This window comes from Odontesthes bonariensis, chromosome 4 (genome assembly GCF_027942865.1).
Source record: "Odontesthes bonariensis isolate fOdoBon6 chromosome 4, fOdoBon6.hap1, whole genome shotgun sequence".
In the NCBI taxonomy this organism is placed as follows: domain Eukaryota; kingdom Metazoa; phylum Chordata; class Actinopteri; order Atheriniformes; family Atherinopsidae; genus Odontesthes; species Odontesthes bonariensis.
In genome coordinates this window covers 23,767,472-23,832,538 of record NC_134509.1, presented here as the reverse complement: position 1 = coordinate 23,832,538, position 65,067 = coordinate 23,767,472, and the positions used below count along the sequence as shown (strand labels likewise).

Below are 65,067 nucleotides of genomic sequence, written 5' to 3'. Positions count from 1 at the left end.
AGACTCGGACAAAACTGAAATCATTGTCTGTGGCCCACAGAAACAAAGAGAAAGTGTTATCAGTCACCTTGAGACTCTCTCTCTAAAACCTAACTATCAAGTTAGAAATCTCGGGGTAATATTGGACTCAGACCTGAACTTTAACAGCCACATTAAATCAGTAACATCAGCAGCTTTTTACCATCTAAAAAACATTGCCAGAATCAAAGGAATAGTGTCTAAACCAGACTTAGAGAGACTGATCCATGCGTTTGTCTCCAGCAGGTTAGACTACTGTAACGGCCTGCTCACTGGGCTCTCTAAACGGGCTGTAAGACAGCTGCAGTACATCCAGAACGCTGCTGCTCGAGTCCTGACTAGAACCAGGAAATACGACCATATTAGTCCAGTGCTCAGGTCTCTGCACTGGCTTCCTGTTGCTCAGAGAATAGACTTTAAAACAGCTCTGCTTGTGTACAAGTCTCTTCATGGTCAAGCGCCAAAGTACATCTCTGACATGTTAGAGCCATATGAACCAACTCGGGCTCTGAGAACCTCAGGGAGGGGTCTCCTGCTGGTGCCCAGAGTCAGGACTAAACAAGGTGAGGCTGAGTTTCAGTTTTATGCTCCTAACATCTGGAACAGTCTTCCAGAAGATGTGAGACAGGCCTCAACTCTGACAATGTTTAAATCCAGGCTGAAAACAGTTCTATTTAGCTCTGCATATGACACCTGAAAGTATTTTATCTGCACTCTTCACTTTTAAATTAATTAATTAATGATTATTTTTTCTTTTTTTTAATGATTTTATTGCCTTCTTGTGATTTTATGTAGCTGTAAAGCACTTTTACCTTGTGTACGAATTGTGCTCTACAAATAAAATTGCCTTGCCTTGCCTTGTTCACATAATCACTGGACTTGATTTGGCTTCTGTTGTTGATCATTACTCTCCTCCTTCTCCTCTAACATCTCCTGATGCTTGCTGGCCAGCATGAATGGCCTTTAAAACAAACCCACACATTCACACAGAGATGGAGGAAAACACTGTTAACAAATCTGTAAATCTATAGTAAAAGAGTTTCCCTTGAAAACTTGAAAGACTATTTTTCAATTAATCAGGTATAGAAAATGGATGGATGGATTATAAATATATATTGATGGTAGAAAAAAGGATGGATTAACAGAGCAAGTCAAAATTGGTGCAGAAATGGGATTGTTTAAACTTTAGAAATAACAAAAACAAAAAAACTTTGGTTTTAAAGTTTGGAGCGCCTACTGTAAGTCACTGGTAGCTGTCAGTGTCCATTTTTACCGGGAAAAAGGAAACTGTGCCTTAAATCTATATTTTCATGTGCTGAAGTGTCAGATCTACTACTACGATACTGATTTAGCTGTAACCACGTCGGTCTCTTCAAAGTTACTTCCAGGTAAATATTTTCATGCAGTGTATCTGTAAACTGGTAGATATTGTTTACTTAAACTGTCAGCTTATCCACCTACACCCGATGGAGGATCTCCAAGTGCACAGGCAAATGTGAGTACATGCAAGCAAAGAAAGTTTTTCAATTTGTTTGGATGTAAATGCATGGATTCTATTTTGTTTCATGAAGTGAAGTTAAGACAGCACAATTCAGATGGAAACCTTTTTTTTTCTCATGCAACTTTCCATTTAAACGTCTGAAACAAATCCCACTAAAATCCAACAGAAAGGGCCACACATGCAGAAAATTTGAGACATGCAATTACAACAGGGTTAGCACCTCATCCATGTACTGACCAATTGGTAATGCTACAGTTACCGCACAAATAACATATTTGTTGAAAAGAATATAATTACTGATGATATTTGATCTGATACTTCATGCCTGATCTGTAAAACTACACTTATCAAATATGTGAAGAAATAGTCAAATCCTGAATACTGAAATCCATCTGCCTCTCATTATGGGTTTAGTTTATCTTTTGACATCATCCCACACCCACTATTACGGTCTGCAAAACTCAAATCTATGTTTATTCCCCAGCCCCAAGCCCTCAGGCTGAGTTTTGTTGTTAGCCAGAAAGCCTAAGATCCTCTCAAGACGATGAACACACTGCTCATGAACCACAAAAGAGTGCTTTTTTTGAGCAACGGATGATTTACAAAACAAACAAACAAAAAAAAAAAACTATCAACCAAGGATCAGTTGAAGAAGATTCTCTGCACTCACAAATACCTGCTCTGGTCACCTTACATTTACACTGACATCTTCAGTCTCTCATTCAACCTCTCCTTAAGTCTTTCTACCAGCTCACTGATTATTATATACTTTTATGCGCTTCATTGTTGTTCCTTTGCTGTCTGGTATTTTACTATTAAAGCCCTATATTCATATTACTTGCCTGCCACAATTTTTTTGAAACTCCAACTTCTTTTTGAACTCATGGAGATTCTTCAACATTTACCATCATGTCAAAAAGAAAGTACACTCTCCTTCAATTCTAAACAACCTCAAATTAAATGCACTTGATTCGTTGCTCATCATCAAGTGTGAGCAAACGTTTTTACAGTTTGTTGGTCTGCAGCATTCAGGTGTGTGTTAACACAATGCCAAGGAGGAAAGATGGGTTTACAGAAGCAATTGTTGCTGCCCATCAATCTGGGAAGGGTTATAAGGCCATTTCCAAACTATCTGGAGTCCATCATTCTACAGAGAGAAAGATTATTCACAGGTGGAAAACATTCAAGACAGCTTTCAATCTTCCCAGGAGTGGACGTCCCAGCAAGTTCACTCCGAGGTCAAAAACCCAAGAGCTACATCTCAGACTCTACAGGCCTCAGTTAGCCTCTTCTCTCTAAAAAGAACATGGCAGCACAGCTTAGGTTTGCAAAGCTGCATCTGAACAAACCACAAGACTTCTGGAACAATGTCCTTTGGACAGACCAGACCAAAGTGGAGATGTTTGCTCATAATGCACAGCAGCACGTTTGGAGGAAACCAAACACAGCATATCAGCACAAACACCTCATACCAACTGTCAAGCACGGTGGTGGAGGGCTGATGATCTGGGCTTGTTTTGCAGCCAATTGATCTGAACACTTTGCAGTCATTGAGTCCACCATGAACTCCTCTGGATACCAAAGTATTCTAGAGTCAGATGTGAGGCCATCTGTCTGACAGCTAAAGCTTGGCTGAAACTGGCTCATCAACAGGACAAAGATCCCAAACACAGCAGCAGATCTACAGAATGTCTGATAACATTACACAGAAAATGAATATTCAAAGTCACTGCAGTTAAAGCTGTTCTACAAAATGTTGCATGGACTCAGGTCAGCTGGTCCAGTCCAGAGTCCAGACTAAACATGGAGAAGCAGCATTTAGCTGTTGTGCTGCAAACAAGTGGAACAAACTGCCAGTGGAGATTAAACTTTCACCAAATGTAGACATTTTTAAATCCAGGTTAGAAACATTTCTTTTCTCATGTGTCTATGCATGAAATATCTTTTGACTTATCTGGACTGTTGCCTGTTTTTAAATTCATTTAAATGATTTTATTTGTTTCTCTTTATATTCTTTTATGTATTTTTAATGCTTCTTGCACTCCCCGCTGCAATGCTTTTATTTTATGTAAAGCACTTTGAACTGTTTGTACATGAAATGTGCTATACAAATAAATTTGATTTGATTTGATTTACTTTTTTTTTTAATACACTATTTCTGCTTTTAGCTTAGTCTTAGTCAAATAAATGACACAGTGTAATTTGTGCTGTTGTTAATCTGAAATAGTTTTACATGATTTTAAGACCCAGTATGTAAACCTTCAGAACTGTGAGAGGGCGAGCTTTATTTCTTTCATGAGAGTATATGTGTTCTGAGGCCCTGTAGGAGCTTTGTGGAAATGACCCAGACGATGTAATAAAGGTTTGCAAATGAAACTGCAACCTTGGATGAAAATACAATATACACACGTATAAGCCCATATTGATCCCACGACACATATGGTGTCCCAACTATAAATAGATAAATATGGCTGGTATGATCTAAGCACTTTTATTTATCAGCCTGAAACCTGCCTGTCTGAGGCAGAGGTTGGGATGGGGCTGAAGAGTTAGTGAGGCAGGGTGTTGTGAATTGCTGTAAAATGTGGCATCCTCATGCCAGTTAACTTGACTGAAGCAGACTCTCACTTCCATTATAGCAGATTGAAATCTCCACTGGGCCGTGTAAGAGAGTAATGTGTTAGTTATATGGCCGAGACTGGTGGATTTATGCTCTTTCAAACTACATCAATAATGTCCCAGGTGTAAATCATCAGTTTTTCTTATTTTGTAACAGGAATGTCTATGCATGAATTCACATGTGTTTGCATTAAGAAATGCCTGAAAATATCTGAACATTATTGAAAAAAAGATGACATAGACATAAAACAAGTGAAAAAAGAAATTCTCCACACCTTTTCCCAAGATAAGGCCATATTTCTGATTGTTTGAAACTGAATCTGTCATGTTTTATTCATGAGCCACACACCGAAAGATCTGAAAAGAGGTGCAGTATGTTCTTTCTTCTTTGCATGCCACTGTGACTTCTGCAGCAGCGCGGACACCAACATGATTCTCCTTTTACTGTGATAGCCACATGCACTCTGTCCTGTAGTTAAATATACTTTTGTATGAGCTGAGCTCACAATATGAATTCAAATATAAAAGCAGGCCCACAGGTTAGTGTATATGTCTGATAAATGAATACTCTGTTTATGGATTCTGATGCTGTAGGAGAGATCATTGAATCGTGGAAATTGATTCCTCTAAAGAGGCGTGTTTCTCCAACACATTCAGTTCAGTAAAAAGAATGGTGGGGAGCTTTTTTAAGGACAAAAAGAAAATTTACATGAATGTTTCTTTTTGTATATATGCAAAATAATGTCTGTAATTGGTAATAAGTACATGCATTTAAATAAATCCTTTATTTGTGTTTTGATGTTTGTAATTTTTGCTCATGGTATCTAAAATGGATTTCACTGTCTGACTAAGTGACCACTTAGTAGCTTCACTTTTTTCTGTTCACAATTTGTAATGATAATTGTCAGAATTACAAACTTTGTCAGTGGTATTCCTCAAAATACTTTTGTCCACATACAGGACTTCAGAAAAGTTCATATTACTGGAATGTACTCTGTCCTGATCTAAATGAGTAAAACCTGAACTCTCTGCAAATAGTGGTTGCTCATTCCTTGTTCACCACTCTGCTCCTTCCCTTTCTCATAGCACTGAGTTGGTTGGAGATGAATGACATGTTGGAAAATGATGGAGTGAAACCAATTCAAATTATTATAATCATTGCTGGGAAAAGTGAAAAAATGAGGAATAACATTCAAGCTTCAGTGTTGTAAGAAAGGTTGGTATGAGCATTAAGCGCTACATAAAGGATAGTGCTCAAGTAGAAGTAAGTGAATGTATGAAAAGTGGAAGTCCTTATTATGCAGAACGGCATATTTCAGATTGAATATGTGGTGAAAGTGGTGTATCAGCTTTATATAGGGGCAACTTTTTAATTTACGCATGGGGAATCTTATAAACATAAGATGACTTAATGATTTATCAAGTCTGTCCCGAAGTTTTAAAGTAAATCCCCAAAGTGATCATAAGCAACTTAAGTTGTCAGATAGTGAAGTAAAATAGGCACTCAGAACTAAAGATTCTGAAAGATTTCAGCAAATCACCTTAAAACTATTCTTAAATTAAGTAGCCAACTTATAAATAAATGGTTAGCCTTCTTTCCTCCATTGACAGTTTATATAGTGGGCTCAAAAATAATCTAATTCTAAGCAGTGTCAGCATACATTAGAAAAGATGTGAACCTTTTCGTGCCTCTTAGCTAAAAAACATTGTAGTACCGCAAATGCCGTGACGTGAATGATTTTGAAGAAGTCCGAATCTTAAGAGCACACTCGAATCCCTCCTCCCTGAACCCTCGTCCTGCCTCCCCTCCTGCCTTCTCCTCCGGCCTCTTCGTGGACTTTAACCGCGGTCACTAACCCTGAGGAGCGCATGCTGGTTGCGCGCGCCACTGTCTCAGCAGCTGCGGTTCCTCGTCAGAGAGCGGCAAACTTGACGCAGGTGACGGCTGATGGTTCAGGTCACAGAAAAGAAGTTTCATTCGGAATCTTTGGACGACAGCATCAGACACAAACCGAAGCTCACTCGAACTGTTTGAACTGGGTCGAAAGCGGTTTACAGCGGTTGGTTTGCTGCGGAGGCGGCGGCGGCGGATTACAGGAAATAGGACGGAATTAGTTGTCTTTTGCTGCCAAGTTGCTAATTGAAAAGAAACATTTTGTGCACATGACCTCTTTACCGTAGTCCATTTGTCAAAGTTTTTTTTCTTTTTTTACGCTGCATATTATTCCAGCTACAGAAACGGGACCAAATGCGTGGGAGCATAAGAAGGGCTCATTGTTTCACGACGGAATATTCACATGTGAGTTTTGTTTTCTTTCTTTTTTGGAGGACACCAAGCGGAGAGGAGATGACACCTAACGCTTCCCTCTTGTTTCTCATTTTTTCTCTTTCAAGTGAGTTATTTTGTATGTTTTTTTTTTTATTCAAGGCAGTGAGATTATTTACTGAGGAGATACATGTTTGAATAGTATTTCCCTGGAGAATACAATCAATGTTACTGCTTTGAAGAGGGTGATAGAGCTGTCCAAGGTCCTGAGTAGTTTTCAGTTTTAGCATATTTAAGGGAATAATGTTACAATGAACGTTTTCTTACGCGCACACACACTCACACACTAGCAGTAACATGTCGAAGTGCCAGATAGAAGTTAATGTAATTTGTTTTTGTGCAACATTTGTGGAGATTATGTGATCTTTTATATGTATAATTTAACCAATACAACATTACAACTCTTCCATAGATTCTGGTCACTTACAGTAAGGTAGGAAAATGTGTTGTAATATTTTTCAAATGTGTGTTATTATTCAGAAAGCTACATAAAAAAAACTCCTTAATCAATTAATCACGTTTTCCCTGAGACCTTAACCAATCCAGTTCTAATCTTATATCTCTGTACCTTACTTTAGTGTCATGAAATACTTTAGAACTTTTGATTTTAAAGTAATGTTCTTTAGGGATATTAGGTTTAAGTCTTTAGGCTCTCATAGGAAACAAGACATATGGGAGAAGGGACATCCCTCTATTTCAAGAATATCTCTTAACATCCATCATGCCTAATCTGCACTAACTTTGCACTTCTGGACCTGTTCCTCTGCCATTTACATCGATCTCAATAGATTTATTTCTTAATGCTTATGCCAGAGTTTCTTACTGTAAATCATCTATATTTTCTATTTCCTTCCTTTGCTTAAATGATTCATTCTAACATTCCCAATCCCTGTTACGGCTAGTGATGTATTTCATACTCTTATTCGCATTGTCATGAAACTATAATATATGTATATCTATATATATATCTATATCTATATATATATATATATATCTATATATATATATCTATATATATCTATATATATATATATATATATATATATATATATCTATATATATATATATATATATATATATATATATTTTTAAATTTAATTACATTTTTCTGACAAAGCGGGAAGTTGATCAGAATCTTAAGCAACACTTTTTTGTGTGTGTAATTTGTGTGTTGTTGTATCACAAGAAAAGGTGGGTGTAATGCATCTTTGTATTTTATCAGAATTTATTTGAGAAAAAACAAAACCACTCCTTACAACAACTTCCACATGAGAGAGTGTGGTGTTCATACTCTAAAAATATTTCTAAGTAAAAGCAGATGGGCCCTGTGAATAATTTACCAAGGGCTATTTTATAACTACAACCAAGAAAGGCCCATCTCCTGTCTTTTAGGGAACACACTTGAGTAGCAAGCTCACTGTCCTAAAAGAAAAGCTTCTTAGCATTAGCCTGACCTTGATTCACATTTAGTTTCATAGGGTGTTGAAGTTTAGATTTTTGCCCATGAAATTGGTTTGATTGGAGCTTCAAAGCCAGATTGACACAGCAGTAGTTGTTAAATAACATAGTGATAATAACAATAGAAAAATGAAAACAACACCCCCTTAAAACATGAGCTATCAATGTTCAGATAGCAGATCTCTGACAAAGTTGATTGGTTATGACAGTTGACAGAGAACATTATTAACATTTTTCTGCAGCATCCATCAAGGCAAAGGTACCCTGGAGTTATATATTATTTAGAATATATAATATAACTCAGAGGCACACAGCTCTTCTCCATGTCTTCCACCATGTTATTGTGAATGTTTGCATTTCCTCGAAGGCCTGAAGATTGGAGTTGACTTTGTGCTATGTAATGGTGTTTGGCAGCAGTCCTCAGTTACAACAGCAGTATTTTAAAAGAAGGCGTCAGAAAACATTAGGATCACAGAAACAGCAGATAATTTGATCTGCTCTCAGGAATTAAAAACACACTATGCATATTACTGCGAGCTGCACTGTATTCTTGATATAAAGTGCACCATTTACTCTGTAAAAAAAAAACACCTGTCAACCTCACAGGAATTGTTGTTATCCTAAAAGAAAGTCAGGTCTCCAATGTTTTCTTTGGCAGCTACACAGAGAATTTGGTCGGCTGGGGTTTTAAGGTGAACAACCCTTCTCTATTGGCGTTTCATTGACAGGCCCAGGATACCTACAAACACCCCAGAACAATATCTTGTATCCCAGTTGTGCCCCTCTTCTGCCTTTATCTCAGGAATAATATTTGTTTGATTAGCCCACTTGTCATGTAACCATCAGAGATTCCATGAAGTTACTGATCCTGGCTTAAAAATAGTCATTTAATCATCGGTAAATCATATTAAACAAGCATGGTATAAGGTGTCAAAAATCTAGCTCCAAATGTGCTTGTTACCTGACTGTTTCGCTTGATTTTTGTCAACATGCTTCATTAAGCTATTTAGGCAAGGCAGCTTTATTTGTATAGCATATTTCATACACCGGAGTAATAAAAAACATGCTAAATTATATGAAATGATTTGAACAATCAAAGAACATGAAAGTTTCTACTTTAGAGTCAAAAGAATGGCAGGGCTTGACAAAATAACCTTTTCTACAACTTTTATTACAAAGTTAATACTAGAAAATATTAAAATAAACGGGTAAATATGAAAGAAATCTTAAAACACAAACGGTAACCCTGCACGATTTTTTACATCTTAACACAGGTTGATGAGCTATACTACGATCACTTTAACTTACATATAAAATAAATTAATTAGGTTAATCTTTATCTCAAACCATATCTGTCTCTTACACAAAGGTCCATGATGTTAAACCATTTATCCTCATGTTTTTTAGTTCCAATAGATTCACATGCTTCTCTTCCACTGAAACCAATGATGTGCAGTCTGACATGAAAAGGTGAATCAGCTGGGTGCATCAGAAAAAGGAACATCCATGCGTATTCAGCACTCGCTACATTTAATCGTATAAAAACTGACAATTCATGTGGCACAGAGTGGGAAGCCACCCAGATATTAAATGCTCACTGCACTGTTCTCTGTTTGTTTGACACTGTAGGCACAATGGCAGATGAAGCCAATAGATTTTGTCAAAAAGTATTTTGTTTCTAACTTATTCATACTATCACTTTTACATAATCAATAATTTAGAGCTGTGGAAACACTAAGCTTCAGTGATCTCCTCACAGGATGCATGACTGGATTCTTCTTTGTCCCTTTTCCTCAGCACCCTGCAGTTAAGCATCATACTGCAAGACACACACCCAAGCACTTAATGAAAACATGGGATGCAGCCATAATGTCCTGTGGTGTCCACACACACACACACACACACACACACACACGTGGAATGTGGTGGTATTTGCTGTGTGCTTTCAGGGTTAAAATGAATCAAATTAAGAACGGACCTACTTTTTTTCTTACAAGGTTTTGGTTTGCTTCAAGACAAATACATGGCATTTAGTTTTGCCATTAGTTTTTGTCCGACCAATCGTGTTCTTTTCAAGCAGAGCAGGGAAGTTGCACGTGAGCTTCTCTATTATTCTAAAGAAGCCTGCAGCACTTGGAAATTGTATGCAATCAAACTGTCTTTCTGCTGACTGTGTTTTGCCGGTAGGCAGCAGAGCAGAGAATGCAGAGGAGCGGCTGGTCAACTACCTTCTGGGCCCAGAGCACTACAACAAACTGATAAGACCGGCTGTCAATAAGAGCCAACAGGTCACCATCTCCTTGCAGGTGTCTCTATCTCAGCTCATCAGCATAGTGAGTATACACTGTGTACAGACTTTATCATACATCCAAATCTTCTAAGCATGTTCCACATGTCTACTTTTAGTTTCATTTGATGTTATTCAAATCCTTTACAGACGGTGAATATTAACCTCACTGTCATTATTCAGCAGATTGTATAACAAAATTTAAGATCTAGTCTTTTCTTGATAAAAAGTTTGAAAGCCTTTAATGAAATTATTAATCAGTACCATTAATTAAGCAGTATTGTCAAAATGTCGAGCTGCGCGAACAGCCCTCTTCAGTATCTTCCTTGTTCTGGAGCACCTTCACTGTACTTGATTTATCTTCTGAGCGCTCTTGATTATTTCTTTTCCTTTTGAAGTTTGTTCAGTCTGAAAAACTACTACTGATAGGCCAGTCAGATTTGCTTTTGCACATCAATCTCATCATCAAACAAGCTGTCTGTGTGCAGCCCAGAAATTTGTAGCTGCTGCAACTCTGCCGACCACGCTTGCACCTGGATCAGAATTTTATACAAAGGTTGCTGCACACAGACAAAGAGGGTCAGAGTCAGGACAGAGTCTGCCTGGAGATTGGCCATTATACACGCCTCTATAGTTTCTAACTGAAAGACTGACAATGACTGTAGTAGTTTTGGATAAAAGCGTCTGTCAAATGCATAAACATAGATCAATTGATATGGAAGCATGGGACACTTTGGCGCATTCGAACCTATATCCCATGTAGTCTGGATCAAGGGTCAAGAAAGGTGGTAGGTAGGCAGATTGAGCTGAACATTGCATTTCTTTAAGGTGAGCATTTCATACACAATTTTCTCCCTCCATCATACAATCGTAAAAGTGAGTCACAGTATAACGAAGACAAACTGAAGCAGCGGCAAAACATATGTTTCAAAGCATAATGTCACCTCTCAAGTCCCCAGAGTCCAACTGCCTTTATACAGAATTGCACTCGTGGTCTGCTTTAGTCGGTACCGTGGCCATAAAAGCTCAATTTACACAGTAACCTTAACTAAAAGTTGGTAAAATAATTCAAGAACTCATATACAAACCAAATGGCTGAAAAAAGATATTCAGTTCTGACACCTTACTTCAAAATAAATCAAATACACAACAACAAAAAAACAAAACAACAGTGCTACAAAAAACAAAAAGCTGCACTTAGTTTTAACCAATGATGCAATCTATGCCATCATTAATACTTCAAGTCAGGATGTGTTGGGCCGGCCCTCCCAATCACTAATCCTGCATGATGGGTCTGAACAAAGAAAAAATATACAAACATGCAGCTCAATAAAGGTAACTAAATTAACTGACGACTGCGTGTTTGCTGTAATCCAACTTAAAAACTTTGATGAAAACCGTAACATCCCCAACACAAACACATGTTGAAAATGAGCAAATGTGAATTAAAGGTTTATTTATGGGATAAATGTGTAAGTGACAAGTGGTGAATAGAGGAGATCTCACCAACCTTGTTAAAGATCCAAATTGTAGCACGAATAGAACCACGTGTGTGTCCACAAAGTCCTTATTGGTTTGTGCATACAGATGCAGAATCCATGAATTCGCCTTTTGTCTGCTGGTATGAGGGTATACGTTTGTACTGCTTGCAACATGGCAGCAGGGTGAACAGGCTGTGGCTGTGGGGTTATGTCATTTAGGCTCTGTGCAGATACATCACTGATATCACTGAGTCTTAGTGTATGAATATCAGTGATGCTTTAGGCCGTTTTAATCAGCTGCTGCAGAGTTCAGGGCCCAGTTGTTCAAAAAATTTAATCTGGATCAAAATGATCCGGATTTGGAAATCCCATGTTTTGCTATCCAGGATCACCTGATCCAGATTACTTTTATGCCAGTTTTTTAAAGAAACTTTGGATCACTGTGATCCAATCCAAATACCGAATTTCAGAATTACCAAATCTTGGTTAGCAGAAGTTTAAAATAGACTCAATAGTGTAGCCTACTGGCTTAGCAAAGAACAACAGGTACACCTAAAATTCCTCTGCAGGAAGATTCAGCTCACATTCTCTAGCCTCTGAAATTGTGGCCTCTCCATTCCCTTCTACACCTTCAATTCCATGAAGAGCCTCTGAATTTTCACCTCCAATGATATCGAGGACCATGTCGGTGTAATCACCCCTTTTATATGGCTTGTTACCTGTGCTAGGGTTTTTTGCTTCACTGAGGTCCTTTGTTGCCTTGGCCCGCAGGTTTTTCCAGCGCAGTGTAACTTGTTTTGTGTTCCTCTTTTGGCCAGACCACATGGCATTAATCCGGTTGGTGATGTCTTCCCAAATGCTCTCTTTACCTTTCTTGGTGACTTCCCCACCCTTTGCTGAGCTGAAACCACCTACAATAGTGGCAAAATTGGCCCAATCAATTAGGCATGCAGCAATCAGCTCGTTGGTGGTTAACTGGATCGACCACTTAAACACATCATGTTTTGCACACATTTCTCTTAACCTACAGAGGCATCCACATGGCGGGTATTGTTCATCGTTACCATAGGAGAAGGCACCATGCTAGGGTGTATGCTGAACGTGCCAAACCACTTGAGCAATACACGTCAGAAGAACTATATGCACGGTTTCGCTTTGGGAGAGATGACATTAAGTACATTGCAGATCTGGTCAGACCAACACTACAACACAAAACCCAAAGGAGTCATGCTTTGTCTGTGGAGGAACAGTGCTTAATTGCGTTGCGCTTTTATGCATGTGGGACTTTCTATCAAGTAATAGGAGACAATATGGGAGTGGATAAATCAACCGTGAGTAACGTGGTGAAGGTTGTGTCAGTGACACTGGGCAGTCTGATCAATCAGTTTGTTTCCTTTCCCAAGGATGACCAGATTGCTCAGACTAAGCACACGTTTTTTCACATGGGTGTTATCTATTGGTGTTATCGATTGTACCCATGTGCATATCCAAGTACCTCGTGAGAGGGAGTGGGAGTATGTCAATCGGAAGGGGAGGCACAGCATCAACATACAACTTGTGGGTAACGCCGACCTCATCATCACCAACTGTGTTGTAAAATGGCCAGGGTCTGTCCATGATGCATGCATTCTAAGACAAAGTGCACTTTACAGAGAGCTTCAAACCAACCGACCAAATGGCATTCTATTGGGAGACAGCGCTTACCCTCTTCTACCATGGCTAATGCCCCCTTTTCCAGTTGCAAATACACCTGAGCAGGCATGCTTCAACACTGCTCATTGCAAGACAAGATGTGCCACTGAGCGCTTAAACGGAGTGCTGAAGAGAAGGTTCGCCTGTCTGAACTACCTGCGAGTAGAACCGAAGGTGGCATGCAACATAATCTTGGCCTGTATTGTTCTGCATAACATTGCAACCAGGCGTCATGTCCCTTACGATGCCAGTGACAATTATGATGGACCTGAGCCTGATGTAGACCCAGAACAGCCACTACCTAATGAGGGACACACTGGACATGTAATAAGAGACGGAATGCTACGAAACTACTTTTAACTTAGCTACTGAATAACTGAGTAACATTTTTTGTTGTCTAATTCATATGGATGGCTGGTAGCTCTGAGATTTTTCTTTCGACATATCTCATTAGATATGAAATGCTTCATAGCTTTTTTTTGTTTTCTTTTTACTCATCATTATCATTTTTAATTATATTTTTTTTATTTGTATTCATCCAAAATATGAATAAATGTATATCATATGAAAACAGTAATTTTGTCAGAACTCATTTTGTTTTAAAAAAACTTGAAATATTTGGAAAATCACAACTGAATCCACCCTTCTGATGGGATCAGGATTATCTTGTTTTTTTGGATCAAATATATCCCAAACCAAGTTCAAAGTTTTGAACAACACAAAACGAAGGTTTTATTCAGATCAAATGTAAGATCGGATTACATGATCTGATCTTCTATCGGAATCCATCTTTTTGTTTAGAGCAACCCATTTTCAAGATTTGATCCAATCCGTTATCCGAAATCCCATTGGATTACTTTTGAAAAACTGGGCCCAGGTGACTTGGTCCATGCATCCCACTAGGATGCTCTTTATTGCCACTCTGAAGATGTTTACAAGGAATTTGGAAGTTTTTTCTAAAAGTACAGTCATTTTAGAGCATTGTTAACCACAGAAGAGATGTCTGATGACCAAAGGTAGAAATCAACGATCAGCTCTTTGGTGCATGTCTAATTATATGTATCGAAATAATCATAAACAGCATCAACAACAAACATTAAAAGGGACTCTCAAACCTGTGCTGATTCTATCGTCTCATGTCAAAACATCTACCATTTTATGTTGTCTCATGTTTTTATGCTTTTATTATTTTCTAATGCTCTCAATTTTAATGTAAGGTGACCTTGGGTGACCTGAAAGGCGCCTCGAAAAATAAAATGTATTATTATTATTTATTATTACCATGAAAAATGGATTATGTTAACCTGTTTGTGTATACGAAACAGCCAGAGGGATAAAAGCACCTGTGTGGGTGTGCATGATCTAAAATCAATGCAGTCCTTTGTCTCCTCACCCCCTGCTGGATCAGGAAGTTTCAATTTATTGAAAAATAACAACTGCTTCACTGCAGTACTTTGATGTGCTATAAAACGATAACTTGCACATAGATATTACAAAAGCAAGGAAAAATATCACATTATTAATTTTGATTATGAAAAAATACATGCACATGGAAACCTTATTGTCTATTCAACTCTGAAATAGGAGGTACTGTGTTCATTTTCAAGATGTTCTCTTATCATTAAGAATCAGCTTATTGTCTGTCTTCATGGCTGCATGCAGCCCCTCAGCTGGATTCAAACATCATCCCACGTGGAGCTGTATGTTGGCATTGAGCATGAACATGCAAGTAATGAGTTACTGGAGGAAAATTGCCCTCAGTCCCCTCAGCATCCCCCCATCAAGCCAGAAGGCAGCAAGCAGACCTTTAGTAAAGCTGGTTGTTCTAATGTTTAAGTAACTGTAAGTTTTACTTTTGTGACATTTACAAGGATATTTGAAATTATATTAATATGCCTACGAATGTTACAAAATATTGTGACCTCTCCCTGAGGGTTTACTTTGAACTATTGTCTTGTTAAAAATGCAATGTATAAACACTGATTGGTGACTTTTTTGCAGAATGAAAGAGAACAGATAATGACCACTAATGTGTGGCTGTCCCAGGTACAGTGCAATCTTTCTTTAATACTTTGTATGTTCCATATCTTGGTGTTTCATTCACTCATGGAATTTATGATAATACTGTATCTGTAGGAATGGAATGACTACAGGCTAAGATGGGACCCAGACAAATATGAAGGCATCAAGAAACTGCGAATACCATCTAAACTTATATGGCTTCCTGACATAGTACTCTACAACAAGTGAGTATGTGCACTTCACCCCACCCAGGAATCACAGAAGGGATATATGTATATACATATATAGTCTTCGAGGAAGATTGATCAGAAAGATTTGAAGGGATTTGTCCTATTTCTGTCTCTACAGTGCATAATATAATTCAATTATTCAAGCTATCTGGAGGAATTTAAGTGTGTAAAGTGCAATACCGCAAGCCTAAACTGGACTAGTGTAATCTCTGATCCCTCAGGCAACGCCGCATCAAGAACCGTCATTTATTAATAGCTGATATAACCTTATGGGGAAGAGATTACTGTGGGAATCCTTTGTTAAGCACTACAATATGGAGTCACATTCACAAATGACACTTCAGATTTTAGTGTGCAAAAAGGGAACTTTGTGTGAACCTTGTCCAGAGGCAATGTCAACCTCTGGGGTCGGAGGCATCTGGGAAAGACCATCACACAGTGGAAATATGTTTTGTGGTCAGATCAATCAGTTTTCAAGAAGCTTTTTTGGAAGAGAAGGACAAAGTGTGCTACTGACCAAACCAGAACATAAAGCTGGAAGTCAAAAAGCCAGGCTCTGTGATGGTATGGAGTTGTATCATTGCTCTTGGCAAAGCTCTTTTACATTTCTGGAATGGCGGCATTAATCCAAAATAATTATTGAGATTTTAATTGAGTAACACATGCTGCCTCCAAGACCACATCATTTCTAGGGATGTCCATGCATATATCCACAAGACAATGCAAAACCACATCCCGCACACATTAGAAAGGCACGATTGAAGAAGAAGAGGGTACGGGTACTGGACTGGACTGCCTGCGCTAAGAATTTTAAAGGAAAAATGTAACAACAACAATGACCCTGTACTGTTGCACACTTTAAGACTCGTTATCAGGAAGAATAGAAGTAAATACCAAGTGAAATGCTTTATGTCTTGGTATCCTCAGTCCGAGAAGTGTTTTGAGATGGAAAGCAACACTACAAGGTGGTAAAAGCTTTACTGTTCTAACTTTTTTGGACTGTTTTTGTCGAACCAGTGGTCTAACAATGCTAACTTTAATGGTTAAAATGGGAGGGTCAGAGACGTGATGAAAGAATAAAGTAATTGAATAGATGTAAGTTATTTTATGTTCCCTCCACATCGTCTTCATCCTTACTCTCCTCAATGTTACTTTGTCTTTAAACCTGTTTCCTGTTTCAGTGCTGATGGCGTGTATGAGGTTTCCTTCTACTGCAACGCAGTGGTCTCCAACACAGGGGACATCTTCTGGCTCCCCCCAGCAATCTACAAGTCAGCTTGTGCCATCGAAGTGCAGAGCTTCCCATTCGACCAGCAGAATTGCTCCCTCAAGTTCCGCTCCTGGACCTACGACCACACAGAAGTGGACCTCATCCTCACGAGTGATTTTGCCAGCCGTGACGACTTCACGCCAAGTGGAGAGTGGGACATTGTCTCACTCCCAGCACGGAAAAACGAGGACCCCAATGACATCACTTATCTTGATATCACCTATGATTTTGTCATCAAAAGGAAGCCTCTGTTTTATACCATCAATCTGATCATCCCCTGCGTGCTGATCACATCCCTGGCTATCCTGGTGTTCTACTTGCCGTCAGACTGCAGAGAGAAGATGACGCTGTGCATCTCCGTGCTGCTGGCGCTCACAGTGTTCCTGCTGCTAATATCAAAGATAGTGCCACCCACCTCTCTAGCAGTGCCACTCATAGGTTAGTCATGTTTTTGTTTGTTTCCAAGAGTGTTTAGACTTGAAAAAATATGAAAACTGTGGATTTACCATAACTACAGGGAAGTTCTACTTTTTTAAGAGGCTGACAAAAATGTGTTGATGTCATCAGTCATAAAGATATTTAAACTTTTTCTATGATTATGTAACCTAAAAAAAGTCTAAAGTGTGAAAGGAAGTACACTCTTTAAATTCTTTAAAGGTTTTTACATATTAGGACATGATAAAAATCATCTTATTACATGTTTACATGCTAATTACATACATATTACATACATGAAGATTCTCTAAATACAGCTTCAGATTAAAAACAGCACAACATATCACATAATGCAGTAGCTTGTCGATCCAACTTTATCAGCAATACCTTGAAGAAATTGTTTTCTGTATGATGTCGTCGGTGTCTCACATCATTGTGGAGGAATTTTGGCCCACTTCTTTACAACATTACTTTAGTTCATTGAGGACTCAATGACTACAAGGTGCCCAGGTCCTGTGGCTGCAGAACAAGCCCAGATCATCAGCCCTCCACCACCGTGCTTGACAGTTGGCATGAGGTGTTTATGCTGATATGCTGTGTTTGGTTTTTTCCAAACGTGCTGCTGTGCATTATGACCAAACATCTCCACTTTGGTCTGGTCTGTCCAAAGGACATTGTTCCAGAAGTCTTGTGGTTTGTTCAGATGCAGCTTTGCAAACCTAAGCTGTGCTGCCATGTTCTTTTTAGAGAGAAGATGCTTTCTCCTGAAACCCTTCCAAACAAGCCATACTTGTTCAGTCCTTTTATAATTATACTGTCAAGAACTTTGACGTTTAACGTGAGAACTGAGGCCTGTAGAGTCTGAGATGCTGCTCTGTAGGTATGTTTCTCTGAGCATTGCATGGTCTGACCTTGGGCTGAATTCGCTTTGAAGTCCACTCCCGAGAAGATTGGCAGTTGTCTGAATTTATTTCAAGCCTAAATAATCTTTCTCACTGTAGAATGATGGATTCCAGGTTGCTTTAAAATTGCCTTATAACCCTTCCCAGATTGATGGACAGCAACAGTTTCTTCTCTAAGGTAATTGCTGATGTCTTTCCTCCTAGAAATTTAGAAATGTACATCGTAAAAAACAACTAAGCAATACAGATTCTTATTAAAGGTTTTCTTTGTCCATGTTAGACATGCTGCTGGTTATCGTTTGCAACCATTATTCAAATATAGAATAATAAATGACTGACAAATGAAATCAAAGGCAGCAGCAATGTAAATTAAATGCAAACATCTTAGTTTTCTCCTTCTGTTTTACTTTCTTTGAGGTAAATACTTGATGTTCACCATGGTGCTGGTCACATTCTCCACCGTATGCACCGTCTGCGTCCTCAATGTGCACCACCGCTCCCCATCCACTCACCAGATGCCTGACTGGGTTAAACACCTCTTCTTAGCGAGCCTCCCTACCTTCCTCTTCATGAGGCGTCCAGGCTCTTCCAACTTCCGCGATAAACTCCGCCGAAAGTACGCCAGCCGGAATACCATATGCAAAAGCAATTCGCAGAGCAGCACAGGCAACAGGCAGCAATCCAACATCAGCCTCAGCGGAATCCGAACGGACAGGGACTCTCTCTATATTAATGAGGATTTGGCGCACACGTTTTGCTGGAAGGTGGGCGACATCCCGGGTGGCAGTGGTGGGTTTTCAGACTACAGGAGGCCTTTGGCTGTTCAGTGGGATGTAGACCTAGAGGAGGCAGTGGATGGAGTAAGATACATCACTGAAAACATGAAGATGGAAGACGGCAATGAAGGGGTGAGGAGACCAAGCTGTGGTTATGAAAATGATAACAGATGATCAGCAGAGAAAGATATGATATAAAAATTTCATGAATAGTAGACAGTATATGTTGTCGAAGAGAGAATGAAGATTGAGAAGGCATTTAAAAGCAGATTATAGAGACGGATGATGTCTGTTATACAGCAAGGAAGAATGAGAAGATTACAAGGCAATTTGAGATATGGGACAAGCCATGTCTTTAACTGTGACACTTTTTCAGTCTGTCAGTCATCTATTTTAATCTGAAAATATCTACAAAAAAACCCTGCATGCACTCAACCCTATACACAAACTGACTGCACTCGGTGCTATAACTAGCCTTTGATTTGTGGCCTCTCTCTGTCTTGTTGTCAGCCATCTTTATTGGAGTTGAAAATATATCTCCTGACATGTGCTGCGTTGCATAAGATCCTTCATAGCCACAGTAAAAAAAAGAAAAAAGAAAAAGACTCCTTCTGACTTCTAAAGATGACATTTCTCAAAGGAGTTGACTTTGATTGTTTGAGGTGGAAGTTTAGCAAAGTCAATGAAAAATTAGGTGGATTGTGAGCACACAAATCCACAAGAACACACTATGCTGTTCTTAGGTAGCACTGTAGCCCCGCTGTGGCTTACACAGGATTTTTACTCATGAAACCTGCAACAATATGAACTTGTTAATTTCGTTCGGTTCCAGATCATCCAGGACTGGAAGTATGTCGCCATGGTGATAGACCGTCTTTTCCTGTGGATCTTCATCCTGGTGTGTGTGGTGGGAACTTTGGGACTCTTCATGCAGCCACTGTTCCAAAGCTATAATACACCCACCTCTGATGAAACTGAGTGAGTCTCAAACACTCCAAAACATATATTAAAATATACACTATCAAACCTTCTGTCTTGGCAAAAACTGTCATTTAAGTGTAAATTGTAAATTAAATGCACTGTTTTCTCTTGACATGATAAATAGCTTATTCTGCATTAGTGGCTCAGCATTTGGCTTATTAAACCAATTTTTTTTGTTCTATCTGTTTGCTAAATCCTCTTCTGCTACATTTATTTACCATACCTTCCACGTAAAATAATTGTCTTTACTAGAGGAAAGAACTGGGCTCCAGCCTTAAAGGATAAGACCGGTTTTTTGACATTGGGCCCTTGATTTCACATTATAACATGATGTTCTACTCACCCCTGCTTGTTGTTGGTCATTTGGAGCTGTTCCGAAGATATTCGAGAGGCGTCTGGCTGCTCTCTTGAGATATTCGGCCATGAAACGGTTTCCTATGGGCAAGCTTACACAGGCACAAACTATGCTGTTTATAATTTATTAATTACTGTACACTAGCACTGATAACGTGGAGGTGCGTCGCTTACTTAAAAAAATCCGGGTTACTAATTTTGAATTTTAGCCGAATGAATAAATAGGCAGCAGGTCTGTGGGCTGTCTGTGGCAGTAGCACGACGATGACGTCAGTAACACCCACTTTACGACAAAAAAAATCAAAATTACAATAACCCGGATTTTTTTAAGTAAGCAACGCACCTCCACGTTATCAGTGCTAATGTACAGTAATTAATAAATTATAAACAGCATAGTTTGTGCCTGTATAAGCTTGCCCATAGGAAACCGTTTCATGGTCGAATATCTCAAGAGAGCAGCCAGACGCCTCGCGAATATCTTCGGAACAGCTCCAAATGTTCAACAACAAGCAGGGGTGAGTAGAACATCATGTTATAATGTGAAATCAAGGGCCCAATGTAAAAAAAACGGTCTTATCCTTTAAGAATTTTACGCAAGACCTGACATATTGTAGCTGCTATTTCTGTTAATGCTAATTAAAAGATTTGTCTTCATATCAAACACACCCAGCAGCATTTAATTCATGCACTGGGTGGATTTTGCAGAATAAAGTACGTGTTAATTTACATTACTATTTACCACGTTGTGTTTTTCTTTCCATAGATATGGAGATTTCTAGGATTTCTGTGACATGAAAATGGAAACAGTGAAATATTCGTCTCTCTAAAGGCTTCGAGAAGCCACAAAATGTCTGGCAGTGATCTGTTGCTGCTGACTGGATCTGATATGTAACCAGCCTAATCTGGGAAGCCAGCAATGGTTGTTGTGCTTGTAACAGTGGACTTCAAATGAAGATGGAATCAGATCTGCTTAATACATAGCCTCTATTTTGGACAGGCTTGTCTCCACCCACATCTGAAAAACTCCACTTGAATCAGAGGCATGAAAGTCTTGATACACATTTATCTTCCAACATTTGAGTAACTTCTGTCAAGATGGCAGGTTTTCTAAAATATTTTGAACTTTGGACTGACTTAATTTTTTGACACTGTACACTGTTGGCACACTGGTTCCCTCTACACTGCAGCTCTTATGAGGTCAGCTATTCTCTGCAGTACTGTTGATATGGAAATTATATGAACATTTAAACCAATTGTCCATGGTGATACAACGCAGTGGAGTATAATTTATCCTCTCTCTTCAGTACTCAAACTGAGCTTTGTTGCAACAAAGTGGGGACATTTTGTCCTTTTCACCTTTTTTCTCCATGAAAATATTAATGCTCCCTTTCTCTCTCTTCCATGTTCTGCTTCAGAGGTTTGTGCTTCATTTCCACCATCCAGCTCCCAAGCAGCGCTATAACTGTCATGCATTGCTTATTTAAAAGAATATATTTTCTGCCTTTGCTCTCTGACATTGTTTCCCTCGCTTGTTTGGTTAGTCTCGTCTGTCTGTTTTTCTTTTCTTTTTTTCTTTGGTCAAATCACATCACAACGCCTGTCATAGAAACTGAGAGATGCTTTCCAGAAACTTGATCTTAAAGAAAAAAAAATGATGCAAACACAGTGACAGTAGTTTCTTGCGGTATACATGCACACTCAAGCATACGTGCATTTTTGCTGCGCTTTACTATTTGAAAGGAAAAGATGAATCCGCGTGCGTGTATGTGCTTCTCTGCCCTGCAGCTAATTTTCAGCCCTCACTGTTGACAACTGCCTTAAACTGTTGAAAAAGATCTCAACAAAAGATCCTGTAGCAGCACCATGTTCCACTTCTAATAACAATATGACACTAACTGTGTTCTGATACAATGTGTTGAATAAAAAGCTGTGTTTGAACAGTACTGTTCTGACAGTAATTTGTTTTTTCTTGAGGAGGTTCTACTTCTAGTGGACAGTTCGACATGTCACAGATGGAAAACTGTTATTTTCTAATTGGCTGGGTCAAGTAAAGAAATGTTAAATGAATGAATGTTGTTAAAAACATCACTACTTTTCCTGCTGTGACAAGCAGAAGTGGCCAAAGTGGTTATGAAGGTGAAACATTTCTTTAATTTAGTCTTTTAATGACTTATATTAGTCTCAGTTAGGATGTTAAATGTGAATAATATGGATTATCTACTTATTGCTCTACTGCTTCATTCTAGTGACACATTCATAAAGTTAAAAAAATAGCTTAAACTATTTGACAACATACAGTTTCTCATAATCATAAAAGTAAGATTTCTCTGTTGATTTGTTTGCAGGCTTTCGGTGCATGAATGTGAACACTCTGTGTGGAAAACAAAAGATTAAATGCTTCAAATAAAAAGTGTCTGCATTATCACACATTTTTTCATCACAGACTGCACATAACAGCCGCAGAGACCAAGAAGTTAAGCCTAAGCAGAGCTGCCTTAACCCTGCATTCCTTCATATGACCAGCAGGAGGCAGCTTCCCTGATTGCAAAACAATGTCCCCCTGTCTGCAGGCCTATCAGGAAAAGGACCTGCTCCTCACTTGATTAATTACTTACTTGTGACACTCAGCACTAATAGCAAAGTAATGTCTTTCATTAGGACGTTTCTATCAAGTCTGAACCATGTTTTGTGTCTTTTTCAAAACTTGTTACCCAGTGAACCAGAATAAGGAGATTTGTATGTCATAGAAATTAAGATAGTAGAGTCCAGGTGAAATCATGAGCTAATCACAAAACAGAAAACTTTGTATTGGTGCTGATGAGCACAAATCCTGTATTTTTATGTGTGCAAGGCTTTTTTTGTGTGTTGGGCCAAGGAGGTAGGATTGAGCAGCAGGTAATAAAGGAAAAGTATCAGTTAATGTGATGCAGTTGAACTGTGTTTGTTTTAACACACGCCATGACATCTTCCCTACTTTCTTAACCCAACAGTTTTTAACACCCAGAGGGGAAGACACTGAACTCCACATCGCCTCAGATGTTGTAACTACTCTGAGCGTCATGCTTTGGATAAAAGCGCTCTTTGAAGGAATTCACGCGTTTTCCTGCACACTCAAAAATGACGATACTTGTATTAAATCCCAAACTGTGAAGATATGTCAAAACATCATTTTACAAGCTCAGAGTCTTGTAGGCTGTTATTTTAGAGCAGGATTCCACTGTCTGCCCAGACTTACTCTCACAGTCAAAGAGTAGGAAAGAAAGATCGAGCATTTTATTGCTTTGTAGTGGGGATAAATAACATTCTGTATACTCTGAAGCTGAGTTCTGACAGTGTGCCATAAAAAGAGGTGCTCAGCGTTCAGAGAGGGGCAGACAAGGTTTGCAGAACATAGTCTGAGTATATTTGTTCTTTTAAAAAATCTTGGCATAATGACACAAATATGCCATGTGATGTGCTATGCGCAAAAGAACTTTTCTCAAACTTGTTTTCTTCAGATTTTGATCTAACAGCAGCAGACGACACCACTTTTGTGTGTTTTACAGGTGTGTGAAGTCTTGTGAACGTGTGTCTAAGTACTGCTCTGGCTATTAAATACATATCCAGACAAAATTTCATACATTTGTCCAGCATATTTTTGGTCAATGCTCAGTCAGTACTATTGATCGGATTAAAAGGACATTTTTAAACACGTATGATCATGCTGACACACTAAAACATCTTTTAAGGGAATCGCCAGTGGATCTGTCTGAAGTGTGAAAAGGTTAAATCCGTGTGCAGGGTTGAATCCTGTTTGGTTGTTATTCACGAGTGTGAATGTCTTTCATCAGTCTGACAAAAAGTGGACACCTGCTTCAAAGCACATCTGCTCTTGCTCCATTGGGAAGGAGTCTGAATTTGTAACCTTGTGTTTCTGAATTTGTAACCTTCATCAGATAGCAAAAGAAAAATATCTTGTTAAAAGAACAGCACCATTGGAAGACAGAGCATTGCTGTCACCTTTAATGCACTATTGCATGAAGGGACGCACACACACATCAGACCATGATACGATTTAACGGATCCAAATCTCTTACCTCAGCCAAAGTGAAGCACTGATTTTTGACCTGAAGTCAGCACTTCAGCAAAAAACTATGAGCCTCTGCTGTAGTGGACAGTTATTGACAAAACCTATATTTACTGTGCCCCCTCTGGCTTGTGTGCACCTGTGTGTGTGTGATATCAATATAAGGATGGCAAGAGAAAGAGGTTGACAGATTTGTGTTGTTGAGTCCACAGAAAGACAGGTGAGGATGGAGCAGGCCAACGGTCAGTGTAACGTGATGCTTTGTTTGAGGTTGTGAATGTGTGAGGGATCTGAGAGCTTTTGGAGTTGCATATATTTCAGCTTTTTTTTAACCCATGAAGAAACTGTTGCCACTAAGATATTTTGGTTACTTGATATTCAAATGCTATCAAGGAGCTTTGAATGTAAGTGGCTGATAAATCCTCGTCAGTCTGACCCGACCCCAGTGGAAACTGAAAGATAGAATTGTTGTAAGATTAAACATCATCTGTTTTATTATTCAATTTTTATTTTTAATATCTTAGTTATACACGATCTCATGACAAAAAAGTGTGGTAGCTGTGTTGGTCAACAGCACAAAATGTTGCAGAAAGACTTGTGTTTTGCCGGCTGTCCCTTTCTAAATATAGACCACATTGTACCTACAGTGTGATTCTGTGCGATTATTATTATTTAACTTCTGGATATGTCCCACAAAGTGGTGATATCAAAGCTCGACATCTCACGATGTCCATCGGGACATCCATGTTTAGTGTCTTTGACATGTTTTCTGGTGAGTCCTGGCTCCTCAGTCAGTTTTGCTTCCTATTGTATTCTTAAATTCTTTTTTTAATGCATCTCGGTTGGTTTTGCTTCTACTGTTTGTTGCTTGACGCTTGTGTCCTGTTTGTGTGATTGCTCACCACCTGTTTTTGTTTGTCATCACCATGTGTATTTTATTTGAGTTAGCTGCCAGTTCTTTATTACTCTACCGGTTTCTTTTCCTGGTTCACTTGATCTAGATTGATGTCACATTCAGTTTGCAGTTTGGAATTACTCTTGGATTGCTTTGTACACCAGCACTACAATACTTTTTGTTAAATATTCTGTTTATTTTGTTCTTTTGCTTCTTCTTAATCTGCCTACATCATGCCAACGTTTGGGTCATTTTTGTATATCCATTGTTACACTTAATTTCAATCCAAAACGTGTATTTTGTTTGTTACATTTATTTGTTTTGGGGACCAAAAAGGCTGCCAGACCGAGTCCGACTGTTCAGTTTTTTCTCCACAACAATAGGTAAGCAGATTTGTTTCTTTTCAACGACAGAGTTCTGGTTTGCCCCTCTCAAGCTTTTCAGTGGAGCTAAGCATTTCCTGTTGCTTAATATTTTGAGGACACACTCAATCTCCTCATGTTAGCAGGAAAGCAAATGTGTATTTTCTAAAAGGTCAAATGCTCATTAACCATTACCCTGAGCACATATCTTAAGCAAAGCTGATGTTCTTTCAAAGAGTCAAACAGCAGCTCTGGTTTTGTCCGTCTTACTGCAGCTGATGCCTCAGCCCACACAGCAACCAGCAGACTTGCACCTGCATGCCCTGCAATATTTGCCAGTGTTAGCTGATGTCTGAATCATGCTGGAAAATCTTGCCCCCAGTGTCACTTAAGTTTCCTCAGGTGTCTCTCCTAAATAAGCAGAGGTTTGACAGCCTCCCCCTGCAGTCCATAGGGCACGTTCTGCTCTGTCTACCCACACAAATGCCTGAGGATGGAAACGCCACTGCTTCCTTCACACACACTCCACCAAACTTGAACACATGCCAGATCCCATCTTTCTGGCTCATTATTTCACTTTCTCCCTGTCTCTTCCTCTTCTGTTTATCCTCCTTATCTATCCTTCCCCTCCTCCCTGTCCCTTCTCTCTATTTCTGCTTTCAGACTCCCCCTCACTGTTTTTTATTCTTTCGTAAATTGTGTGTGGAGAATTGGGAACTAAAAATACACCGGTGATAAACCCAATTATCTGTCCCTTTTTACGCTACACACCCAAGAAACGAAGAACATGACACAAGCTGGGTGAAAGATGCCAGCCTTCAGAGTGAATTCATGTGTTTTGGGCTAGAAAACAATAAAGTTTCTGCTCATGACTGTGGAACTGCATGTAAACTGATGATGGTTGAGAAAATAAATAGTTATATGTTCAAGAAGTTTTTTTGTTTAGAGACATATCGCTCCCAGATGACGCTGCTCTTTTTTGTTTTCTGAGTTTTCATTGTGTCTTTGTGGCTCCTCTAGATATCGCTGGCTAAACGTGATGGTATAAGTCAGTTTGTCCCACCGGATAACACACTTCCAACAGCACACAATATTTGATCCGTCTGTGTGTGAGGGTGTGTGTCTGTTCAGCATACTGGCTGGAGATGACCACAAAGGACATCAGCACAGAGACATAGCACCGAGATATAAATTCAGATGAAAACAAATTACATTATTACATTCTGTTGTGAATGAAATGTTTAATCAAATTTTTTATGTTTAAATGCCTTATTCAGTCAGATATTTCAAAGCTTGTACAGCACTAACAATTCATACTTGACAGCCAAATTTAAGTTTTGGCTTTGGAGTAAATTTTGATTTCCTACACATGTAGAAAAGAAAAATACAGTATTGGCACCATAATTTGGGCTTTAATTGTACTCTACTTCCCCGTTTATGCCATGGTATTTAATAAAAGCTGCTCAGTCCAACAAAGAGTTATGAGCGCGATGTTCAAAATGATGTTTGAGTGTTCATCTTGCCCGTGGCTTGATTATGTTTGAGTGTCAGATACTTCTTTCCTCGCTAGCACAAGCTGTAAGATTCAAAGTGTTGGTGAGCTGACGTGCCTTTTTCAGATTTATGCTCATCATCACTCAGGCATAGATCTGCAGAGCTCAGTGATTTGCATAAGTGTGTGTGTGTGTGTGTGTGTGTGCATGTAAAGATTATCATAAACCATATAGTCCAGATAGACTCCAATCTAAACCTACCTAATCAGTTTTATATATAATTTGGGCCAAAACTCGGTGACCCCAGTTGAATCCACGGAAATTACAGTCAGCATGAGCTAACCCACTTTGGACGACATATATCAGACCATATGACATTTTACTGTCCTAAGGGAAATTCATTTTGCAAAAGCAGCAGAAAGTCATGGAAGCATGGACATGTGTGCACCTCTGTGGATGTTCATTTTAGGCTGCAGCTGAAAATATGGTCCCTGCAGCGGACATAAATCCTCCTTATGTGGGTTCATACTGCACACCCAGGTTTGCATAAAGATACACATCCAGAAGTAAACTCACGATAGCTCTGTGTGGGCAGTCAAACTAATCATTGCTTTTCTCAGTCAGACAAATGAACACATGTGTGTAGGTGTGTGCATTAAGCTGATAATCCTCCATTCAAAAACAGGATGCCTTCTATTGGCACACCCCATGTCATCTGATGGAGGCACAAAAAGTTATTTTAGTAGATTTTATCTAAAACAGTTTTACATTATTTTGAACAAAGAAAACAGCTCAGGTGCTCTTTACTTACATTATTTTCTTATCTTTACGTGTTTGAGACAAAACAGGGTGCAAAGATTGTTCTTTAGCTATTACGTCATATCAGATGGCATCAACTCAGCCATTCCTGAGGCTATAACTCACATTTTGTTCAATTAATTTGATATTTCCTTTCACCTTTCCAACCATTTTATTTTCACAATGAGTTGAAAAGGTTTGGCGTTGACTGTTGTGCTCGACAACAACCCACAGACAAAGAAGCCAAATACCAAGCCATCAAGAAATACAGACATTTCAACTGACAGTGTAAACCACACAGTCAGCCAAGGCACTGACATGAAAGAGATGTCCAATTACAAGCCTGGTCCCTTTAAATGTTATCCACTTCGCCCAAAATTAATTCAGTTGAACTTCTGCACATCTCTTCAGTGTTATTTTTCACAGTGTGATGACAATATCCAGATAGTCTGCAGAAAACAGAACAACTACAAAGCATAATCCTGAAAAAAACAAACCTTATTTGTCCTTAATCATATCAGCACTTTTAGATCACCTTTTACTCAGACTAGGTTTTAACCAGGGATCCTCATGTACAATAGAATCCAGGTCTGTAACAAACCAAGTTCTCAAATTGACCTTATTACTAGTTTATTTGGTACATTTACATCTAAAAAAAGTGCAGTAGCCTTACAAAACCTCACCTTACCTTTAGAAGGCCACTTATATTCAGCTTTGTTGAGACCGTCAGAAAGAGAATGACTCAAAAAGTTGCAGGTTTGCAATAAAAGCTCAAAAATTGTACATTTAAAAGTTTTCTTTACACAGGTCACAGACACCATTACATCGACGTTCACTTTCTTATCTCACTACGTCTGTCACAATAAGACTGTTGATGTAGCCACTGTTGTTTAAAAAAAACCTCTTACATGTAGGAAAGGAGGAAGGGCTGGTAGGAGGATTTTGTCTGAGGACTTCCAAACAGGAGACGACATATTTGATGCCCATTCCGCATAATCTTTTCCACAATCCACTTTTCTAATTTTTCTTATGGCTCGGGTAAAGAGTTAAAAACTTGTGATTGGAGTTAGAATTAACACAGACCTATATGGATATGTTTAGATGTCACTAAATACAAGGTTAGATAATGAAAAATACATGCACGCGGTTGGGGTTAACACATTTTATTATTCATGGTTCCCCTTATGTCATGTAGATGCTGCATGACAGAAAACAACAGCCGAGAGATATGTTAGCGTCTCACAGTTTATGACCATTGATTGTGACACAAGTAGATTTAGAGGATGTGGACAGACTCACCAAATGCATGTTTTCTGGCAAGATTCGAGTCATCCTGATTTACATTTTCTTCTTAAAAATAACAACTTTTGGGAACGCAGTGAAATAAGAAATTGTAAAGAATATTCTGACACCCTGTTATGTGACCACTTTCTGCTTTAAAGGGATTACGTATGTACTTTAACCAGATATACTAAATCTGTGTTATGCATTGCATCAGATTCCATTTGCAGTAGCAGAAACTGATGGGGTTTCTTGGATATAAGCATAAGCTCTTAAGTTCTTTGAAAATCATGCATTCGACTGTCCCTATTTCAACCCTGACCTCTTTTCTTTACCACACTATGCTGTTATTTCTACCTTACTATATAGTTAAGATGTAATATTGACAACCCTGCCTCCTGGAAGCTCCCAGAAGCCTCTCATCCCCTCCACTCCATTAAACGCATCTCTGGGAGATGATCATGCCAGGGATAGTAAAAACAGACCATCTGAATTTCATTACTTGGGGTTGAAAATAAAAGCACTTTTCTCTGGGCCAGAGGATGTGCCGCAGATATGTGGTTGTAAATAATTCAGGATTGTCTAAAAGTTCTAGCGAGAGAGACAGATATTTTCATGTCTTTTGTTTCACTGGAAGAAGAAAGATGGCTCCAGTGCATGTTGCATGAATGAGGGCAGAAGAAAAGCTGTGCCGTAGGTATGTGAGGTGAAAGGAGAAGGGTGCCAGAAAGCGTAAAAATTGAATAAAATCAAGAATAACAAGAGAACCGAGAGGCTTTTGGGCATAACACACCCAGTTTTTTCCAAAAAACATGAATTAAACATGAGAGAGCAGGGCAGTACCAGTTATGGCGCATCACACTAAACAGTCCTGGCAGAAACATTGATTCTCACCCAGTTCCTCCTGGAAACTGCTTCACTAATAAGACTGGTGAAGACAAGCATGTCATGATGCCACACTGTGAGCACAGCACTTGTCGGATGGCAACATCAGCAACAGAAAAAGCACATTATCCCTGTTGTGCGTATTCTGTGTGTACATCTGTTGTTTTTATGCAGCTCTTGCCTCCATGGATCAGACTCAGTAAACTCCCTCCTATGGCTAATAAAAAGGCAGAGAAGCATTGTTTTGATATTTTTTCATGTTGAAGTGAGAAGATACTGACAGTTGTGACAAATTTCAAACAAGACGTGCACTGTTATGATGGTTGACTTTGTTTAGTTGGGATTATATGGCCTCAAAGGGGAACTCCGGGGCATTTGAAGCGCATTTCCATTGCTAGAGGTTGTCAAATACTGATAGTAGGACACAGACAGGTGCAAATCTGCGCTCCCTGTGTGGAGATCGCGCTGTTCGCGCATCCTGTCATTCGAGGCTAATTCGTGGTGGCTAGGGGCAAGCGCTAACCCTTCCACGTAAAACAACAACTTGCACACTGCAGAAACGTCACACCACTTTATAAACCATCCGACAATAAAGTCACAAGCCTTACCATCAAAACCATATGCATGGTTCTCACATTACTGGCATGGGGACGTTACAAAACAACTTTATAAACAGCATGTCACTTACTGGGCATGTATTGTTGTAATGTTTTAAATACTTGAACACAGTTTTTCTAGAGAATATAATTGTTTTGTATATGGGATTATCGTCCATCGACTCTTTTGGGCTTTCACATGCGCGAGCATACCAACAACCGGTAAGTGACATGCTGTTTATAAAGTTGTTTTGTAACGTCCCCATGCCAGTAATGTGAGAACCATGCATATGGTTTTGATGGTAAGGCTTGTGACTTTATTGTCGGATGGTTTATAAAGTGGTGTGACGTTTCTGCAGTGTGCAAGTTGTTGTTTTACGTGGAAGGGTTAGCGCTTGCCCCTAGCCACCATGTATTAGCCTCGCATGACAGGCTGCGCGAACAGCGCGATCTCCACACAGGGAGCGCAGATTTGCACCTGTCTGTGTCCTACTATCAGTATTTGACAACCTCTAGCAATGGAAATGCGCTTCAAATGCCCCGCAGTTCCCCTTTAAGTGAAAGGGTAGTCCTGACATGAAGTGTGTGTGTGTGTGTGTGCGTGTGTGTGTGTGTGTGGTTGTCTGTGTGTGGACGTGCGTGTGTATACATATGTGTGCCATCACCAGTATGCACACCTATAATTCATGTATCTGAAGAATATTTATATCCCACGTGCTAGAGATAGTTGACTTTTACCTTGGACACAACACCACAAGTTTAGTTGTTTCTTTGACATATTGCAACATTTTATACAAATGCCCTAACCAACATTACCAGATACATCTGGACCATCAACAGATCCATCTATTGTTGGCCCTCATCAGACATGGTCTCCATGGAAGGGTGGCTGTCAAGAAGCCATCCTTAAGGAAGGGAGGAAGAAAAGACTGAGGTATGCCAAATGACACCAGAAGTGGACTGAAAATCAGTGGCAACAGGTCTGATGGAGGGATGAATCCTCCCCAGAGCCCGGACCTCAACATTACTGAAGCAGTGTGGGATCATCTTGACAGAGAACGAAAAACAAAAGGCAGCCAACATCCAAAGAAGAGCTTTGGGATGTCCTTCAAGATGCCTGGAGAACTATTCCTGAAGACTCCTTAAAGAAATGACAGAAAGCTCGTCTAAGAGGGTTCAGACTGTGTTGCAGAATAAAGGTGCTCATAAAAAAAAAAGTTGACTTTTTGTTCTATCTTAAATACTGCATTTCGATTTATTCACTCATTCCCTGTTTTCCTGTTAATATATATATAAACAATCCTTTAGTTAGTTTATGTTTGCACTCATGCACTTTCAGTTAATTCATGCAAATGTCACCTTTTTTGTATATAAAGAAATTAAGGTTGGCTCAATACTTTATTGTATAGTAACATGATAAACCTTGCCCAAACACTATATGTTGTCATAACTAATTTAAAACTGTACAATGTCTGTTGGAACATATCAATTTTCAAAAATCAGTAAGAATTCAAGCATTTTTGTCGATAATTTGTTCATAGGCATTGTAGAAGACCTCTCTTTATTTAGGATAGTCAAATTAATCAACTTTTGGTGAGACTGGTTAAAAATTTAGTTTATTTTCCAACAAACTAATATTTTTCCTGTTCAAATGTTGATTATGGGCAGATAATGTGTGTATATGTGTGTTTGGAAGGACACACGTAAACAATCAAACGGTGAAAAATGACGCCTGTCTCGCTGGTTTTCCTGTCCTCGCGTGCAGCATCAGGACATATCCCCCCAGATGTGTCTCCATCCTTCTTTTTTTTCCTCACCAAGCAACGCAGCTGGGCTTAGCACTGCCTCCTGAATTACTTAGTTTCATGACGTCAAACCAAGCGTGTAAAGTCAGTGGCTAAAATTAAACTTAATCATCTGGTAAACAGGCATCTGCGGAGTTTCTGATGCGCGTATAGATGAGGCGGAAGCGCGCTTCGAACTCATCACAGCGCAGTGCTGCGGTTTAGTGGCTGGGAAAAGGCACAGCATGCCAAATGGGCAAAATCTTAAATCTTGGATTTAGCCGTGCTAACAGTCTAAAGTAATCCAATAATTATACATAAACTGAGATATGATTAATAGAACTAGAAAGCTGCAAGCAGCTGTGAGCGGGACCGAGGTGTGCGTACGTTGGGATGTGCGCACGTTGGGGCATGCGTTGGACGCTGGAGCCGCAGCTCTGCCCACACACACGATACCCTTTGCGTACGTACGAGCACATCATAACCCCAATGCGGAGGGGTTTTTGAAAATTTCTAGGGGGCGCCACTGAGCCATTTTGCTCCGCCCACACACGATACCCTTTACATACGTACGAGGTCATCAGGGTGGACGTGTGTGCCAAGTTTCATTAAGTTGCGATGATGATAAGGCTTTCAAATCACAAACGCCATCACACGATTGTCACCGCCTGGCCACGCCCACACCGTTCAGAGTTTGGAAAAGCTTCTCAAGAGTTTTCTTCCCCCCTAGCTTAAGAGTAACCTGGCCAAGTTTGAAGATTTTAGCATGAAATATGTAGGAGGAGTTTGATCAAATGCGAGGTGTGAAAAAAAAAAGATGTTTCCGACCACCATTAGGTGGCACTGTAGGTGGATGTCACTATTTTATATGTGCGCGTTCAGGCTGGGTCCAGCAATCAACTTATGAAGTTTGGGACAGATTGGATAATGTGTGTGGAAGTTATAAGCGACTCAATTTTTCATGGCGAGTCATAAATTTGAGGCGTCGCCACGGCCACGCCCTTTGAGGTTTGAGAAAGTTTCTCCATGATTTTTTCCCCCCATGTCTTAAGAGTAACCTGGACAAGTTTGAAGGTTGTTGCATTAAATATGTAGGAGGAGTTTGATCAAATGCGAGGTGTGAAAAAAAAAGATGTTTCCAACCACCAGCAGGTGGCGCTATGGGTGGATGTCACTATGATATTATGTACGCGTTCAGGCTGGGTCCAGCATTCACCGTATGAAGTTTGGGACAGATTGGATAATGTATGTGGGAGTTATAAGCAACTTAATTTGTTGTGGCGAGTGATGGCGAGTCATCAAACTTTGAGGCGTCGCCATGCCCACGCCCTTTGAGGTTTGAAAAAGTTTCTCCATGAATTTTTTCCCCCCATGTCTTAAGAGTAACCTGGCCAAGTTTGAAGTCTGTAGCATTAAATCTGTAGGACAAGTTCGATCTTATACAAGGTGTAGAATCGGTCAAAAATGGCACGAAAACGCACTTTCCATCCAAAATGGCCGACTTCCTGTGGACGTGGCACATTGGCGGCATGACACTTTTTTGTGCGTCTTGGCATGATGAATGAGTGTACCGAATTTCGTCGTCCCACGCGAAACTAATCCTATTGCGGGGACAATTTTTAACCATCGTAGGGGGCGCTACAGAGCCAATGAGCGACTCCCAAAAATATAAAGTTTAGATTCTTTCATGTCGTCGACCGGCACGTGGCGCTCGCAAAATTTCCTGAGTTTTCGCATACCTTTTGCAAAGAATAAGAAAGAATAATAATAATAATAATAATAAACCTTACAGATACAATAGGGTCCTTGCAGTTTCACTGCTCGGTCCAGAGAGGCTACGAATGTGTGAAACAAACAAGTTAGTACAGCTCGCTTCATTTGCGCTGTCTCTGGTGCTGAAACGAGCTGTGTCGCTCTCCTGTATCTTTACATGGAAACTTTCCATCACTCGATACCGTCTGAAAAACAAAATATTTATATTATAGCCAGATATCACCATTATTTCACCATTGTTATTTATATGTATGCGATTGAAACGACCTAAAAGGGTAATTCAATATTCTTCATTCTGAGTTTTGAAGAAAAACTACTAAACAAATGTGATACTTGACTTTATACACACACGCACGCATATATACACATGTATAAGACACTCTCAGTGTTAAACTTCTAAATTCTTTTCTTTCCATCAGCCAAGGAATCAAGTTCCCTCCCTGCATGTATGGATGCGCCAGTGGGGAGCTTTGCGCTCATAGGGGAGGGACGAACCATGAGTTCGGATAATATCAGGAAGGAGCGCACCGGCACGGCAAGAGAGACGGCACCAGGGGACAGACGGGTGTTCTCAAGCAATTTGACACAAGTTGTTTCTCCCATCGGTCAAAATAGACAGCGTTCTTTCGAAAAAAAAAAATAAATAAATAAAAAAAGTGAACGGGATCCCCAACTCACAGGGGAGAGATGAAGCCAGCTGTAAGACTCACTTTGCTGATTCTTCTCGTTGGTTTGAAGGCACGAGGTAAGAGGGATTTATTTGAAAGGTTGTAGACTGTATCCTGTAGATTTGACGCTTTCAGAGACACATTCGGATTATGTGGTTCGGAGGGACAGGGCAAAGCGAGGAGGTGTTTTAGTGTCCAGAGTTAACTTAGAGATTTTGTCACGATTAAGACTCGTGGTTTCCCCATCATGATTATCAGTAAGTTTTTCTTCATCCAAGGTGATGGATCGTCTTTTTATTTATTATTACCTAAACTTAGAAAGGTTTCCCCCGACAGCCTTTTCTCAGTTTTATCATTTAAAAATGTCAAAATGGTTGTAAAAAAAATGAAGATTTAATGCAAAACGTGCAATTCAGCAATTCTGTATAAAAAACGTCTTCCCAGAGTTTACATAAACAAGAAATTGAAATGCACAAGAATCCAGGAAAAAAGCAAATTAATTTTGATGAATGCAAATGTTGCTCTGAGGCAAGATTTCAGGAAACCAAAACAGATTAGAATTAGTATGCAGGATATTATGCAGGATATGTTTTCCTGTTTACTTCTGCAGTGAGATATGAGGTTATACAGGGCCTGTTCCACCGTTGTTTATTCACACAGAGGGCAGATTGGAAATTATCTGTCAGGGGGCTGAAAGCATTTGATAAACGCCCTTCTTAAAGCAATGTCTGTCTCTGTATGAATCTGATAATCTTCCATAGTTTCACAGCAATTCTGGCACTTCAAAGTTGTATTGACTTGTCATTAGTTGTGTTTCTTTGTACGAATATGGAGCAAACTGATACCTTTAGGGTGGGGTTACCTGATGAAGTGGGGTTATCAAAGTTATCTCTGATTAAGCCGAAAGTCTTGACAGAGGTTATCAAGGATTATCAGCAGGTGAGTCTGTAAAAATAAAGAAAAAACTGCTGAAATTGAGTGAATAGGGATGGTGGAAGACCAGGAGGATGATGGGAGGAAGAAAAAAAGGTAGGAAGGAAGAGAAGAAAGGGGTGGAGGGAGAAATTAAGCATTGCTAGCAGAACATGACAGAAGGAGAGACAGAGGAAGAAAAGGGGGATGAAAGGAAAAAAGATAGAGCTTCAGAGGAAGAATTGAGGAGAAGGAAGAAGTGGTGGGAAATGAAGGAAAACAGAAAGGATAGGCAGGGCAGAAGGAAAGAAAGGAAAGATGAAATAGTTGGAATGGATGAAAGGATTTGTGATCATTGGAATGCATCCAGCCTCTTAATCACCGACCGCAGCTGAGCAGAGAGTCTGACCCTGAGCCACTCTGTGAAATAGATGCACAAACGGTGATTATGCTGCGGAATTTCAAAGCGTTAACGTAAACATTTGCTTTAAGGGCATAAATAGCAGCTAGCTGATTTATGCATGGTGGCAGATAGGCTCTCTCATGGTTTATCAGCCTGTACATTCATTCTTTATCCTTGCATGACCCTAAGAGGTGTGTGTTCTCTCTTACTCTCAATTTTCAGAGACACATGTTGAGTCAAATCTGTAACTCTGTCATTTGTACATTCTTGTAAAAAGTGAACAGCCTAAATCTCATACTGCCGTCCAATTTATTTGAAAGAACACACTCCTGGGAGGTAATTTGGTGAACTCCTGAAGTTGGTGGTTATCTCAGAGAGCAGCTGACAGAAACATCTGGTGAAAAACTTGCTAAACTGTGGCTGATATCTGAACTCTACCTACTCTATTGAAGCCCCCTGGGTATGACTTTCCAAGAAGCAAGGCACCCAGACTGAGCAATGTGACATCCTATGCAAATATGATTTGTTTTTTGTTTTCCCACCTTGCTTTCAATCTCCCTGTGGTAGTTTTGCATCTGTTCATAGTCGCTATGTTCCTGTAGTGAGTTTGTTTCCTTATACGGTTGTTTTGTGCTTCATGTTGTTGAGTTTGCATCCAATTTAGCTAGTTCTGCATCTCCAATGGAAAAAAAATTGGCCTAATTTTTAATGACTTTGAATTTCATTGTGGTTGTTTTCCATCTTGTGTTGATAATTTTGAGTGTCAATGAAGCCATTTTACATTTCCAGATGATTGCAATTGTCCCATGCCAATCATTTTGCATTTAATATTCGTTGTTATCTGTCTCTATGCTGTTGTTTTGCATCTTTTTGCAGACATTTGCATTTATTTTTGGTGACATGCATAGTGGTTGTTTTATATATTTATGTAGTTACTCTTCATACTCTTTTTGGTCATTTTAAAACTGGATCTTTTTGTCTTACCATTTTAGATCTCTTTATGTTAAGCTTTTATGTGCTTTTTATTTATGTTGGTGTCTTTTTCAATCTGTAAACAGCTTTGGGAAACAGACAATGCAGCACTTACCTGTTGGCATTCATTAACCTTGTAGAAAGATTGCTATCTTTGATGACTGAAATGTCATTTTAAGAATGAATTGGCAGAGTACATAATACAACATCACACTATCAGACCACACACTGCTGCACTTGTGATCATTCTGATCAGTGTAACTCATGCAAACAGACCTTGCATCCTTTCTCAGAGCTGAGTGTGGGTAAAGTGTGGCAAACAGAAGATCTCATGCAGTTGTGTGCATAGCTATTTACAATACAGAAATGCACAACCAAATTGTAAACAGCACGTACACAGGTGGTGTACAGTATGGTTTGCTTCTGTTGGTTTTAAATTGGACTAAAAGTCTTTCTGTTGCCAGTCAACATATTCACTACACTGTCTGTTGTGTTAGTACTGCTCCCTGTTCTCTAAATATATTTGAATGCATGACTGATGATTCATTGAACTGTAGCGATGAGGCGTGTATATGTGTATGCGTGTGTGTGTGTGTGTGTGTGTGTGTGTGTGTGTGTGTGTGTGCAGCTGTGTTGTAACAAGGTTTTTATCACAGTATGAATTTATGGAGCAGAACACAGCAGATGGGGCGTGGCTAAATACAAACTGAGTCACAGATTGATGTGATGATAACTCCTCATGCTGCAGCCATCTCTTCTCATTTAGCCGCATTCACATCACTCAACCAGCTTGCTGGAGTTCACCGTTTCACGAAAACATAAACTGTCCTACCATTTCTTAATTCAAATGAAAACAGCTTACAACTTATATATAAAAAGAACAATGTTATTTTGTGATTATTTATGTTTCGTTTCTGCACTTTTTCGAAAAGAGTTGTAGGCTGGATATAATTTGAGCCAACCCCAAAAACGCACATCATTGATGCCTAATTTTTCTCACACTGGTTCAATGTGAAGAGGACAGTTCCCCTGCCCAAGTGAAATGAGTAATTTGATCTCATTTACTCCTAATATGGACAACATGTACCTCTTCTAATGAGATAACCACCACTGATATAGTATACTACAGAGGTTTAGTGATTCTCTTCCATGAAAACTATTCATATTCATGTAACCCACTTTTTTTTGGTGAGTGGACCTCGGGGGAAATTTCTATTAGGTGAAAAAAAGTTGAAAATATGTGAGCACACAGATATGTGGACACTAATAAGGGATAAAAGGAAAAGGTAAATCAGGTAAAGCTGTTTTATTGGCATATAAACAGTCTCGGCCAGACGGAGCAACCTGAGTCAGATTCCTGCTGCGCTGTATTATATTTGTAGCTGTTTTCTTATGACCCCACCACACTTTCTCACACACAAATCTTTGAGATTGTGTCGTGGTTGTCAAATTTCTACTTCAGCTGACTCTGTTTTCTCTCATACGTTCTTCTTTTTCCTTTTCAGTTGAATTCATTGCTTTTAAGATAAGTTTTACAGGTTCAAAAGGAAAACAGCCAATTCAGCCCCATGTATTGTTTACCATAATTATACATAACACATAAGAGAAATAACCTTCCTCTCTTCCATGCCAATCTCTTTCTCTTCCTTTCTGTTTCTCACATATACACTCTCTTTTAAAAGTGTTTGCATACTCAGGGGAAAATGAAAGCTAAAAGGAATTCTAACACAAGCCTCTCAAACAACCCATAAAATGGTCTCCTCTCTCCCATCACTCACTGTAATCCCATCAAAATGTAATATGAGTTGGCAAAATGTATTAGTCTTACAATAAAGGCTCAAAGCTGTGAGATGCCCGTATTTGTTTAGGCTTTGTCTGTTATTGCCATGCAGGGTAACTAAAAGGTTAAAAGCTCTATTTTCCAACAACTTCTGCCCCAAGAATAGACCCCCAGAATATGAATATCTTACAGTTACTGGTTTTCATCTCATCTCCTGGGTGCATTCAATATTTCAGGGGATGTATATTTGAGGCAAGTCGTTTTCTAAGTGAGTCTTGACATATTCTGCGCATTGAGTTGAATAATTGAAACTGTACTGTTGAGTACATTAATTGTACATGCTTTGGACCTTGATGTACTGCATTTTTCACTTCTTAGTTTTATCATTGAGACATGGGATGCTGTTTGTTTTTTTCTTTTCTGCATTTTTCCCTTTTTGATTGTTTAATACAATACACTTATCAAATGAATTTTACAAGTGTTGTCGTGATTCTTTTAAACCGTCATTTCCGTGCTTGCGTCCTTCTAAGTTTTTTTCTCTCTACAGCTTTCAGGATTTCTGCTGAAAAGTGCTTAATAATTAAAGCTTTGTTCAGTAATGTCATTAGTAAAGAACAGAGGTACAGCCATGTCAAAAGATATTGTTGGCAGTTATAACACATTTATATCTAAGGATTAATGTAGAAAGAAAATTGCTGAACATAATGAAACACAGATTTTACATATTTGATGTGTTAGTAAAGGATGATTCCAGAAGCAAATCGTAATGGTATACAAGGTCTTATAAGGTCGTATTCATGTATGTATATATATATATATACATAAATATAGGCTGTACAATATAATGAGCTGTTTTTTATTTAAACCGGTTACTGTCCAGAGTACCAGAACCAAGGGCCCAAAAATTCATTAAATGTACTTTTATTTATATACTAGAAATTCATAGCAAAAAGCCTTCTCAGGGCACTTTTTCAAAGAAAAAATAAACTAACAAAAAACCTACAAAGCAATCACTGACGATCAGTAAAGTAAGAAAAAAACTCCTTTTTAACAGGAAAAAATTCTGTAAAACGAGACCCAGGAAGAACAGCCATCTGTCTCTGTGTACAAACAAGTAAGTAAGCTTTATTAGAAACTGCGTCTGTCTACTGAACTCAAACTAGGAGCCTGAAAGCTGTCTAATATGCTACTTCTGGAACTCTAGGAAATTAAATCAATCACATTATCTGTTAGAATAATGTGGCAATATGAGTTTTTTTTTTTTTTAAATTCTATTCCAATTTCACATGGAGCCAATAGAGATACCCTAAAACTGCAGAAATGTGATTTTACCTGCTTATTCCCATCAACTTTATTATGTTACTGCAGTATGCTTGTAGCCTCTTTTAATATACTACAAGCCATCAACCTGAGAAGGAACTGGGATAAAAATGACCCTGTACGGCTAAATCTGCCATAATCTCAGACTGAGGTCGTCATGTTGATTGAGGTGCTTGTTCCTTTTTGAACAAATAAACATAAATATACTTTTTGATGTGTTAACCTGATGAATGATCAAAATGTACCATAATAGCATAAACCAGGCTGAATAAACCATCATTTAAAATGTAGGGTTTGTAAAAATGATTTGACATGACAGAATATATATTTGAATGACTAACGGGATGAGATTGTGCTTCAGTTTAGGACATTATCATTGTGCTCAGGGGAGGCAGCCATGATTTAGGTGGAAGAGAGATGTGCAAATGTGTATGATAGAGAATAAGCAACTGAACGTAAAGAATATGAAGTGCATGATGATGATTAAGCCTTATCAAGCCTTTAAATGGTTAAAGGCTCACTGTGTGTGCCATTTACTATTCATCCCGACTGGCATTGGTTGGGAGACAGACAACACCCTGTGCAGGCCATGAGTCCCTTAGAAGACACTTACAGCGATTTATTAATCTCATACGCATTCTTAATTCAACAGCTTGCAGTAGTTGTCTGTGGAAGAGTTTTAATGAACCGTAAACTGCTAACTTGGTCAATTTTGTCAGGTCGTATTTAATTTATAGCAAAGTGAATGTGAGAGGATAATTAATTTGCATATTGTCGTAGACTTTTTAAAATCTCCTTTTATTCCTCATGAATTCAGAGACTTGTTACTCACTAAACATTCTCATCCATAGAATTCATCTTTCACTCTTTGTGCCATGCCATCTGTTAATCTGACTATGATGAAAGCAGCCAGCACACACTGATGATTGAGACCAGTCGGATACAGAGAGGACATAAATGTGGTAATTCCAGATGAAAGTGGGTTGAACCTGAAGCTCATTTCCTGGTTCCTTTTTGATTCTTAACATGAAAAGCATCTGACCATGTCAAATGTTCACATGTGCACGTGAGCCTGTTAGCGCACTACTCTGTTTCAATCAAAGCACTGGTTTGGTTAGTGGATGTGTAGCAGAGGGTAACGCTGTCATTGTGATTAAATGCTTAAATGCAAATGAAGCACCGTGGCAGTCCTCTTTTGCTTCATAGAATTTAACCACTTCTTCACTTTATTTTTTACCTTTACCTTTTTTCTTTTCTCAGTTATTCTCCATGGCATTTCTTTGAGTCCATGATGGTGAAAAGCTTCTGTCAGCATTGAGAATAGAAATGTTTTAATTTCTTTGCCAAATGTGGATCAGATGAAAAATGCTCAGTCTCTCTTTAAACTCTATTCAGCATAGCTTTAGCACATGCTAAGCAGCTATCAGACAGAAGGGTATGAAGTCTGGATTCTCATAATCTTCTGAGTGACATCTTAAGAAGGCTTTTCTTTCAGTCCGTTTCTTCTCTCCTCTCCTTTCCCCTCTTTGCCTCTCCTTGCCTAGGTGTTTGGGTTCTCTTTTTCTTAGCTCGGCATGTCATTGTCTCCAGAGGGCTGTCATCGAGAGTTCATTCTCAGCTGGATTTGTGGTGTCATTGTTGTCTTCATGTTGGGGGTTATCTTTTGCCTTTGAAGGAGGGAACTTGATAAAATTGAGTCAGCAGTGTTTCATCTGTAGGATTTCAAGGCTGTCTCCAAAGAGGTCCATTGTAATTAAGAGATTTTTCTCTCATCTTTCAAAAGTTCTTTTTGGCTGGGTTTAGTATAATGAAGACAGTATTTCAAGTAGTTTAGGAGAAAAGTATTAGTAAGCTGACACAGGTTCTTCAAAGTTCTTCTGAGTGGTAGATTTCTTTTATTTTCCAACTTCTATTCCTTGTCTCCTGTTTTGGTTTTTCTCCATCTACTTCCAGTCCAGTCCCCCTTTTATCTCCTCTCATCATGCAACAACATTACAGGCTTCCCTACCTGAATACATATGGTATTGATCCAGATATTTATATGTGATGATGAAGAGGTGAGTGGGGTTTCTGCATAACTCTTGAGGCGTCTGGAAGAAGGAAGAATGGGTGATCATATTCACTGAGCACAGGAGGCATAACGGATGTGACTCAGTTGGCTTCAAAGGGGAATCATGTGGAAAACGTCAAACTGGTCACTTTGATGTAGTTTCATTTGAAAAACATCTCACACAGCCAACTGGTCTTTTTTCGATTTTGACTTCACTTTCACTATTATTATGCTTAAACTAATTGTAACCCTGAGGATTCGTTGCAGTTCTGACTGCTGATAACACAAGCCTCAGCCATTGTTACATTATCTGAGAATTTTGTATGTATCTCCAGTAAATAATACAACTCCAATTTCAAATAAGTTTGGAAAACTGTATGTTGCACATCTTACAAACCAATGTTTTCTTTCACAAAAGAACGCAGAAAACACGTCAGTTGTTGAAAATGAGACATTTTACTATTTTGTGAAAAATATGACAGCAGCTACACATCTCACAGGGTCATGTTTACCACTGTGTTTCATCCCCTCTTCTTCTAACAACAGTCTGTAAACATCTGGGAACTGTGAAGACCAGCTGTTGGACCTTTGGGAGAGGAATTTTAATGTGGTCCTGGATCTTCTTTGTTGTATTTTGCGGTTCATAATGCTCCAAATGACCTGAATAGGTGAAAGGTCTGGACTGCAGACAGCCATGCTGTTGTAATAGATGTATGTGGTTTAGCATTTTCTTGCTGAAATACATTATGCAAGGCCTTCCATCAAAAATACATTATCTGGATGGGAACATATGTTGCTCTAAAATCTGTATATACCTTTCAACAATGATGGTGTCTCTTCAGATGTACAAGTTACCAGTTCCTTAGGCCCTAATGCACCCCCATACCATCAGAGGTGCAGGCCTTTGATCTGAGTGCTGACAACAAGCTGGATGGCCCCTCTCCTTTTTTGCCCAGAGAGCTTTAACCTGGATTTGTGGATGGCACAGTAACTGTGTTCATGTTCCTGAGCCCATGCAGTGATTTCCAGGACAGAATGATGTCTGTTTTTAATGCCGTGCTGCCTGAGGGCCCGAAAGTCACAACAATCCAAAATGAATTTTCAGCCATGTTCCCATGTGCATGTGAGTCTTTTGATGATATCATGTGCTGTAGATGATGAAATATTCAGTCTTCACAATTACTGAATCACAGTTACTGTATGTTGACAAACATTATTCTGGAATTGGTTCTCAATTTGTGTTTAACGGTTGCTGAACCTCTGCCCTTTTTTACTCTGCATCCTAAAGAGCTCTTTTTATACCATATCCTATTACTGATCTGTTACCAATGAACTTAATTAGTTACAGTATCTTCCTCCAGCTGTTTCTTTTTACTATCTCTTACTTGTCTAGCCTTTTGTTGCTTCCGTCCCAACTTTTTTTAGACGTGTTGCTGCCATTAAATTCAAGATGGGCTAATATGTCTTAGTAAATGTTTTACTTTCAACAACTGATATGTTTTCTATGTTCTTTTGTGAATAAAATATTGATTTATTTGGTTTGCAAATCATTGCATTCTATTTCAGTTAGTGCCATTGCACAGCATCCTAATATTTTTGCTATATTATTTTTATAATATTGACATTAATCTATAAAGAAAAGCTTGAAATGGGAAAACTTAAAATAAATCATAGCTCTTTCAGCATCTAACACATTGTCCTAAAAAAAAAAGAAAAAAAGCCTTTGAGTCCTTCATCTTGTGTCCTCGGGCTACAGTCTGAAACTCCCCTGCATTGTGCTAAAAAAGCTTCCTACACATTTTCCACGTGGTAGACATCACTATATTGTGCCTCAGGCATCTTCAGTTCCCTCCTGGACAATTATTAAATACGACGCTTTATATTTATAAAGAATAGAAGCTATCCTGTCAGACACATACCTATGTAGGTACATCATAATAAATCATGAACCTTCACAAGTGCCAGGAAGTACAGATATATTTATCATCACTAAAGATATGAAAAAAAGGACATGCAGCTCATTTAGATGATCTTTTGTTTTTCTGGGAGTTTAAATGGAATTTTATACTATGAAGTTTTATATATGGTGATACCTGTTCACAGTGCAACCTATGCAGACAGAATCATTTCAGATGCTTTTAAAGTAAACCATCAAAATTTGCCTACAGAAGATAATCAATTCTTTTTTGGAATTATGCTGACACATAAATATGACTGTATTAAATGTTTGGTAGTACAATATAGAAAATGTGCCCTTATTCCCCTGGTGTTTGGTCTTTTCCTCCTCTTCACCCTCTCACTTTATTTTTCTAAACTGAGCTTACCTTCTTATTTCTTTCACCTGTACCATGGTCCATGGTCTTATTCACTACTCTTGGTCCAGTCAGTCTGATCCCAGTTTTTTCTTTTTAAACTAACTTCTGTTATTTTCCCTGCAGACACACTTTTACTCAAGCCCCCTCTTTCAATATTCCACCTCTTCATATTACCCAAGGGGTCTGATTGGAAGTCTCTGCCACCTCCTAACACCACCATACATTTACAATCCAATCTTCTTTACATAAATAAATGATTACTTTTTGAAGGGCATTTAGCCTTGACCTTAAAGGAGAACTGCGGTATTTGACATTTTGTACTGGATGTTCGTTGATATTACTCCGCCACCGCTAAGAAAATAGTGCGAGCATGAACGAGCTGCCAAATAAAACACGACAGAAGCAACTTTTCACAACGAAATTTGATATGGATTACCAGTGCACACCAGTAACCACTCCGGTGAGTTGATTATTTTGAAAACGGACGTTTATGGTGCTTTTACGGACCTTTTTGGACATGCACATGACTTGCCATTCTGAAGCAGGTTGAGAAGAATCAAAATTAGGCAAATACCGGAGACAGCAGTAAACATCAAAAAAGCGGTGAGGGGGGTTCTAAAACATTACAGACGACTCATAAATGAGGCTTAATGTTGAAAATACCACAGTTCCCCTTTAAGGCTGAATCTGCATTGCCTCAAAAAAAACAAAAAAACAACCCAAAACTTATAAATACACACCAAAAAATAACAGTACTTTAATGCTGACAGTAATATTTTTGAATTTCCCCTACTAGGGGATGAATTTTTTTTCTATTTCTATTTCTAATATAACTACTGAGCCTGAGCTTATGCGTTAGATTGAGAGATAACTGCAAGATATAGTCAGGCACAGCAGAGTTTCTTGAACATATCTCCTGAACTTTATTCTACTCTAACCCAACCCGAAATAAGAAATGAAAAGACATTTCATGAACTCGACGTCGCTGCTCTCAGTCTTCATACTTACACTCTTTAATTCTGTGACTCAATTATTACGCATCTGAAATATAGCAATGTCCTAAAAGTTATCTTATGTCACAGATTTGTTTAAACAAAACTTCTTCCTCTGATGATCCCAGCTGTGGAATGAAAATCTAAGGAGAGTTCTTAATAGATGATTCATCTAACATCATTGAATATTGATTCAACAAACTCAAAGGACTTTTTGAAGTGATGCTGCATCTAAATTGGAAGAGGCTGTGGCTTGATTTTCTCTCAGTTCTCCATCAAAGTTATATTTTACATGACCAGAGCTGATCAGTTTGGTTTGGAGGTTTAATAATGATAGCTGTGACTCATCAGCATTAGCTTTCCAGAAAACCATGATGCCCCAGATATGGTGAGATTGTAATTGACATATCTTTTGACCCTCCTCCTGTCTCACACTCATTTGTCTGCAGTGATGGCTCTTTCTGTCTTCTTTAACTGTGCGTCCTCAGATTGCTTCTCGTCCAAGGCAGAGGACCGACTGTTCAGGAAGCTGTTTAGACGATATAACCAGTTCATCAGACCAGTGGAGAATGTCTCTGACCCGGTCACCGTGGAATTCGAGGTCTCCATCTCGCAGCTAGTCAAAGTTGTAAGCTTTGCATTCACATACACACAACTATACATCCACATTTACACATTTGGCACCTACAGTGTTGTGTCTTGTTTTAAAGTGTCTAAAAACTTTAATTATCGTACAGCATCTTCTAAACAGTTATGAATGTCTGTAAAGTGTAAGTTGTCTTCCCATTAGCATTTTCATCATGTTTCCTACCCTTTGAATCAGAAAAGCTAAAGATAAAAGCTGCGCAACAAGAGAAGTGAAAGCAGAAAGTTAATCCAGTCTTTATTTAGTCTGCTCAATTTCACGGATTCCAAAAATGCCACACAGTGTTGTTACACAGGGGTGTTTTGCTTTGGCAATGTTAAGTTTAATGCTTGCAGTGGGGGGTGGGGTGGTTGGGTGTGGGTGCCACAAAGTCCCCTGTGAAAAGAGGTTTTTCAGCTCAGAATGGAAATCCTCAGATTAAGAGAAAATTGCCTGCAGGAGCCTTTTTCAGACTGGACTGAGTCGTAGCTGTATCTGCTTGCTCAGAAAGGTGAGATTAATCTAAAGGTGAGTGTGTTGACGTGTACACGTGGGTGCCTTGTATGACTGTGGGCTTCCACGAGTGTTTATGTACAGGATGTGGCAAATGCAGTTCTGTGGAGGCTTTTGTGGAATTCTAAGGGATCATGAGGCTGCAAATCAAAACTAGATAGAGAAAGGTTGAGAAGAGGTGACATTTGTAACTCCATGTATCATAAAGCTCACGGTTGACCTCTTCAGCCATTAAACTCAAACTCAATAGGACAAAGATTAGGAAATAGATTGTATGTCTTTTAAAATACTTCGGTTATTTATTTCTGGCATTATTTTCTCTGTAATTTTGTAGAAATCCATATGGCGTGCATTTTACTATAGATGATTCCTGTTGCTGTTTCATATGCACAGGCACACACTTAAACACTGTGTGTGCAGGCTAACACATTCCCTTTCTTTTTCATGTCTTTGCAGGATGAGGTGAATCAAATCATGGAAACAAATTTATGGCTCAGGCATGTGAGTATACATGCACACTGATAATCACCTCAAATACACCAAATGCATTTATTATTTAATTAGCTTAGCTCTACTTTGATGTCTACAGAGGGAGGTAAGAGAAAACTGAAGAGGGTCATATCTATGCACTCTGATCAGCCATCCATATGCGATGCTACAGTCTGTCTCTGTGTGTGGTTGTCATACATCATGCTCAACAAAGAATAAATAGGAAGGCACAAGTGATCGAGAAGAAAAGGATATCTCAGATCGACACTTGAAGGCAGTCAGCTGGTGATAAATGTTCGCATTATGGCCAGCCACACTCTGCCTCCCAGCAGATCCATAAACACAAACCCTGAACTCCTGACCTCACACAATCAGCTGTTCACCCAAATAACACCGTGGCTGTCCTAACTCTCTAAAATCTTACAATTACTCTCCTCTTTTCTCTCCTCCCACTTTCCGCCTGCAATTGTTTTTTTTTTTAAAAGCCTGCAAATCTTATAGCTGTTGCTTTTATAAATCACAGAGCAGTTAAATAACTGTCACATGAAGATGCAATTTAGTGATGGATGAGATGATGCTGTGATCTCTCAGCTCTGCATTTAATATACATAAAAAGTCCCGGACAGGCAAATCTAATTTGTTGTTTGTTATGGCTGAGTTGTTTATATGTAACATGGCATCGCCAACAAGAAGCTGCATCGACACTACAGTCAGTGACTCTGGATCACAGCCAGTGCTGCATTTTTACAGTAGAAGCCACGAGTGCTGGAAACCCTGATATATTTATTACAACTTTTTCCATTTTACACAAAATCTTTAATATACAGCGTTACTAAATTTGTTTACTGCAGTGAATGTCCCTCCTGAGCTTTTGTATGTCAAAGTAGGCCTTAGCTCCTACTACCTTTTGTATGTGGCCTTTGGAGCCGGTTGTGGTTGTGACTGGTCTCTTCTAAACAGCCCTTTCCATCTGATCCAGTGATTAAGAACTGACTGAATGGGAGGCTGAGCTGCCATTTTCTTTCTGTAGGTTTTTTATATATGAAATGATCCCCATGAGATATTTATCTGATCTTACTGTGATTGTGATCTTTGTGTCACTGTATTGCAGGACCCATCAGTGTGGGCTTGTGGACTTAGAGGAAGGTGGTGGTGGAGTTGCTCACCTTAGCCCCCCCCCCCCCAAGCACTTTTGATGTGTTTTGCTATCTTGATTTGATTTTTTTTCAGTTTACAAATTGCATGCTTCCTTTTGCATGCTTTCCTCTTTTTAAAGAGTTAAGAGATTCAAGGACTTTCAGATGGGAGTGCTCACGGTACTGAATAGACAAGTTAGCCGTCATTTCTTGTACTCCTTGACCTATAGATATTTCACAACCCTCTTACATTTTCTACTCTTCAGCCTTTATTTTCTTTAAGTTGGCCATGTAACTTGCCTCTTTTTGCCATTCCTTGTCAATTTCTTGTGATTCGCTGACATTCCAGTCAGTACTGTTTTGGTATTCTAAGGAAGTAAGTCATGTGGGTGGAGAAGAAGAAGAAGAAGAAGAAGACTGAACCTTAGGTCAAAGTCTAGTTAGAACATGAGTGCATCGATAAATTGGACAGAAATATGAAAATATAAGGGCAATTAAAAAAACTAAATAAAAAAAATGTGTAGCTCTCATCTCATTCTGATCAAGCTGAAACCACAATTGATAACACGAGAATGTGCTGTAGTAAGCTTTCTGCATCATGGTTTCAGATTTTCAAAAAATGTAAATAGAGAGGAATAAAACCCTTTCTTAAAAGAGCATATAATAGCATATAAAGCAATATAATTAAATTACTCATCATTTTGCCATTATAAATTATGTGATTAATGGATGATTTAAAGTTGATGATTTAAAGTTGATGATTTAAAGTTGATGATTTAAAGTTGAAATTATGCAACATTTCCACAGCAGACAGCAAGATGGAAACTGACCCACGATGGCACACAAAGACCAAACTGTGTTTCAGAAGAAGGGATATCATTTATTTTTCACTTATAAACCAAGAGAAGTTGAACTTTTTCAGTTCCGTTTGTGGCTTAGTGCAGACAGCTCTGCCTTCACTAACTTTGTGTCCTGCGCCGTCGCCGCCTGTTACTGATGGTTTTGAAACTACATTTTTTAAATCATTAATTTATTCTGATGTTTATTGTGAGATTGAACCATTCGTCACTGGGCCTATCCAGGTAAATCTGTGAAATTTCGAGCAGCAGCTCGAACTGGTAGGATAAGAAGCAAGAGGAAGGCAGGCTGCAGACAATAAACAATAAGCTTGTTATTATGCACTCTGATGGGCAGGGCCCATTTTGACCATCTTTCTTTGGGGCTTGGTGCTGACACAATTATCTACATGCCTGAACAATTGGGAATTATCCAGCCAATCATAATGTAAACTCCCACGATAGATAAATGGAAAAACCAGTGTAGCGTGAAGTGGTTAATTGAAAATCTCCCAGGTCATAACCGGGTATTAATCCACCTCGTTAATGAATGAATTCATCTTGAATGACATGCAAATAGCCAAGACTAATGGATGCACGGCTCATAAAATGTTACTTGCAGGTATGTTGACAGAATAGCAAGTGAACGCACTGATTCTTTATTTTTGTCAGGGAGCTATTCACTCATAAACTCCCCCTTCCTCTCAACTGCACTTAAAACAGACGTGTATTGTAGAAGTCTTTGAATTGTTTGTTTAATGAAATCTTTGTGAATGTAACCAGGAGGAAGTCCATTAAAGCAGCATTTTTATCAGAGGAATATGCAGATGCAAACAAAAGCTGGCTGATGCTCGATGAAACTTGTTTTTCTGCCAGTGAAAATGACTTTCTTGCTAAATGATCCTATAGTTAAAAAAGAAAAAAGAAAAGAAAGTTAGCCTGTGGTATGAATATGTTTTTCCAAGTTTCCAGTGACTTCTACTGTCTATAGTGTGCAATGCAAAACATTGTGCAGCCCAGTGTACTCAAAGTGTTTTTCACTTCTTCTCCTTCAGATTTGGAATGACTATAAACTGCGATGGACGCCGGCAGAGTTTGACGGGATTGAGTTCATCAGAGTTCCTTCAAACAAGATTTGGAGACCTGACATTGTGCTCTACAACAAGTGAGACTTTCAACAACATGACAGTCATGATTTGTTAGTTTAGCTAATCCGACCATTACTGTTGTCACTGTTCATGTTCGTTATGAGTATGTTTTCTAAGATGTAAAATGATGACCACCAAAAGCAAAGGACAAAAAATGATAATGGTGTTAAACAGCCTCAAAATCTGCTCAGAAAAACTCAGGGTGGCTGGTTGGACATACAACCAGAGAATGGTTTAAGTATCTTGTTTTTTTAATGCTGATTTTATTCAACTGAGACCAAGATTTTTTTTCTGCACTTTGAAGTCCCACTCCAGGCATCGCTTAAGCCCTTGAAACTAATCTCTGTGCATCAAAATTGCAGATTTATACATTTTTTCCTTGTCAAAATAATCCCTTTGTGCATTGAAATAGCTTAGATGAATTTTTACACCTTTGCCTCATTTAGTACGAAGGTTCTATGAAAATGCTAATTAGCTTCATCACTCCCTTGTACCCTTTGCCTGCAGTTTGCCCCTTTTCCTTCTGCATATGCAAGCAACCCCATGCCCACCCATTCCAGTTTTTCTGCTTCGAGGGAGAAAACACTGTACCAATAAACAGTGTAGAAATGTGTTGTTGTTTTTTTAGAAGAAGAAAACCCAGAGCTGTTTTGGATGCTTAGGAAAGAGAAAAATAAGAATAAAAAATCCACAACACCTGAGTAAACTTTACATACTACATACAGATGTGTACTTCCTTCATATATATTTCTTATCTAAGTGTGAGGTAATTATTAGTAGTTAGCGTTTTAATTACAGTGAACATTGTGTATTACAGTGACAAGGTTATTACACCGTGTTACTTTTGCTTCTGTCACTACTTTTCCCATGTAACACAAACTGTGTGTAACTGTCTGACCATGCATAACAATGTATGATGCAAAAATGAAAGTGTAAAAATCAACAATGCAGCATTGACTTGAAGCACTAAATCTTGAGCTATTATTACCAATGAAATGCATGGCTCTACAGAGTATTTAGCTTCTTTCCACCCAAAGGTTAAGTTTTACGACCCGCTCCATTATTGTCTTGGTTTTACTGGCAGACAGGGTTTTCATCAAGAAAAGCTGTCCGACAGTTACTTTCATATCGCACATTAAACAATGAACGCTTAATTGACTTACAAGTGAATGTGCAATATTTATTTCAAACCAGTCATATGAATATATTTCATAATGCTGATATGTTATGTTATATTTTTTCAAAAACAAATAACAAAAAAACTGAGGTTATGTTCTCTTTTTTTCATCATTTGAGGTCATCTTAGGTTGGAATGATTTGTCCTACATGCTCATAATAGTTGCTAAATATGTTATTCAAAGATAATTTTGTATTTTACAATCATGTATAAGCTAGATTAATAACCTTCTGCCTTTTCACTCTTAATGCCTTTCTTATTTCCCAAAGCCTCACCTTTTATCTTCTCCCCTTTCTTCTGTGCCTGACTTTAATCATCTCCTCACCTCTCATTGCCTGACATCTCTGCTCACACATACATCCTCTCATACCTTTTCTGCCTTTGAAATACATCGGACTAACTACACGTACACACAACTCACATGCAGCGCTGTAGGTGATTTCCTGGTGGAGGATAAGACAAAGGCCTTGCTGAAGTTTGATGGTACTATCACCTGGGTCCCTCCAGCCATTTTCAAATCCTCATGTCCAATGGACATCACCTACTTCCCGTTTGACTATCAGAACTGCTCCATGAAGTTTGGCTCCTGGACGTATGACAAAGCCAAGATTGACCTGGTACTTATTGGATCCAAGGTCAGTGTTTTTAACCGTGTTCAAATCTGATGTCGCAATTTACAATGCATTTCCTAATTTGTCCAAGATGCTGTTTCGACCTATATTTACCTTTCAACATTTTTGCACAACCAATAGAGGTCGGGAAATATGGCCTAACGTCTAGTTGGCGGAGGGATATCTTTGTATTGCAAGGCAACAAGATCAGAAACGTTTCAGCTCTGAGACTTACTCTGCGACCTCTTGTATTGATTTTTGTTGTTGAGAACAAGTGAGAAAAATTGTCAAACTGTTAGTCACCACCATCCGTTGTTTAACCATTTTCAGTTTATAATTATTCAGCCGTTTTCACTTCCAACTCGTCAAATACTGACACTTGGTCAGGGCCCCACTGTAGCGTTTTTAAATGCACAGAGTACCCCAAAGCATAGCTTTTGGATGTGCAGGGTTTCCCAAGCTCATAACGTGACAATGTCAGGACATGTCGCCATAGCAACATGGAAACTGTAAGGAAAGATTTCCACAGTTAAAAGCACTGTGTACTGTGTAAATTTACTGTTTATTTCAACACCTTTATTTATTTATTTTTTACTTAACTTTAAAAAAAGATTTCTAATAACCAGGTTTTTTAGTTCTCAAACTATAACCAGGTATTTTGAATGGAGATGACGCAGTAAAGTAGAGGAGTGAAGAAAGACTAAAGAGCGGCAAAAAAGGAAGTGGAAATACAACAGTGTCAAGGTTGGAGTAAAACATGTCTATCCCTCTCTTCCATGCAACCTCTTCGAGTGATCTGTGTTGCTTTTTTATAAGCCAAAGCTCTTCCTGTCACCATTAACTACTGATGCAGCCTTTACATCAGCTAGTGTTGCAGAAGGATAACTAGTGGTGGAGCAGTCCCCTGTGTGTCTGATAGTGTAAATGATTAGTTGGGAATAAGAATGTATTAGTTTATTTGTGGGGACATTGGTGAATAATCAGTAGCTGCATTTGCAGTATCTCTCATATAATCTTATTCGGACAAAACTGTAAAGCTTCTAACCGAAGCTTTTATTCTTCTTACATGTTTTGGATGTGAACATACAAATCCTGGAGTTTTAATTAAATTTAAACCTCCATTCAAATTCAAATGATAACAAATTAAGCCATACGCTTAATATTTACGAGATTAACTGACAAGACCAATTTAAACATGGTAAATTGATGCTAACTAGTACATCATTTTAATTTCCTTACCCATCTCTTAGGTGAACCTGAAAGACTTCTGGGAAAGCGGCGAGTGGGAAATCATTGATGCTCCAGGCTATAAACATGACATCAAATACAACTGCTGTGAGGAGATCTATCCAGACATCACTTATTCCTTCTACATCAGGCGTCTGCCACTCTTCTACACCGTCAACCTCATCATCCCCTGCCTCCTCATCTCTTTCCTCACAGTGCTGGTTTTCTATCTCCCATCTGACTGTGGAGAGAAGGTCACGCTCTGTATCTCTGTCCTGCTCTCCCTCACTGTATTCCTGCTGGTTATCACAGAGACTATCCCCTCCACATCGCTGGTCATCCCACTCATTGGAGAGTACCTGCTCTTCACAATGATCTTCGTCACACTCAGCATCGTCATCACCGTATTTGTACTGAATGTACATTACCGCACACCAATGACCCACACAATGCCATGTTGGGTGCGATCAGTGTTTCTCAAAGTTCTGCCAAAGATTATGCTGATGCGGAGACCGATTGATGAGGACGGCAAGGCTGGGGAGTTAGACAGCAGTGGGGAAGCAGGAGGAGCAGGAGGGGGAGGAGGAGGCGGAGGAGGAGGGAAAGGAGGGAAGAGACGAAAGAATAGCTTGATGCAGGTAAAGGGTCTCAATCGGCAGATGTATTGTCCATTTAAGAAAAACTTTACCCAAGTCTTCTATCTGTATCTTCAAGTGTGTACTTTGACACACCAATTTGAGAAAGTCAGGTGGTGCCAGTAAAGTGTAGACATGCGAGGTGCATACCAAGTCATTAAAATGTTCTGATTGCTAAATGTTTTAGATCCTTTTACAATAATTCCAATAGGTTACATCAAGAAAAGCTGTCATCTCACTGACTGCACGTTAACAAATTATGACAAGCAAGATCATAATTTCGAGTGACTGAAATTGGAGCTCAGTTGCAAATCTAAAAAAAAAAATCAATGCCCTTCGTAAGACTATCGCAAGTTAGTGCTGTACTGCCATCTGTGAAATAAGCCAAGTAGGAAAGAGAATCAACTACCAAACAGTCTCAAGTTTAGGTTATGATTATTGTCTCCAGCAGGTTGGAGGAGGATCCCTCAACTGTCTGGAGTTTGGAGATAGTAAGATCTCGTCTGTGGAGGGCTGTACTGGAAAGAAGTGTCCTTGTCCTTGCCAGCATGGGAGGGAGACCCCGGATACACCACACACTGGAAAGATGTCACGACCGCTGAGTGCCCAGAGTATCAACACAGTAGTGGCCTTCTCCGTGTTGTCACCTGAGGTTAAACAAGCTATTGAGAGCGTTAAATACATTGCTGAGAACATGAGGAGTCGTAATAAGGCCAAAGAGGTGGGTTGCTACTTTACTGTAACTCATCATTCTGAATGTTATTCCTGGAGGTTGAAATCTAGAACCACTGCTTTTAAAGTTTCATCCAAAACACACACACATCTCCATCAGATCAGTCTTTCCAGTATGTGTAGTAGAGAATGGATCTTAAGAACACGATTGGCTTATTAGCCAGTCATTTGGGATGCTTACGTGACATTGGAAAATTAAAATTATTGTGATTGTCTGAAAACCAGAAAACCAAAACCAGAAATTTAAGTTAGATTGACTGAAATCAAACTAAATAAAATGCCTCTGCACAATATTTTCACTTCTGCCCCTGTTCCATAGTTCCAATCTCGGGCTTTGACCCTTACGTAAAAACGGTTAACACAGGATAACCACGAGGGACAGTATGCATCTTGTTTGTAAAAAGTAAAAGTATAGTAAATCTAAATAGCCCTAAAGCTGTCCAGTTCACCTCTCTTTGTGGTACCACTTTGCCCGAAGCTAAATTGTTTTTGATAAACAGATTTCTAAGTTTTGGTCTGTGATCAGCCAGAAAAATCCCAATACTTACAAGCTTTATAGGTGAACATCGGCATTTGTTTTAGCATAATTCAGCACCATCGTTTTACATATTTTTGTCAATAAATCAATTCGCCTCCCGTGCTATACTGGAATGAGGACAGTTGTCCAATTAAATGGTCTTGGTGAGTTATAACCGTAGCTCAACTTATGTGCATGTAAATATACTCATTGTCTTGGGTCAGTAAATCTCCATGGTTCCTTAACATGCATGCCTTCCTCAAACCTTTTATTCACACAGTTTTCTAAACGTAAATGGTAAATTAAAAGTCTTTATTTAGCATTTTTCTTATTTTGCAGACCACTCAAAGCAGAAGAAGTGTTACACTACATGCCACAGTCACATAGATATTCATACAGCTTTTCTTAGTCTTGAACACATCAGAAGCAAAGTGAAGTTCAGTGTCACTTTTTAGGACTCTTCAACATAGACTGGGAAAGCTGGGGAGTGAGCCACTTTCTGATTGGCTGAAGACCGCTCTTCCTCTTGAGCTACAGTCACCCCAGAAATCCCAGCAAGTGCATGTAGCATTATGAGCAACTTAATTTATTAGCCACAGGAAATACACCAAGCATTGGCACACTAGAACATTTAATATTTGTAAGGGAAAACTTGGCTTACAGTTTAAATATGAGCAACCTGGGTGGTGTCCAAATACAGGACATGGGCAGAAAGGTGTTGCTGATAACAGGTTTGCTTGCTTGAAGAGTGAGCAGTTTGGAGGATTCAAGATTGTTTACAGGCCAACAAACAAGTTGCAGAAGGACAGGCAGGTGATCATCCAAGAGTAAAAGGGAGGGGCAGAAAAAACACCAGAGGTGTGGATCAATTTGAATTTTGAATGGCTTTTTGGAATACTCAAAAAGTTGAGGAAATGAGCTTCACTGCTTCCTTCCTCATCTCCTTTAACAGAAAACACTAGGCCTTATGAACAGAAAAGAGATAATACTAACACCAACTAATTATCAACCTTTGTTATGAAGTTACATTTTATATAATATCTTTTGATATGAACATGATATAGCTTATACATTATAGTCTTTTTGACTACACGATAAGGTCTTAGGTTAATCCTTTCTTGAATATCTGTAGTTTGTTTCACTACTGCAAATCCGCATCTCAGCTTAGTCTCAGTGTGATTAAATTCTCATTGCGGTAGACTTTTCTGTCTCGAAGCACTTAAGATTCCTTCTACCACTTTTCCTAAACCTCATAATATTTTCATTGAGCTCAAGAAAAAAACTTTTCAGAAAATGTATTTTTGACAGTTTAACTGTACACTGCTGAGGTTTGAAACTGCCATAATCCAAAAATACACTTTGAAAGGCCGTCCTCCTAATTATATTGAAGGAGACATGTGTACAGGAATGCAAAAACTGAGACAGAAATGTAAATAGAAAACATCGAAATAAATGTGTTTGGGGAAATAAATGGGGAGAAAAAATGGGGGAATGACTGAAAAGTGAATACATCTATGAATTGAATTAGTTTAAAAACAATGTATGGTGAAATTAAAATAAAATACATAAATTGATTATTTTGAGGGAATAAATAGATCAATCCGATGTAAAGGAAAATAATGCAGAAATAAAAAAATGTGCTGCTGCATACTCTAACGCAGCAAACGGGGCAGTACCACGGGTAATCGTGGGGGCAGTGTTGCACAGTATAGCTCACATGCAACCAGCGAAAGGAACAAAGAAGAAGAAGACAAAAACAGAAACTTCTTCCACATGCCGTGATGTGTTTTTTGTCTTTTTCATGATCTCCTCCACTGTTGCCATGTTTTTATATTGTCGTACGTACCCATTTATATGGAAGCCCGTTTCCGCCACTTAAAGGCGGGGTAGGGGATCTTTTTCTGGAACATTTTTACATATTGCTTGAAATACTCTTCACACCCTCATGCAACCAATTAATTAAAAGTTTTGACACAAATATGAAAAGTTTTAGTGGCCTCTAGAACGTACAATCTAGGAAAAACAGTATCCAATCATTGTGAACGGACCGTTCACAATGATTGGATACTGATGCCGTCTATCAAACTGCAATCTGCTCCTCCCTCCCCCTCCCCCTCCCTCCACCTGTGCGCGTACCCTGCTCCATGAACGTCCAGAAGCTTGGCAGGAAGCTAAACTAGAGCCAGCTTGGCTAGCACCTAGCATTATTAAACGTATAGTTAGCATAAACTAAATACTAAATACGGCAACGATCGATGCTTGCTGTCAGAACAGAGCTCGTGCACCTTCGTGCTCGTGCGCGTTCATGTACTCTAGAGGCGTGCCTTCAGGGGAAAAGTGAAGAAAAGGGTTGGGACTTTTTACCTGTGTATTTTCAAAATGCAGCTTCGCTGGACTCAAAATCCAGGATCTCCTACCCTACCTTTAATAAGAATACATTTAGAAATACTATCTCATGATTATGAGATACTAATTCATGATTATGAGATACTAAGTCCAAATTATGAGATACTACGTCGAAATTATGAGATACTAAGTCATAATTATGAGATACTAAGTAAAAACTATGAAATACTAATGGCACATTTCCACTAGCTCGGCACGGCTCGATACGGCTCGGCACGGCTCGGCACGGCTCGGTTTGGTTGTGTTTCCATTACAACCGAGTATCACTTTGTGCCTCCTAGACGTGGGCGGGGTCGTCGTAACACGGCTGCGCGACCAGAACAACAACAACAACATACGAGGAGGATAGCATGGAGGACATCGAGGCGCTCGTGTTGCTGCTCACCCTGTGGCTTTTTGTCGCGCAGAAGGCAAGAGAAGAGAGCCAGAGAAGACTCCTGGCCACCAGACAAAACAGTATTGAAAAGTGACGACACTCATCGGCCAATCAGTGGAAGGCAGTCGGCTGACGTCACGTTTTAGTAACGCTTCGGCTCGCTTGGAACCAGGGCTGAGGTGATACCAAAAGTCTACCCGGTTGCAGGGACTGCGTGCTAGTGGAAACACGCAATAAGTCGAAATTATGAGACACTATCTCATAATTATGAGATACTAAGTCAAATACTAATTTCGACTTAGTATCTCATAATTTCGATTTAGTATCTCATTATTATGAGATAGTATTTCTAAATTTATTTTTATTAAGTGGCTGAAACGGGCTTCCATACATTTACGTACATTTAGAGGTTGACCCACACTGTGGGATGTTGACAATGACATAGAACAGGGAGAAAGGACAAATAAATAGCTGTGGAAGTGAAATCAGGAGTTTTATTTTTCACACTTTTCCATCTGTGTTGCCCTTTTTCACAGTCTCAAAAGTATTTATATTCACGTTTCAGCATTACTATACAGCTGTTCACTTTTACTTCTAATTTATTTTTCTGTAAATCCCAACATATGCACAAACCAAGCAAAGCCAGTAATAGTCCCAGGGCCTTCCTGCAGCTATATGAAGTTAACCACCACTGATTTTACCAAATACTTTTTTAGTTGCATGTCAGTTTTCCAGCTATTCTACAAGCATCATGTTGAATATAAGTGTTACAGTAGTAATCACATGGTACAGTCATTTTGCTTTCAGCAAAATTATGCTTTTAAGAAGTAAATTGTAGACAAACCTTATTATGTCATGCAGGACACAGAGTATACCGGACTTTCTACTGGAGCTCATAGGAAGGAAACACACAGCAAGAACTCTATTGCATAATGCATTAATGCTAAATCAGTCCAAACTAACAATGGTGCTGGCCTGCAGTGGTGTAATTCTTTGCATCATTGTTGTAGGTTGTAACCTGCTTCATACGTTAACAATATAAGTTAGATGAAAGTGAGATGAGAGCTCCCCCTCCTCCTTCTGTCAGTTAGAAATAAAGTGGGTGAAATCTCCCAAAGGGAAGGACTCTTTTGAAATACAAAATGTGTGAGTCTATCAGCTTTGTCAAAATGCCTGTCGCTTCTTTTGGTTCGCTCTGGTTTGAATGTAATTATCATAGTAATTTTGTTTCCTGTGTGAATTATCTATTCATTTTCTGTCGACTTATGAGAGATGTTCAACTGTTTTCACTACTTTTTCTTCTCTTTCCCCTTTTTCATCTTTGACATGAACAATCCAAAGCTAACCCCATCGACTCTTGCGACCCCAACCCTCTGAAACTCCGGGTCACCTGTTTCTGTGCACACCCTTTAAATGCTTTAAAAATGTATTTTCATTTCTAACCACTGACACTATCCTCTGTCCTTGTGCACTTGTTTTTTCCCTTTCCCTCTCTCACAGGTGGAGGATGATTGGAAGTACGTTGCCATGGTGATTGATAGAATCTTCCTTTGGGTTTTTGTGACCGTGTGCGTCGTGGGAACCATTGGCCTGTTCCTCCAGCCTCTTTGTGGCTTCGTCTCGTAACTGCTAACCAGTCAAGGTTCTCTGCCACCCTGTGCTGACCAACGACTAATGAACTCTCAGTTCTCAGATCAGAACATGGAGTTTTGAGTCCTAAAGCACTACTGGGTGTGCTGAGTTTGCATTTAATAATGCCTTAAGTTTATCTTTAGAGCCTACTTAATTTACCCCCAAATACTAGATACTACCTAGATTGTGGTGATCCTCTTAACAGACAGAAATTAGCTTAATATGGTGTGTTAGAGATCAGGGAATACCAAGCTAAGTGCAGTTACTGCGAGCAAATTGAAAATAAATAAAAGCGGCAGTAAGGTGACTACGATGATAGCAGGTGCTGTGGCGCTATGGCGAGGATATTTGAGGATTGTGGTATATTATGACTTGTCTGGAGTAAACATTTGGCACATTCAGTAGTTCTTTGGGACTTGAACTTGTACATCTAACATATGTTGGTAAACTTGGAAATTCTGAAGCCAAGGGACATGGCACAAACTCTCTACCACATTGAACTCAGCAGCCCCCAGCTGAGCTGATGACTACTTGTTCCTCTTTATGAGTCATCAATCTCTACTCAAAGCCAGTCATTCTTGTTTCTTTTTTGCGCAATTTTCTTTTAAATACCAATCTTCTGGCATTCAAGATAGTGCTTTTTACAAATAAGGGAAGGCTGTTCTTCATTTTGCAATTAAAAACCATGCATTTCTAAATGTTTTCTCTGATTAATGTTCCACAAGGTAATTGGTTGGCCTGGTAAATACTGGATTAAATTATTGTTGATTAGTTGCTCTTAAAATAGGAATGCATTTATTAATTCATAAGAGGACTCTATCATCCAATTCCATGGCTGTTAATTTAAGCTTTTTTTTTTCATTGTCACATATGATTAGGTTTATGATTGAGGTCAAACATGCGACGCAAGACACATGCACAACAGAAATTTTGATTGCTTTCACTGAGAGCTGGGTGATATTTTGAATTAATCAGTGCTGTTATTAATAATGATTAATAAATTAAAGGTTGTAGTTTAATCTCACTTCGAAAATATCTCAATTTCAAAATTATGATACACAGTTCCAGTAGTTTAGCTACAAAAAGGAACAATACAATTATTCATTGAAAAACAATGTTCAATGCTGAGAATACTGAGAGCACAATATAAGTTTGTCAATCCAAATCTAAACAAAACAAAAACACATTGTTCCATATTCCGTTGACCTTTAGTACTAAACAATGGAAGATAAATGCAGTCAGTCTGTTGTCATCATTCTGATTAAAAAGCAATGGGGATTTTTTTTTCATTTGAACAGACGTTAAAAGTTCAGTCACTTTTGTTTTACCTATGCAGCTGCTATTTCATCATGAAAGGCCTTTAGGTTTTATAAAGAATGTAGAATTTCTATTAGTTTTGGAAATTGACTACAGTACTGACCAAAATCAAGATTTTCTTTCTTTCTTAATGTCGCCCAGCCCCATTTCAATCACATGCTTTTTGTGGTTAGATTATATCACTACAAAGTTTATGCCTTATTCATTCATTTTGATTTCTTATGTTTGTCATTGATGTCTTTGAAATGAGCAGCTTGTGTTGAATGGAGCAAACAAATTTGTGTACATTATCTTTCTCCTGTCTTTGAATTTAAAATAAATGCAGTATTTCTTGGTACTGGTAGGGATTTTAACTGCGCTGATAATATTTTGTTTGCCTGCACATGTACACACACACATGCACAATGACTCATACAGTACCGGGGACAGAGGGATTGCATTGATATTTGTGAATCATTGTCTACAAAAGCAGCCTCCAGATGTATAATTAAGCCTCCAGTTATAATGTCAAATTAAAGTCAGGACATTTTAGTGCTATTCAGACATAATTTCAGTGTTAGGATAAAATGCATCATTATGCATGACATTGCCACATCATTATAATTATCTGTCTCAGGGTCACTCTCCCAGTCTCCCAGACTCAAATGTTTAAGACTTTAAGGAGTTAACGTTCTCACTTGTACAACATGTTTTATAACAGGAGACAAACTCATTTCTTGCAAGCTTTTGTACCAGAATATCTATTACTTGGGGTACAAGTGCTAATACATTGTTTTTCTTAGACTTTTCTATTTCTTTAGCCCCTTTCGTCACCAAAAAGACGTAAACTCTCTACAACAACCACAGTGTAGAGTCACAACAGTCATTTTTGAGTCCACAGTTTTGAATCAAACCCCTTTGAACAAGAAAGCACTACTTGGCATAAACTAAAGACAATTCTAAAATCCTTATGTCCGTCAACGTTGATCGTTTAGGGCTTTACATAACACCCTTTTAGAAAACATGCACAGGGCGGTCGGTGGCGTAGTGGGTTAAGCAGCCGCCCCATGTACAGAGGCTTCAGTCCTTCAGTGCAGCTGGCCCCAGTTCAAGTCCCGCACCAGACGGCCCTGTGCTGCATGTGTTCCCCCTCTCTCTGCTCCCTACTTCCTGTCTCTCCCCAACTGTCTATCCATTAAAGGCATAAAAAGCCCCAAAAAATATATTAAAAAAAAAAAAATCATGCACTATTTTTAAGATTTTCTTATGGAGATAAAAACCTTCATGAAGTGTTTTCCTGACTTATTTCTTAGTTATTTAATTGAGGAGATTTTAGTGCTGCACTGAATAAATCCCAATTTTTTTTTTAAAAAGTGGGAGCCTAAACACTTGGAGAGGAATCCACCTATTAAATGTAGCAAAGTACTGAACCGTTGAGGTGTTGGAGTCTTACCTGTTGATGTTCATACCATATTCCATCTCTCCTTGTTCTTTTAACCATTAAAGGAAAAGTTGTTTTGCTGATCAAGCAACTCCTTTTTTTAAATCCCTGTGGTTCTCTTGTAATTTGGAGGGCCCTAAATATGAAACGGTTCTCCAGCTCCTGCAGCTCCCTGTTCCCTCAACTGAGCACTTTCTGAGGGGTCTGACTAACGTCTTCCTTAGTTTTGAAACTGCTGGCAAGACTGGTTGTGATATATTTCTCTAGTAATAGTTTTTGACATCCTGTTCATCCCCTCACATGAATCACATCTTCTTTCAAGCTTCCAAGACGAGATCTCTGTATCTCTGCTACAGTTTGTTTCTGATAGGTGTAATTTTCTTGTTCCATCTGATCACTCAGCTCCCGTCTGCTGCCTCGCTCTTCGAGGAGCTCACAGGGCAGGCATTCCACTTGATTAAAAATAAACTTGTTTTCTTTCCTCTTTTGCTTCGCACTTATACAAAGTTCAGTGACATTATCATTCTGCATCCTACAGGTTAACCTTCAGTACTGTAGCCTGGGTGACCTGACACTTATCTGCTGTCTTCTTTAGTTGAATGGCATACTTTTCAGAACCTAATGCTGAAAGACTTAGACTTAGTCATACACATCTCATAGTTTGCTTCCACGCTTGACTTTCCATATCACGTGGGGTTTACATGGGGTTGACAATGACTGTGCGACCCAACCACCTTGGAGGCAATGAGGTGTTTTTCTGTATCAAAGAACTTCCGCCTGAAATGGTGGTGTTGTATTATTAAGCATGATGATGTAATAGGATGGCAAGTTATTGCTCCTTGTTTTATTCAGAGGTCCTACTGTTACACAACTCTTTTTTCTGCAGGTTTAGTGATATTTGTTGAAACATGTGGCAAGAATACCTCCCAAAATGCAGAACCAACATCTGACATCAGTAATTCCCTTCCCTGACTTAATGGGATTGAAACTCTAGTGTAATGTTCTAGTTTTTACACACTACTGACCATAAAGCATATGTCTTATGGGAATTTTGGGATTACATTTCACATTGAGCTTACCTTTACATCCTATAAATGTAATTAACATGTTTTTCTTCTTTTTTTTCTATTGTATTGGTTGTAAACATTATAAACAACTTTCTATCAATGAATAATGTACATGAATGTAATCAATGTGAGAATTGGCTGCATCCACAAGCTTTGGAAGGAGATCAGAGAATAGTTTGACTCACAGCATAATCTTTATAATAAAATTTGGTGCCATCAGAGCATGAAGCACATGACAGTTGCTTAGAGGCTTTGGAGGGCTGACAGTCACAGAGAGGGGTCAGAGCTCATGGTCACATGAAGAATGGTCTCAAAGAGAACACATTGTACATCCTGAGTGGGACAAAAAGCTACATTATGTAATAATTTTTTGTGCAGTGGCACAAATAAGGACACTGAACGGTCTGTCTGATATGTAATGATATGTTTGGAGGGTTCATCTGTTTGGTGATTTGTACAATGTGTAGCACGAATGCAGATGGTGGATTAAGTGCTGGCAAAGGTTTTCACAAAGCAATACAAGCTCCACATTCATGCTCTGTTTGTTCAAAAACATTTCTGGAAAAAAAAAAGGTCACAGAAAAACAGATGTGTTTTTTAACTGAATTAGCTTTATAAGCCAAGAGTCTGCTTCAGACAAGAGGAGCTGTCTTATAAAAGTATAATAAACAAATACCTGCGAGCAAAATGTGTCTAATGACTCAGAAACATGCAGGAGATGAATGGCTTTATTAAGGGTGACAAGTCCTATGGTGAGTAACCACACAAGTTACATCACATTTGTATGTGACTGCATTTTCAAAAGTAGGGATGCACAGATATATCGGCCTCACATCGGTATTGGCCAATAGTCATGCTTGTCGACTGGCTGCAATCGGCCGATCAGCAAAAAGAAAAACATAAACCAATGGCAGTGAGCGCTGTTTATTTCATGTTGCATTGACTTTGCACTGAAACTGACAGGATTAGCCTGTAGCTGCAGATTCAGCAAATATCCAGATGGCAGGCAACTTCAATTTTTTACAATTTATTTTGTTTGGCCAATCAAATACTGAAAATGAATTGAGTAGTTAATAGTTTAACAGGCTAAAAGGAAATTGTAATTTTGGAAATTGTTATGATTCACACAAAGAACTTTTCTACGTGAGAAAGGTTATAATAAAGGTTGGTTGATACATTTGTATGAAAAAAATATTCAAAAGATGCAAAGTGTGATGAAGGGCTGAAATAGGAACTGTTCTGTTATAATGCATCACTGATATAAAAGGTGACATTTTATGCCTTTTTATGCAATTGTTTTTAACAATTTGACACAATTTTTTGAGATCAGATTGAGATTTATGAGACAGGCTTTGGTCAAAATACCTGTTGGTTTAAGCACGGTGCCTCTGGTCACAGCCCTGTTTTAACAGTCTGTTTCCAGGGTGGAGAAGTAGTGCTCAATCCCATCCTTTTGGTGAGGAGCTACAAAACATTTCCACACAAAGCTGACTTTATTGGTCCTTC

At 38.9% G+C, this 65,067-nt stretch overlaps 2 protein-coding genes across 2 annotated transcripts; both read left to right on the top strand.

The window, feature by feature from the left end:
* Window positions 1–6,363: 6,363 nt before the first annotated feature.
* LOC142379124 (neuronal acetylcholine receptor subunit beta-2-like) lies at window positions 6,364–19,999 on the top strand. The gene is made up of 7 exons (XM_075464261.1): window positions 6,364–6,531; window positions 10,110–10,255; window positions 15,384–15,428; window positions 15,519–15,628; window positions 16,816–17,342; window positions 18,659–19,149; window positions 19,850–19,999. Exons 1-7 carry the CDS (start codon window positions 6,387–6,389, stop codon window positions 19,997–19,999), a joined length of 1,614 nt encoding a protein of 537 aa, XP_075320376.1. The 5' UTR covers window positions 6,364–6,386.
* Window positions 20,000–34,622: 14,623 nt separating this feature from the next.
* chrna6 (cholinergic receptor, nicotinic, alpha 6) lies at window positions 34,623–64,200 on the top strand. Its single transcript, XM_075463538.1, has 8 exons — window positions 34,623–35,030; window positions 46,186–46,325; window positions 47,292–47,336; window positions 50,352–50,461; window positions 52,049–52,256; window positions 53,483–54,097; window positions 54,543–54,815; window positions 59,626–64,200. The coding sequence occupies exons 1-8, from the start codon at window positions 34,973–34,975 to the stop codon at window positions 59,749–59,751; spliced, it is 1,575 nt and encodes a 524-aa protein (XP_075319653.1). The 5' UTR covers window positions 34,623–34,972; the 3' UTR covers window positions 59,752–64,200.
* Window positions 64,201–65,067: the final 867 nt, after the last annotated feature.

Bases quoted from the DNA above. Each gene is read 5' to 3' on its own strand.
- LOC142379124 (XM_075464261.1), top strand. From the start codon at position 6,387: ATGCGTGGGAGCATAAGAAGGGCTCATTGTTTCACGACGGAATATTCA. The intron at 15,429-15,518 runs GTACAGTGCAAT...CTGTATCTGTAG, and splicing joins CTAATGTGTGGCTGTCCCAG to GAATGGAATGACTACAGGCT. The intron at 19,150-19,849 runs GTGAGGAGACCA...GTTCGGTTCCAG, and splicing joins TGGAAGACGGCAATGAAGGG to ATCATCCAGGACTGGAAGTA.
- chrna6 (XM_075463538.1), top strand. From the start codon at position 34,973: ATGAAGCCAGCTGTAAGACTCACTTTGCTGATTCTTCTCGTTGGTTTG. The intron at 50,462-52,048 runs GTGAGACTTTCA...ACTCACATGCAG, and splicing joins GACATTGTGCTCTACAACAA to CGCTGTAGGTGATTTCCTGG. The intron at 54,816-59,625 runs GTGGGTTGCTAC...CCTCTCTCACAG, and splicing joins GTCGTAATAAGGCCAAAGAG to GTGGAGGATGATTGGAAGTA.